This window comes from Chenopodium quinoa, unplaced genomic scaffold, assembly GCF_001683475.1.
Source record: "Chenopodium quinoa cultivar QQ74 unplaced genomic scaffold, ASM168347v1, whole genome shotgun sequence".
In the NCBI taxonomy this organism is placed as follows: domain Eukaryota; kingdom Viridiplantae; phylum Streptophyta; class Magnoliopsida; order Caryophyllales; family Amaranthaceae; genus Chenopodium; species Chenopodium quinoa.
The window spans coordinates 273279-329606 of record NW_018742815.1 but is presented as its reverse complement, the minus strand read 5'-3'; the positions used below and the strand labels follow the sequence as shown (position 1 = coordinate 329606).

General features: G+C 32.4%; 4 protein-coding genes and 1 long non-coding RNA gene across 5 annotated transcripts; 3 read left to right on the top strand and 2 right to left on the bottom strand.

Annotated features, from left to right (window-relative positions):
• Positions 1-4927: 4927 nt before the first annotated feature.
• On the top strand, positions 4928-17961 carry LOC110725557 (arogenate dehydrogenase 1, chloroplastic-like). The gene is made up of 3 exons (XM_021905010.1): positions 4928-5803; positions 7125-7825; positions 16360-17961. The coding sequence occupies exons 1-3, from the start codon at positions 5366-5368 to the stop codon at positions 17363-17365; spliced, it is 2145 nt and encodes a 714-aa protein (XP_021760702.1). The 5' UTR covers positions 4928-5365; the 3' UTR covers positions 17366-17961.
• Positions 17962-19576: 1615 nt separating this feature from the next.
• LOC110725555 (probable 2-oxoglutarate-dependent dioxygenase ANS) lies at positions 19577-21992 on the bottom strand. The gene is made up of 4 exons (XM_021905008.1): positions 21538-21992; positions 21180-21424; positions 20655-20988; positions 19577-20348 (listed from the first exon to the last, which is right to left on the bottom strand). The coding sequence occupies exons 1-4, from the start codon at positions 21793-21795 to the stop codon at positions 20112-20114; spliced, it is 1074 nt and encodes a 357-aa protein (XP_021760700.1). The 5' UTR covers positions 21796-21992; the 3' UTR covers positions 19577-20111.
• Positions 21993-23524: 1532 nt separating this feature from the next.
• Positions 23525-25394, bottom strand: LOC110725554 (protein SRG1-like). Its single transcript, XM_021905007.1, has 4 exons — positions 24972-25394; positions 24607-24851; positions 24170-24503; positions 23525-24047 (listed from the first exon to the last, which is right to left on the bottom strand). The coding sequence occupies exons 1-4, from the start codon at positions 25230-25232 to the stop codon at positions 23811-23813; spliced, it is 1077 nt and encodes a 358-aa protein (XP_021760699.1). The 5' UTR covers positions 25233-25394; the 3' UTR covers positions 23525-23810.
• A 22493-nt stretch (positions 25395-47887) lies between these two features.
• LOC110725550 lies at positions 47888-49555 on the top strand. The gene is made up of 2 exons (XR_002512189.1): positions 47888-48155; positions 48275-49555. It is a non-coding gene; the product is annotated as an uncharacterized LOC110725550 (long non-coding RNA).
• A 762-nt stretch (positions 49556-50317) lies between these two features.
• On the top strand, positions 50318-52608 carry LOC110725374 (protein SRG1-like). The gene is made up of 5 exons (XM_021904861.1): positions 50318-50599; positions 50822-51066; positions 51644-51970; positions 52185-52272; positions 52549-52608. The coding sequence occupies exons 1-5, from the start codon at positions 50318-50320 to the stop codon at positions 52606-52608; spliced, it is 1002 nt and encodes a 333-aa protein (XP_021760553.1).
• The last annotated feature ends 3720 nt before the right edge of the window (positions 52609-56328 follow it).

The window sequence follows — 56328 nt, the reverse complement described above, 5'->3', positions numbered from 1 at the left end:
TACTTGCCTTAAACTAAAAATTTATATACTTTATCATTAAAAGTAGCATATCTGCGTATTCTCTCAAATAATTTCATTATAATTTTATTGTGACTGATTTTATTGGGGAATTTCACTTTCATGATAAAATTTTAATCTTGAAAGTGAGTATAAACAGTCAATTGATTAAAAGAATATTAATTAATTTTATTCTCTCCAATACCTTCATTATAAAATATTGAATAATTTCATTATAAATTCTCCAATACTTAATCATTATTGTGATTGATTTTCTAATGTATTAATGTATAGGATCATTATTCTTCCGGTCTCTTCTTACACCCTTTTTATCAGATTGTTTCTCTTATATATTATTAAACATTAGTTTAAAAAGGGAAATTATCATTGGTACACTCCAGCTTTTGGCTTTTATCTTTGGTACACCTCATTAAATTTTCATTATCAGCGGTACACTCTTAATGAACATCTAATTACTGCAGTAACTACACCGTTAATGAAACGTTTAGTTAGTTAATACAACACATTTTAATTGAAAAAAAAGAGTAAAAGACCTCAAAGCCCTCCCATTTAATCTCCCTCCAACCTTTCCCTCCAACATTTGCCTCCTTATATAAACCTAAAATAATCAAAAATCAGTAACACTATAGCATACAAACTAAAGTCATCAATTTGAATAAAGTTAGTAAAAGAGTACAAAAATAAGCAAGCATACATATTCATATGCAAAACAAACATAAACCAAGGCTAATAAGCAACATTAGAGCATAATTCAACCAATCCACAGTACTTAATTCAACCATTCACTAGAATTTACAAATTTCATCTGAAACCTAGCAATTTAAATCAAAAAATTCAGAACTTACAACCAGAGATAACCACTAACCTTTTTAAATCCACAAAGCAAGCCTGAAACTCCTTGGAGTAAATGAATACAATTGGGCTTGGAAGGAGAGTTATTGAGTGGGAGGCATTTTAGTCAAGTCAAGTTTAAACAAAATCCCCGTCATTTACCCTCACTTAACGTTTGTTTAACGGTTTAGTTACTGTAGTATTTAGGTGTTAATTATGAGTGTACCGCTGACAATGAAAATTTAATGAGGTGTACCAAAGATAAAAGCCAAAAACTGGAGTGTACCAGGGATAATTTCCCAAAAACAATTATTAATGTACTTGTATTATAATGTACTTCAATATTGTATACAAAGTATTACATTATCCACAAAGAATATGTGTATGATGATAATAATGCGAATTTTAGTATAACATCCAAAAATAAATCGACCAACCTAATCGATCAATAATACTAGTAGTGCATGTCATGGTCGTAAAGGTGATGATGAGATCTAATCTGTTTACTTATTATATCACTAAATTAAAGTTGGATAATATGTTATTTTTACAAGGCAACATAACAAGATTCACAAAGATTTATATGTGGTTGACCGTACCGTACTACCAGACACAATATAATTTTTTTTTAATTCTTCTTCCCTCTCTTCTCTATCTCCTTTTTCTCTCTCCTCTTTTAATTTCTTCTTCTCCGGTTAGCCATCCATATCATTCCATTCGCCAAGCTATCTCCTCTTTCTCCAAAAAAGGGTAGCATACTTGCAAAACAAACTACCTGCAATTACAAAGGAAGAACGCATGTGCTCCACCAACCTGTCGTCGTACTCCGTGAGCTCCTCGCACTCCATTGTCGGAAAACAACTTAAAGGTTTTTAAGGCCAAATTCGACCATAAAAACTCTAGATCTAGAGTTTTCATGGTCGAATTTAGCCTTTTTAGCCATATTTGAAGAGAAATTCGAACCATTGTTAATTTTAAAGGTATTTGTTCGATTTAATTTATTTTTTTAACAATTTGGTTGTGGGTTCAGTTGGATCTATGTTTGTTTGTGGGTTTGGTGTATGGTGGTGTTGGTTTTTGGGTTTGGTGTATGGTGGTGTAGGTTGGGGGTTATTCAAGGGGTTACTTAAGTGGGGTTACTTGAAGGAGTTAGTAGGGATTGCTTGGGGGTTACTTGGGAGGTTATTAAAATGAGGTTACTTGAGGGGTTACTGGAGGGGTTACTTAAGAGGTTACTAAGTCGGAGGGGTTACTAGAGGGGTTACTTGGTCCGGTCAGGGGTTACTTGACCCGGTCAGAGGTTACCAGGTCCGGTCAGAGATTACTTGGTCTGATCAGGGGTTACTTGGTTGGTGGGGTTATTTTGTCATTTGCTAATTTAGCACCCTGTTGTATAGTGCGGCTAACCGCACTAGAAACACACTTTCAGAATACTTTCGGTTCTTAATATTTTGTCTCATTTGATTTTTTTTATTTTTTATTTTTTATCCGCAAGTTTTAAACGTTTAATGAATATTTTTAAGTAACGAAATCATTAGTGATTAAAATGTGTAAAAAGTTTACATTTTGAAATCATAATACATAAATCTCAACCAATTCAATCTAAAAGGAATTTTTTTATTTTTTATTTTTTATTTGGTTCTTAATTCTTATATACTCCGTACCTTTTATATTTCAATCAATAAATAATTTTGTTCAAAATTTTTTAATCTCTAAATAGGACACATACAAAGAAAAAAAAACGGAGTGAATATTATAATGTTTCTTATGACTTTGATATAAAGATTCATGAATGTTATGGAGTATATTACCCAGTAGAAGGAATTAAGTGAATAACTAGGAAAGTACGAGTAGTGAAACTTTTTGTTTTTTCTTGAGTATTACCTAATTAATATTGATCATCAATTTTAATTTGGGCCGCCCGCAAAATTTGGTCGTACCTATAGTCATAAGCATTATAATTTTCAGCTAGCTAGTTTACTCACGTGGGAAATTCCATTAAAATCCATGTTTTTTTTAACAGTCAAACAATTTTATAAATATATACCAAGTATTTATTTATATCTTTTTTTTTTTTTTTTTTTTTAATAATTGGATTTAAAAACTTGTTGTTTAAATTTGGTAAACAGTCAAAGGCTGCTATTCACTATATATATAATGTTGTGGTATCTTTGCCATTTCTTTAATTAATTTCTAATAATCAATTGATTAAGGCCTAGATGATCGACTTTAATTAGAACTTGGAATATCCTCCGTCTAATAATCTTTTACACATTATAAATTCATTTAGTCAATGCAACAAGTGTTTGATAATAATTTCAATAAGAATGGTTAATACTTTACAATCAATTGAAAGTTAACAATAGATACACTCAATTAAAAAATTGACACTTATATGTCATATTAAACAATTTATACCTTTAATCGTTTAAAAAGAATAATTAATTGATTTTTTCACTTTCGTAAATGTGTGTCAAAGACTCAATTAAGGCCACATGCATGTTGTGACTATAAACAATGAAGAAAGTAAAATTTAGGTTATTAATACAAGTATATAGTACCAACCTAATTTACCTCTTCCGAATATTTTGTTTTATAAATAATTAAATTAACTCATTAATGTATAGATAAATCGTACAATATCTACAATGGAAATAAAAACTAGCAAATACGACTATATGTGGAGTAATCGTTTAAAATAAAACCAACAACGCATTTTATATTAGGTTGACTATGACCGAAATTATTAGCCTGATTTGCCTCCCCTAAACAATGGTAATTTGACCTAACCAACTCGAAAACATTCAGTTATCGATGGTCCTATATACAATACTCTTAATGGAACTAACTACTAATTAACGGATTTCATAGTTTATGTCTCACCATCCATTGTGAGTTTTCATCATAATTTTGGTCACTAATACAACATGTAAGTCTCTGTAATGTCTCATACTAAATATAGCAATAAGCTAGTATAACTTTCACCAATAAGTAGAAAGCCGACTTTGCTATATTTGTTACACCTTTTAATTTCCTTGTTTATTTTAACCTTTACTTTTGTAATATAATGGCTAGGTCAAACATTTAAATTTCCTATTATTCTAAAATGATGTTTGGGTCAAATTAACTATTGTACTAAGATATTTCCCCCAAAAAACTAAAACAAATTAATGTGTCGCCTTACCTAACTCGATCATAGTCTCATACATACCATACCTAATACATGTAAAATGTCGAAATAGCTTTAAGGAGATTTACTTGTACTATTTAATTATTTTGGTGTAATAAGATCGATTTGACATGGTTATATGACCATATATATAATGATATAGAGTGATACACGAAATATCTTATTATTATATATGACTACATAATGATTGATTAAATTCATAACGGAGTATAAAATATTAACTCTAGTATCTTGTAAGACATACAATTAATTAGTGCGGCTTATATTGTAATACATTATGATTAATATTTAGTGTTTATAGTGTTGGGAGATCGGTTTATCGCATGTCATAATGACCAATTTCTTATCTCACGATATTTAGCATCACAATTCAAAGCAAATTTAGTACGGCAAGTTAATCCATTTTTGTAATAAGAAGTGGCTTAGCATGATTGGTCAACTTTCGAATTTAACCTAAATACTTCAGTTCAATATTACCCGATAAACGAAATTGGACAAAAACAATTTAGAGAAAGCAATACGGGTAAAACTTGATTAACACACAAGTATATTTAATGAGATTAACCTTTAAACTCCTATCCTATGTTCATGTGCTGTTTTTTTAACCTTGATAGTTGATATAAGAATTCAATCAAATCTGGTTTTACCTTATGTACACATGATTAATTACACCTACTTATTTCTTAATTTAATTTTTGTAGGTGACTTGAATGTATATTAAATCAAACCAGATTACTATTAGGGATATTTGGTTAAAAGGGTTTTGAAGCAAAAAGAGTTATTTAACATTTTTAAAAAGGTATTTTGGGTGTTCATTTGATAAATACTCGTATGTTTTTTTGGTATAAAAAGGTCAAAATAGGTATAGTACCAATTATTTATCAAACATGTTTTTACATACAAACTAATTTCAAACAACTAATGCAAACATCTACAAGCTAGATATATCAGCTAGTCAAAATAGCTAACAACTAACCACTAAACAAGACCTATTAATATAAATAAATCAAGAATATCTTTGATAAAAAAAAAATAATTAGTAATATAAAAAAGTAGGTCCCACCTAAAAACACCACCCACCATCACAAGTTGACATGTGTCAAAATCATCCCAAAAAAGTCTAAAGAGAGGAAGGTGGTGTCCTCTACTACTCCTATGACTACTACTAACTTCTATAAAATCTAACCATTTCTCTTCCCAATAACTCGTTGCCAAGATCTAGCTTATTTAGTCCTAACTCTTAGCCCTCCAACTTTGTCCACCTACCCTTTTCTCTCTACTCTCCACTTCTCATTCTCTTTATTATTCCCTAAATAGTAAATAAATATGCTTTCTATCTCATCATTCCACCCTTCCACCACCACCGCCGCCGCCGCCGTCAACCACCACTCACAACAATGCTCAGCCTTATTTTCTCCTCCTACTCACCTCGCTCTCCCTCTCCGCCACCGCCGCAACAACAACCTTCATGTTCGTTGTGGCGGCGGTGGTGGGTCGGAGTCTAATGATTTCGTTGTATCCTCATCAATTTCATCATCATCAACTCGGGGTTGTAGTGACCCCCTTGAAGTTGCTAATAGAGATGTTAAGCTTAAGATTGGTATTATTGGGTTTGGTAACTTTGGTCAGTTTTTGGCGAAGACTATTGCTCAGCAAGGTCATAGAGTTTTGGCTTATTCTAGGTCCGACTACTCCCGTGCTGCTAAGGAGATCGGCGTCGAGTATTTCTCTGACGCCGATGATTTATGTGAGGAGCATCCTGAGGTGAGATTTTTTATTTAGTCACGTTTACTATTTTGCGATGTTTGTTATTATCATAATTATTATGCCATAATAATTATAACTTGTGGTTGCTCAAAAATACTAGTTAGTCATTTCATTTATGGTTATATTGTGATAGGTTGAGATAATGGGATTGGGACAATAATTCGAAAGAGTGGGAATTATTTTGGTTGAAACTTTAAAAAAAAAAAAAAAATGCAACTTGCATAGATAATTCAAGTAGCTTTTTATAAGTTGGCCCACAATAATTAATAAATGACCTAACGTAACAATTAAACATGTCTCACTTTTAAGTATAAATTTGTAAAGAGTCGATATTATTGTTTTAAATTTGGTGTTTAGAAAGCCACTAGGGCAGGGTAAAAACCGATCTCAGGATCTCCAGAAATCAGGAGGAAAACTCTCACCACTTGAGCTATTCTTTACTTTTAGAGTCTATATCATTGTTGATAAATTAAAACAAATAAGGAGTACTAATGAAGTCCATAAACTTGATTATTTTATGGCTTTTAACCTTATTAACATGACAATTATCCATTGTGAAAATATTAATTATCATATCACCTAGTTTAGCCGGTTTATGAAATTGTAGCAAATGACGTACAATAATAATGTGTAGTGACTTTGATTTTTAATTCATTAGCCTATTCAAGTATTTTGCATCTTTTTTAGAAAAAAGACAAAATATACAAGTTAGAAAATGGTGCTACCGAATAAAAAAAGAAAAAAAATTAAGTTAGAAAATGGGATGTTAAAATGACATAAAGTAGCCTTACGCAAAAATTTTGAACCGTTTTTGTTTGACCACGTCGTGTTTATTTAAAAAAGACACAAGAAGGTCAATTATTTATTTTGTAATCTATCACTTTCTAAAAGTAAAATCTAAAACGCTCCTTTACTTATAAGGTTGTGACATTTCGATGATTGAAAATCTGGTGCGTAGACTCGAGAATTGTAAAGGATAGTGTTGTAAACGTGATCGAATTTCAAAATTAAGCATGACTTGTCTACAGTCTCCTATGCTAAAACTGTTCTATTTTATCATGTATGAATCGGATTAAAATTGACATACGTAGTAGTACGATAATGAATTTAAGTCCCCATTTGTCTCCTCTAGTCGTCCTAGTAAAATATCTCACGTATCAAGTTGGTTTTGTTCACGCGGTTTTGTAGCACTAGTAGTTATTTTCATTATTACAACATTATTGTTCATCAATAAATTGGATTTGGTAGGAAATACATGGTACGAAGTACTAGCTTGACCAATTCTAATTTGTGTACATTATTGTTATCCTTTTTTCAGGTGATCCTTCTATGCACCTCCATCCTATCAACGGAGAAAGTCCTCCGCTCGCTCCCTCTCCACCGCCTTCGTCGGTCCACTCTCTTTGCAGATGTCCTCTCGGTCAAGGAGTTCCCCCGCTCCCTCTTCCTACAAGTCCTTCCTAAGGACTTTGACATCCTTTGCACCCACCCAATGTTCGGCCCTGACTCGGGCAAGAACGGGTGGGGCGGGCTCCCATTTGTCTTCGACAAGGTCCGGGTCGGGTCAGACCCAACCCGGACCTCTCGGGCCGAGGCATTCCTAGACGTCTTCAGGAATGCCGGGTGTAGGATGGTGGAGATGACCTGCGCCGACCATGACAAGCACGCGGCCGGGTCACAGTTTATAACCCACATGATGGGCCGGGTTTTGGAGAAGTTGGCCCTAGAAAACACACCAATTAACACAAAAGGGTATGAAAGTTTGTTGAATTTGGTGGATAACACAGCAAGAGATAGCTTTGAGTTGTTTTATGGATTGTTTTTGTACAATAAAAATGCAATGGAACAGTTGGATAGAATGGATTGGGCTTTTGAGATGGTAAAGAAGCAACTTTCGGGTTATTTGCATGATCTTGTTAGAAAACAATTGATGCTTGAGACTAATAATGAACAAAATGGGGTGGATCAAACATTCATGCTTCCTTCTCCTAGTGATGATCGTCTTCAAATACCTCCCTCGTCTGAGATTCCAGAGAAGAAGGCCGATTTTGTTGTGGTCAATGGTACTAGGTAGACAAGGTAGTGTTAACAAATAATGAAATCGACGACAACAGCAACAACGACAACAACAACAATAACAATATTCGAGCACGTACGTATTGAGCCGTTGGTGCTAGAGAGGAGATACAGGATGTTTTGGGGGTTCCTGAATCCATTGCAGCCTCATTAACTGCATTTTTTTGTTACTGATGGTTATGTACCTATGTTATTTTTTTTGCTCAAGTAGTATAATTAGGTTATTAAGCATGTATAATATTAATCAAAGTAAATTATAGCTAAGTGAAAGTAAGTTTCATGAGATGATAAATAAAAGTACAAATCATGAAAGTTAATTTATTTTTTCATGTGTTGATTAATAAAATGACACTTAAAATTTTTAACAAGATCAAGGTGGGACGACTCTGCTTTTACACATGCATGTTGTATTCTTCATTTCAGTTTAAACTGTTGGCATACCTCAATTTTATAAGCTAATTAGCATATCATCTAACAACTCGACCACCAAGGCGCAATATTAGATGTGCATATGTCATGTATGCACGCTTAATTGTGGAGTATCTTAGCATACAAGCTTCCTAAAAGTAAAAAAATATAGATGAGTAGATGACTTCAAACTCCTTATATGTCAGATTTGCTAGGTTATCGACTAAGGGTCTGACTTCATTGACTGAACTCAGCTGAACTGAACTGAAATGAATATTATATAAGAGAAGGAAATTAGAAACTGAAGTGAACTAAACTGAACTGAAAATAAACGTATGAGAACAAGCCCTAAGAGTAAATTAAAGTAGGGGCAAAATTTCATTTGTATTATTATCAGTGAGGATGATAAAATAAATAGTTTATACTACCAAGTATATATTTTACATGTACTTAATGATTAGTTTAATTAAATATTGGAGGGTATTAGATGGTCTGGTTAGATAATAATAGATATTGACATGAAACATTTTTTACAAAGTATATGTTGTACCACGTTGTCTCTATGCACATCTAACAAACACCAATTATTACTGGTTCACCATCTTTTGAATGTTATAAAGTCATATACTACTTCCGTTTCAAATTTTTTACAAGTTTGGAATATTTAATATCTCACAAATAATAAACTAAAATTGCAAAAAATATAAAACAGAGGTAGTATATTAAAAGTTTTCCACAAAATCTATATCTCCATTCGACCACTCCTTAGTTTTTTTGGAACGTAAACTTTTAATTTTGCTTTGTCCTAATTGTAACTTGTATCCATTTACTTACGAAATCATTATTCCTCAAAAAAAAGATACGAAATCATTATTGATCGATCCATCACTCTCTTCAATCAATTGTCATGCATCTATCAAAACAATTAAATTGCGTGCAAAATGGTACGAGTAGTAGAAATTTATGTGGCTGTCTAAACGAGAAGTGCGTTTCATGCATGCTAACTTCCTATTAATTTTGGAGCGTTCGTTATAATATTCTTTCTCAATCAAGTCTCAAATTGCAAATTTAATTCTCAATGAAATAACATCACCGAATTAATTGCATGTTTGTCAATAATTCTAAATACTTCGTAGCTTATAGTATTGATTATTCTCGACGTAATTTAATTATAACGATTAAAGTCGTGTTGCATTATACTTTAATTTGTACGTACTAAAATAATTAATTAATGTACTATAGAATATTGTTCTATTAAAGATCCGAACAAAATCACAAAAATAAAAAGTCAAGCTTATATATATTTGGCTTACCTTAACGTGGCTTGGCTTGAAATTAAAGGTTGAAATCTTAAATAATTAAGTGGAAATGAGATTGATAAGAATTCAAGTAGAAGTAGATAAATTATTATTGGTATTGTTTTCAATAATTTTAAATCTTAATTTTAAGAATTTTCATCAAGTATATGGTATATATTGAGGGATATTTTTAGCAGTATATTACTAATTATAATGGATCGGAGTAGAAATACAACATTGGTTAGATGAAAGTTTAGGTCGACTCAATCATTAAACTGGTTAATTATAATCAAGAGTTGGTGTTTGATCAAGTCAAATAAAGTTGAGTGTCTAGTAGAAAGGTTAGCTATAATTGCTAGAAAATCCTATCCTATTGTTGGTCCAAGTATCACCGAATGAAAGACAATTTTAAAATATGGAATAATACATGTCTCTAAGGGCCTGTTCCGATTGACTGAACTCAGCTGAACTGAGCTGAATTGAACTGAACTGAACTTATTAATTAGTGATTTCTAACTACGGATTAGTGATCTTTGATTATTTATTGATTATTTATTACTATACATATGTCTATATACAAATGTACATATTATTATATTATTAATATTATTATTATTATTATTATTAATTTTGATTATTATTATTATTATTATTATTTATTGATTATTATCATTATTACTATTGTTATTATTTATTGATGATTATTATTATTATTATTATTTATTGATTATTATCATTATTACTATTGTTATTATTTATTGATGATTATTATTATTATTATTATTATTATTATTATTATTATTTATTGATTATTATTATTATTATTATTATTATTTCAATTATTATTATTATTATTATTATTATTTATCACTTATTGATTATTATTATTATTATTATTGTTAATATTATTATTATTGTTGTTGTTGTTGTTGTTGTTGTTGTTGTTGTCGTCGTCGTCGTCGTTATAATAAGAGCTTAAAAGAATGAAATTTGGCTTTATATCATTAGCAATATCATTAGACGTAAATTAAGAGCTGAACTAAACTGAGCTGAGTTAAACTGAACTGAACTGAACTGAACTGAATTTCAACGGAAGAAACAGACCCTAAATAGCAATACACACGTAGTATATGTTCTGCTTAAAGTTTTCATATAGATTTAATTTGCAAATATTTCTAAAGAAGTACGAGACATGCATAATGATTTTACTCTGTAACAACTTACCAAAGAGAAATATGTTGGGAATCTTGCGATTAGTAAATTTAAAATAGATGATAAGGTCGATAAATGATTCATAAGAGTACGTATGAGAAAATAAATGAAAGTTGATTTGAGGTTCTAAGCTCCTGTTCTTTTCACCTTATTTTCACTTATTTCAAAGTTCAGATAAGTTTAAATAAATTGTGATGAGGGTTAATCAGGGCGGTCAAGTTTGATTTATAACTAAAATAAAATAAGTTAAGATAAGTTCAGTTAAGTAAAAATCAGGTGAATAAAACGCACCGTAAGTAATACGTACTAGAACAGACACCTATATTCTATATAAATGATCAAAATGACAGAACAGGTGGATCGAATCCACATCCACCCCAAGCTTAATTATAAGTGATAATATTACAAATTGCATGTTGTGAGCTACCAAGTTTAGCTCATAACAAAAATAAGTTCTAATAAAGGTTAATAATTTCAAATAAAATCAGATAAGTAAAAATCAGGAGGTGAATAAAATGCACTGGAAGTGATACATACTACAACGGACACCTATAAATGATCAAAATGACAGAACAGGTGGGCGAACCCACCCCAAGCATTATAAGTGATAATGTTACATATTGCATATTCTGAGCTAATTAAGTACAAATTAAATGAACTGATTATATTGTCAAACATCCCAAGAAAAGGGATAAGGTAGGTGTCAATTCGACAAAATTACTTTAATTTTAAGTTGGTTGCAAAAAATCAATTATGAAGGTATTGTGTTCATACTCTTCTTCTAATATTGTCTGCAAAACTACGTGTTATTGTATCTTCCTCAAATAGAAAGGAAAAAAAAAACCTACGTGTTGTATCATTGTTAAGGCACCTCATCAATTAATTCACTTATTTTAATCATTCTATTTGCAAGTTACATACTCCAAAGTCCACACCCCAAACCTATGCTTGGTACATGAAATCAAACACAAATATTCTCTTCGTTCCTATTTATCCAATCTATAAGAATTTGATTATTTTTAGTAGACGTGTCAGTAATTAATCAGTAATATATACTAGTACGGACGTCTTAAACAAGAAAACGTGGCAAATAAAAATAAACAGAGTGAAGAACACTATTACGGATTTACAACCTATCTTCCCTTTACTATTTATCCTCTGCATGCAGGCCATTACAACAATTATTGCATACTACATATTAGAATTTACAAGATGTCCTACATAAGCTATTTACCTACCTTTAATTTGTATCACAATGTAAACGCTCCAAGCCTCCAGCATATATATATATATATGACCTCATGTCAAAGACTAAGTAAAACCAGAGTTCAAAGTCTTGCACTTACCTACCAAAGTAAAGCTAAATAATTCTTATGAAATAAAAGTTTTAACAATTAAAGTAGAAAGCATAAATATTTGACATTTTGACCTACCCATGTCGATACAAAGCCAAACTAGTGGCATCTTTTACTTAATTGCACCAAACATTAGTAAAAGATCCTAATATAGACAACTAGCCTTAATTCAAACTAATAATTATTTCAATGAGCATCTAATTAATCCCTCCATGCATTCCCATCATCCCATATATGTAAACTTCTTGTGAAGGTCATGTTTTTGGTACGAAAATCGAAGAATTTTTTTTTTAAAAAAAAAATGTTAAATTTAACGGTTTTGGTGGTGAATCTATTTTTTTTTTTATGGTATTTTAATTTTTTTTTTGGTAGTAATTTCAAAAATTGAATTATTTGTGGGTGGTAAAATACAAAATTTAATTTTCAATTAATTATTATATTATTATTATGGTATTACATGTATTAGTGTTGAAAGTGAAACAAATGTTCTGTCAAAAAAAAAAAGAAAAAAAAAAGAAGAGTGAAACAGATGTTCATCAAATCTTAATTAACAATCTCATGCAATTGAGATTGTGTTTTTGTGTCCCCATTCTAATTTATTGTGATCCATTAGAACCATTCCTAAATGTAGGAGTTGGTATTTTTGGAATCGAATCTATCATTTATTCATTAATTAATTTTAAAATATACAGTATTTATAAATTTCCTAATATTTTTTTTGAATAGATAAATTTCCTAATTTAAAACTAACTAGGTTATTGCCTTATTATTGGGTCCAAGTGGTGCCTCAATTGTTTATATTTTATTTTGGTGCAATCATTTAATTTATTATTACATGACAAATGTCTATATTCTTATATGAGGCTTGAATGCTAGTTGATTAAAAATAATTTTTATTTTTACAATAAACTAACAATATATCTACTTAAAAAAAAAAAAAAAAACAATATATATACTCTGAATCATACTATATATATGATGACAATACATTAATTTTTTTTTATCAAACCTACACCTCCAGATCAGTAGATCACATGTAAACCTTACGGAGTATATAATATATTTGATTTGCAGTATTATTTTCGGTTCACGTTTTTCTTCCACAAAAACAACACATCACTACATAAACCTCACAATATATCTAATTTTAAAAATATAATAATAGATTTTATTTCAACCTAGAAGACCATGGACATGGACATACAAATGATTAATTGTGGGTCTTATACAGACAACATTTCAATATGTATCTTTGAACTTTGTAAGGAAAATCAACATGCATGACATAATATTAGCTACTTCGTACTTCGTGTTTTTTTTTTTTTTTTTTTTTTTTTTTGAAATAACTTCGTATAAGGTAAGACTAGCTCTTAAGACTACTTAAAATATTAGTAAGAAAATCACCAACTACCCATGAGTATATTTTCTTGACTAAAAATTGTTTGATAGTGATCCTTAAATTAATATTTTATTGGCTGATTTTTATTTTTTTTTATGACAAATTAATTATAAATGTTTTTTCTTTTTTTGAATTTACTATTTTTTTTTTATATTTTCATAATTAATTTATGAATTATTTTTATTTTCAATAATAATAAAAACTAAAATTTGTAAATTAATTAGTAGAATGATAAAAAATTCAATATTTATTTAATAATTAATAAATGAATTTAAAAATTACACAAATGATTTATAATTAGTTTTGATATTGAAAATTAAATCAATATCAGCCAATAAAAAGCTACTATAATAATAATAGTTTTTCAATACGATTACATTTTTTGACATGTGGTCTAAGTCATTGTGACTTTGTACATTATTGTTCTCTTACCTACTTAATGTTATGTTAAATTATGATACTATTTGGTGCCTTTTGTTGATCTTCTTACTTTCTAATCCATCGATGTATTTCTTATTAATTTTCCTACACTTCTTATATTTTCGTTTTATGACAAAGGAAAGTATTTCTTTCACTCACTCCACGACAAATAGATACATTACACTTGGAGTATTTGTGTCTTTAGACAACATTTTTTAATTTTTTACCCTTTTAGCAAGTTAACAACCAAGGGATTTAGAGCCTGTTCTCATTGACTGAACTCAGCTAAACTGAACTGAACTGAATATTTATGAGAGAAGGAAATTAATTAGGAGCTGAGCTGAACTGAACTGAGCTGAACTAAACTGAACTGAAAATAAACGTATGAGAACAAACCCTTAGTTTAATTTTCACTAGAAATTTATTCTCTCTCGGTTTTTGTTGAAACAACAAGTTGAAATTGAGTACGAATGAAGAATGTTAGTACACCGTAACTAGATTTGTTGGTTAAAATCTTAGGAAATTGTATTAAAGAATTATTGGAACAAATTTCCAATGCATTCACATTGTATCTATCTAAAGTTCAAAAAATCACTCTATCAACTTCATACACAGATACACTTATTACTCCAAAATTTGATGTTTAATTAAATTGTTTGCATCATTATCACACAATTATAAAATTATGTATTGCATTTGCATGCATGAATGACATCTCACCAAAGCTAAGCTACTACTGTACTTAATTAATAGTCAAACGCGCACATACAATATTCTAACCTAATCTTTGCATCTCACCAAAGCAACTACTTAACAGACAATAGTCAGTCAACACATACATATACTAGTACAATCTAATCTAACCTAATCATAATTATGAATGTTACGTATAAATGTATTAGTTGAAGATAAACAATCTTTTACGATATTTGATCCACACGGTCCATTTGATGCTAGGTCAATCGACTTAATTGACTCATGTAAGGAGTACCCTACTGTGGATCGTGGAGTAGCTAATATGAAGTATCTATATCTATCTATCTATATATATATATTGAAACCCATGGCAAAAATTGCAATCATGTCACGTGTCATGATTCTTACCACGTGTCATGATTCTTACCACGTGTCGTCATGACTTGATAAATGATGTGGGGTCATGTGTGACTCATGTCATATTAAAATCGTTCATTAATGTTTCCTCACAAAAAATTTATGTTCATAAATTCTAAATTTTTAATTGAACTTATATATATATATATAATATATATATATATAATAGCAAATTGATTTCAATATAATCACATTCTTTCGTTTACTCATCCATAATTCATATAGGTTATATGTACTACGTATTTAAAATATGTAACACAAAAATATATAGCAATTTTAAAACCACAACATGTGTTTACTTTGAAGAAATCTATAAGGGTAGATAAAGATTCCTGTAACAAATAAAACAAACTAATATGAGTATAAAAGTTAGGTTATTGCTTATTTCATAATGAATTTTGAAAAATTCAATAATATTTTTTTTCAATTATAAAACCACCAATATATTTAACTTTAATTTATTATATACAAAAAATGACCCGGGGCATCGCCCGGGCCTAAAACTAGTTCTGTAATTATACTTCCTTCGTGTTTTAACTACTCCGTATAACACTTTTAAATTTACACCATTCATAGTTTCACATACTATACAATTTCTATTTTTGACAAAACTTCCAAATATTGAGTAGTACTTTTTATAAGGAAAAACATTTTTGCGTGGCTTTTTATTATTAGACTTATTTTGACGAACGAGTTACATGATCCTCTGCATCTTTACTGATATGGAGTATTTTTTAGGACGAACCTCAAACCCGACCTAAAAATACCAGACTTATTTTACAGATCCGTACATGATTTTTTTTAAACTACTAATAAAACACTAAAACCCTAGCATTTGTTATATACACTCGGAGTCATTTGCTTATTTAATCAACAAATAAGCAAAAAAAAAAATTGACTCCAAATGATGGTATATCCGGATGTAGGCTCTCCTAAAACCATGCCGGTATAATGTTGAAATGTTTGGTAGTCTAACTAACGAGTGACTGAAGTAAGGAGGGAAAAAAAAACCTTAAAATATAATTTTCCATATTATTGAGAACCACCAAATTAATTTTCCACCTCCAACAAAAAAAAATTCCCAAATTCTCCCTCGAATATTCCGACCAATCACATCCAAATGCTTTCTCTCTCCTCCACAACCACCGCCAAACTCTCGCCGGCGCCGGCGGTTTTCCCGGCGAACCACACTTGTCTCTCTAAAAACTCCGGCAACCTCCTTTCTATTCGCCGGAGATTACATGGCGGCGTCAAAACCCTAACTATTCGCAGCATCGATGCAGCTCAACCATACGACTATGAATCCAAACTTGCCGCCGTTAATGGCAATTCATCTTCACCATCATCGGATTACCCGAAGCTCAAGGTTGCAATCGTTGGGTTTGGAAATTACGGCCAATTTCTCGCGAAAACCCTAGTTTCACAAGGTCATACTGTTCTTGCGTATTCTAGGTCAGATTACTCGAAAATTGCGTCGAATCTCGGTGTTTCGTACTTTTCTGATCCTCATGATTTGTGCGAAGAACATCCGGAGGTAATTTTGTTGTGTACTTCGATTTTATCAACTGAATATATGTTGAATTCACTTCCATTGCAACGTCTTAAGAGATCGACGCTTTTTGTTGATGTTTTATCAGTGAAAGAATTTCCTCGTAATTTGTTTCTTCAAATTTTACCTCCTGATTTTGATATATTATGTACTCATCCTATGTTTGGACCTGAATCTGGGAAAAATGGGTGGGGAGGTTTGCCATTTGTTTATGATAAGGTTAGGATTGGGAGTTCAGAGGGTAGAATTAGGAGGTGTGAGAATTTTTTGGATGTTTTTAGGAGAGCTGGGTGTAGGGTTGAGGAGATGACTTGTGCCGAGCACGATAAGTACGCGGCCGGGTCTCAGTTCATTACACATTTCTTAGGGAGGGTGTTGGAGAAGCTTGATTTAGAGGATACGCCGATTAATACCAAAGGGTATGAGAGTTTATTGAATTTGGTGGATAACACGTCGAAAGATAGTTTTGAGCTGTTTTATGGGTTGTTTCTGTACAATCAGAATGCTATGGAGCAATTGGAGAGGTTAGATTGGGCGTTTGAGTTGGTTAAGAAGCAGTTGTTTGGGCATTTGCATGGGTTGTTGAGGAATCAGTTGTTTGGGTGTACTGAGCTTGATGAACGTATTGGGAAGGCGAAGGAGTTGAAGTTGCTTTCTGATGCTGCGGCACAAAATGGTACTGCCTCAAGCTCGACTCCTAGGGAAAATGCAAATTCAGAAATTAACTGAATTTTTTTTATAGCCCGGCTCTTCAACTCGTTGGTGTGGCTATTGGACATGAATTTTGTAGCAATCAATGTTGAGCGACTGTCATCCTAGGATGTTGAGGTTGGATTTAATTGAAGTGGCTATGAAGGCATTGTTGCGGATGGGATGGTCCAGTGCACAACACTGTTACTGAAATTGCTGACTCAATTGGTTTCAAGTGGGAAACTGCTTTAGTGAGACTTCTCTGTTTGGAAAGTGGAATCGCTTTGGAATGGAGATGCATCTAACATGGTCACGCGAAGTAATTCTATGGCAGGTGCTTTAGCAAGCTAGGTGAACTGATCTGATGTGTTCCAAGTTTGACTGTGGACTTCCTATAAATTCTTTTCCTTTGTTGATTTTGAGTTTAGGTGTTTACCTATCTCTGTTTATGGAATAAATTGTTTTTAAGAATTCTACTCTTTTTTTAGCAAAAAAATATTTTGTACAATACAGGAGCAGAATTTTTGCAATGTATGTATGATTATGATTACTGGAATTTATCTGTTGTTCAATCCTCATAATTCTTCTGATAAATGAAGTTTTTATTTATTGAGAATATACATGGTGAATACAGAATAGTGTGGCAAGGGAGAATGCAATTTGTCTTTTACTTCATTGATCAAGTAAGGAAACATTGACTGGTCATCAATTGAAATATGAATTGCTCTGTTCCTTGTCGTCAAAGAAAATTTTTGAAAGGAGAAGAAGAAGAAAGAAAGACAAGATTTTTTCTTTTTCAAAACAAAGGAAAGCTACTTTATTGAAATGAATGTTGTGTCCTTCACAGGATTGCCTTAAAATGGTTCTATTTTCTTAACAATTACACAAGCAGAAGAAATCCCAAAGAAATTTGAGCTATTTACTTTTCATACTAAGTGCCTCAAATACTTTTCAAATTTATGCAAGGTCAATATGTGTCTAACTAGCCTTCATATATATTCAAATTTCTTCAGTGATAATGGATCTATGTTGCTATCTCCTTTCTACTTCTGGTTATCTTGCCTTGAGACTTCTGGTTCTGCACCCCCTGGGTCTGAATATATCTGCTGTAGTGCCATTGTTGAGCACACAAGTTTTCAATGTTGATGGTTAGCAGTGCGTCAATCTTATGCTGCGTGGTATGGCATTAAGGATGATAATCTATGAAGCTTTAATGTTCTGTGTGATGCTGCAGTCCCTTGTGATATCGTGATGAGATTTCTTGTGAGATTGGTGAATCACTTGAAGTATCTGATTTTTTATGATCGGCGTATGTTATTTCTTATGAGACTGATGTGTCTGATTTCTTGTAGTGTCCTTGCTCAGAGTGTATTCCTGCTGGTTGTATATCAGTACACAGGTCTAGTTCAAATGTGTATTTTCTCCTATTCATCCAGTTTTAACTGACTTTGTTGATAATTTACTTTTCCTGTTTTCGATTATTACTTAGGTGCCTGTTGGTAGTTTACAAGGTTGACAGATAAAACTAAAATGAAAGCTTGAACACTACTAAACCATCCCACACCCCCCCTCCCTCTTTTTTTTTTTTTCCTCTCTCTCTCTCTCTCTCTCTTTTTTTTCTTTTCTTTTTTAAAAACAGATTTTGAAGTTGAATTACTGAATTTTGTATAAATTTCATGAAGGCCGATCAAGACACAAACTTTGCTCCAGCATTTTTCTGAGAATTTATATTGTTGAAAAATTTCATCATTTTTTTGCTGGTACTTATTCAATGTTATGTTGTCAAATAATTGTGCTTGGTACAATGATATTCTACAATGGTTTATGCTGAAGTTGTAATATTGTTAGAATCCATCATAGGCATCATTAGTGGCATAGTTTCTCACAGGCATCTGATGTTTTTGACTTTTGCTGGAGTCGTTCCTGCCCTGGCTGTATCTCATTTTTTTTGGTTCTGGTAAGCAGAATACTATCAGAGATATTGTTTTTATCACAGAAAATATCAGTTTTACTACTCTATGAAGTGGTTCTTGACAATGGTATTACTCATTTCTGCAGATACCACATCCAATTGTTTTCTGTACCTTTTGCTGCTGTTGTGGATTCCATAAAGCAGTTGCAATTAGTTATATCCATTGGTAAGTCTATACTCTATCATATGATGTGCTTTAGCCCTTGCATTTTATGCTATTTGTCATAGTCCTTCAATGATTCTTAATTCTGTAGTTTGACTATAAATTACACAGAATAGATCATTAGCATGAAATTTTGCCTTAATTCTGTTATTATGTACAATCAGAATGCTCCCTCAAAAAAAAAAAAAAAAGTACAATCAGAATGCTATGTATCAGTTGGAGATGTTAGATTAGTTGTTTGGGCATTTGCACGGGTTGTTAAGAAACCAGCTGTTTGGGTGTGATGAACATATTGAAATTGGGAAGGTGAAGGAGTTGAAAACTTGAAGTTGCACCCTCTTCTTTTCTTCCAATATATTGTTCTTTTAATCTTGCCTTGAATTTCTAGTTCTGCACCTTCTGAGTGTATAATTACATAAAGAAAAGACAATAAGACTGCCCATACATATTAATCAATAGCTTTAGATAAGAGCATATTGACTTGTAGAAGCTACTTATAAGAACTTCAGCACAGAATTGGAACTTAGGGTACATCATTTATTCAGTACTACTTATATCCAAATATCTGCAGCGTTATTCCTATGTAAAGACTATAAGAAATGTCAAATTCTGAAAGACACGCATGATCTCCGTTCCAGAGTCTGCAGTGCTTAAATTTTCATTGCATTGATGGCTCTTTCCGCTGTTGGAGAGTACTGGAGGTACGTTTTTACGTAGTTTTTGACCTTCTTGTAAAGCTGTGGCCTCTCTTTGTTTATCAGATCACTTAAAGGCCCTATCTCTTTTTCTGTATGCGGAAAACATGCAATAGCCACAGATGTTCTTTCTCTCTCCTTATCAATCACTACTTTGTGCACTGCACTCTTCAATAAACCATTACTCATTATCTGCATACAACCAAATTTGCTTCCATCAGTTTTTTTATGGGAGTTTATTTTTAATTATTAAGGATTGAATTAATGTACAAATACTGTGCCTAACCTGTTAAATTTATGAGTTACTGTTATGCCAAAAATAAATTCTTAGTTTATGTTAATACAGAGTATGAAAGATGATACGGAAAATATGGTCACTTATGGGTTTTTTTTTTTTCTTTTTTTTTTTTTAATAAATTATAGTCTATTATGTTTGTATTCAACAAATAATAGATAAATAATGTTTGTATTCAACAAATAATTTTCCTATGAAATTACCTCTAGTTGGTCTCCAATATTGATGAAAAGGGTATCAGGAACAATGGGAACTTTAAACCACTGGTTATCTTTCTGTACTTGAAGACCTTCAACCTCTTTGTCTTGTAAGAGAATGGTAACTGCTGAAGCATCAGAATGTGGTTTGAGGCCGAAAACGTGATCTGAGGATGAACATGGAGGATAATAGTTGAACCTTGCTAGCATATATATGTTCTGCTCTGCTTCACACTCTCTGTAGAACCTATCTTCTTCTAAATTGAGTGATTTTGAGATGGCCTTTAGGATCATTTCTAGCACCCGCCTCACTTCCTTGGTGTATTCATCTAATGTTTCCCTACAATTGCTCAAAAATTGACAAAATGAATTCCAAGTTTGGGTGTTATACCCAAAATACTTCTGAGGATTCTTGTAGAAAACTTCCCATTTGGGTAAAGTCTTCCACTCTACTCATATCCCTAGATAATGTACGAGGAAATATTTTGGAAGCTATTATATTGTACATAATATTATGTATAGAATTATTACCTAAAATTTGGTAATTCTTCAGGCCAAAGCTTGAAGTTTCGCTGATCATTAGGATAAACTTTGAGTACCAGTCTATCACTCCAGCTATAACTTTGATCCTCAGTAACCGTATCATTTCCATATCCCTCAACCCATTGTAAAGTTCTAGAATACTTCTGCTTCACTTCTTGTGGCAAAGCAAAGAAATCCTTATCAACCTCTTGGATTTGGTTAAGTAATGAGCTTGTCAAACCATGATTTGTAAGCTGAAAAACATCAAAGAACAAATTTTGAAACAAGTTTTCTACTAAAACTGCAAGTATCAAACAAAACATTATGGATACTGAAACTCTGAACTCTTAAGTGTGTCAAAGCTAACCTGAAAACAACCCCAGGAACTCAGAGTGGATCGCAGTTTTTGCAGTTCTTCTTCATGTTGGTGCAATGATGAAGATGAAAGAAGGTTGAGATTGATTATGGGACTATCCATGTATCCAATCGCGGAATTATCAGGCACTTTGTCTGAAGGCTGGTAAATGTATCTTTCTGGTATTTGATTGCCTATAGTTTTAATCATCTCTTGAATCGTTTTTGGTGGTAATTCTAGCTTCATGGGAGGGACAGATGATGCAGCCATTTTACTTGGTGAATCCAACTGGAAAACAAGGAGATTTATATATATTGAATTTGCTAGTTGTTCAATTCTGTGGTTTTTGTAGCTTTAACTCAAAAATATTCTGATGATTAATGAATCATCAACAGAAGCAAAAATTGTTTTTTAACCCCTTTTTCTTTATTATTATTTTTTTTAAAAAATAAATTATTTGAAAGATTGGGATCAGATGCTTTTGGTTTTGAATTGAAGTTTTTTGAGCTGAGCATTTAAATGGAGTCTTTCTTTATTGTTGGTGGGACATTATGTTTTGTATTATTATGGCTGTGTGCTCTCTTCATTTCATATTACCAGACCACTTGCATTCTTTCAATATACATATTATATCACTGAGCTCATCAATATGGAGCACTTGGTAATTTGGTATAGGCGGTCCGCGTTGAATGCCAAAACAATAATTAACAATGTTTTTATTGTTCCAAAAAAAAAAAAGTTTTTATGTCTATTCGTGTAAACTTAAAAGACATTTATTTGGGATCGGAGGGAGTAATATACACTCGTAGTCAGGTATTTGATAGATGCCAACTTGGAAATTTAGATTATCATCACTGATTTGAGCCTCTGCCTTTTGGATATAATATATGTCTGTATGAGTATATATCAATCTAACCTACAAATTTCTTACATTTGATTTCAGCTCTGATTTTTCATAACATTAGCTGAGGATAAACTGTAATTTTTATCAGTAATACTTTTTTCCACCCTTGTCTAATATTCCTGATCTTTTTTGTACATTTGTGGCCTTTTCTTGTTGATTAAATCCCTTGGTGGTCCAATTTCTTTGTGTGTGGAACAGATAATAGCCACCTTTCTTTCTCCTTATTTAACACTACCGTGGCCGTATGCACAACACTCTTCAATATGCCATAATAAGCATACATTCAGGGTTTTTTTTTTTTTTTTTTTTTTTTTTTTTTTTTTTTTTTTTTCTTAGGCCCTGACTTTGACAGTCAATAATTTTCACTTCAATTTGTTTTTGATATTTACCGAGAAAAGAAAGCGAAGTTACAACGAATCTAGGATGCCTTGACAGAAATATGTTTAATATCTAGTAACAAAAATATAACCACTGTTTTAAAGCAGAAAAATTTTAGTCTCAGGTTACCTAACTGGTTATTAAGGTTATTGAAAGGGGCATCATGATGGGAAATTCGGCTATCTTTTCTGAACTAAAACGCCTTGAACTTTTTTGTCTTGCAGGAGTGGTGATTGACATACCATCAAAATGCGGTTTAAGACGTAACAAGATTTGATAAACTGAGATTTGATAAACTGGTAAATACACTGTACTTTTCTGGTATTTTCTTTCCTGTAGTATAATCAACTTTAGAACGGTTTGTGATGGTAATTTTGCATTCTCTTCTACACTGGTATGCGTCATTGTAAAAGCTGGTGGTGTTGAATTAAAAATGTTTATATGATACTTTAGTATTGACTTATGTGTGATTGAGCATATTAGGGATATTGTAGAAATTACTGAAGTACATTAAATTCAGATCTCAAAATGCATAGGAAATCATTCTTAAGCAACTTACATTTACTTGAGCTTTGTTATTTTATTCTGAACTAAACTTATTGGCTCTTATTTGAACTTAACCTCGCAATATTTGATTTGTAAATCAAACTTGGTTTCTAACTTTATCTAAACTTACCTCAACGTACCAGAAGGTGAAAAGAACAAAATCCCAACACCTGATAATCATCAACTTTTGTCACTCTTCTTACTATAAGTTTACATTACATTAAGCTGAGGGACTTCATGAGACTGCCCATAAGTATGTACAAAAGATGACAACAGAAAGCAAGGTTCCTTCAGAAGCTAATTAAAGTACATCAAGAACAAGTGAACAACCATAGACATTTGATTGTACACAGCCTTATCGTGATCTATTCACTAGTTTTAACTCATTTTAGATAGGTTTTTTTTCTGAAATGCCCTTATAAAACAACCTACAACTTAAAGTATTACAGCCAGAAGTTCAGATTTTCATTGAATTGATGGCTCTTTCTCCCCTTGAATAATATTGGAAGAAAACACTAACATAGTTCTTGATCTTCTTGTATAGTTGCGGTCTTTCCTCACCAACTAGCTCACTTAATGGTCCTATTTCTTTGTCGAAGGGTGGAGAACATACCGTAGCCAAAGAAATCCTTTCTTTCTCCTTATCTATCTCTACCTTGTGCACTGCACTCTTTAATATGCCATTGCTCATAATCTGCATACATCACATTTTTCTATCAGTTAGTGATTTGAGACCCGGCCAAAAACAGAACATAAGGTCTATTATTGGCTTATTGCAGTGTTAGTAATAATTTAATAAACCTCCTTTCAAAGTACCTCCAACTGGTCACCAATATTGATAAAAAGAGCGTTCGGAACAATCGGAACTTTAAACCATTGGCCATCTTTTTGAACCTGTAAACCTTCAACTTGTTTGTCTTGCAGAAGAATGGTAACTGATGTACCATCAGAATGTGGTTTAAGGCCTATAACTTGTTCTGGTTTTGAACATGGCGGATAATAGTTGAATCTTGTGAACATGTTTATAGCTTCCACTCCTCCACACTCTCTCAGAAAGCTGTATTCGTCCAACTCAAGTGATTTTGCAATCTCTATTAAAATGGTTTTCATTACTCTCCTCACTTCCATGGCGTACTCTTCCAATGTTTCCCTGTAATATGAGCTCATATTTATCAACTTTGGTATAATAAAAGAGAATTATAGTTTTAAGGAGTCAATCATATAGTACATGATTGTATGCAGAAAATTCTCACCTGAAACCTGGTAAATATTCAGGCCAAAGCTTAAAATTCCGGTGTTCAAGTGGGTAAACTTTGAGATGCAATCTATCATTCCAATTATAACTCTGACCCTCACAAGCTGTATCACCTCCATAACCTTCAAACCAATCCAATGTTCTGCTATGCTTCTGTTTATCTTCTAATGGCAGAGCAAAGAATTCCTTACCGACTTCACGGATTTGATCAAGTAACGAACTCGATAACCCATGATTAATAAGCTGAAAAAACATCAGCAAAGTTGCAAAATAATGAGTCTAATGATCTGTGACAGCAAGTACTCCAGTTTATTTTATTTATTTATTTATTTTTTTTAATGGTAAATAGTGTTCAAAACAAACCTGTAAGCAACCCCAGGAATTAAGAACGGATCGAAGTTTTCGCAGTTCTTGTTCGTGTTGGCTTGATGATCCAGCTGAGAGTAGGCTAAGATCAATTATTGGACTGTCCATATATTCAATATCAGAGTGATTATCATCTGAATTGTTTGGAAGTTGGACTCTGTATCTTTCTGGGACTTCTTTGACAGTAGATTTGATCAATTCTTGAACTGGTTTTGATGGCAGTTCAAGATTCATAGGTGGAAAAGATGATACAGCCATCTTACTCGGTGAACTAAAATGACAATAATGAGAAAAAAAAGGTAGAAGAGATTAGGTGCAAGTTGGATAAGTATATTGTTTTTATGGTTCAGTCACTTGATATACATGGAAAGGCTAACAATCGATGGAGATTTATTTACTCTCTCTATCCCAAAATAAGTGTTACAAAAGTTTTTCATTGTCATAAGAAATCTAGTCATGTTAGATCAACATATCACTTTATTTTTAACTACGTATAAGGTTTCTCATCATACAGTCAAAAAGATATGCAAAATCGTTTGTGATAAGAAACCAAGCATGCTTGGTGGAGACTCACCTTGTGATTTGGAGGTCACAAGTTCGGGCCCCACCAACTACAAAAATGCTTGGGAGTAGGGGGGTTCTCTTACCTCCTCCCGACCCCCTCTACTCTTAAGCGATGACTCGCGGAGTTGAGCGGGCTAAACTTGTGAGAGGTGCGGGTTTAATAGAGTCCTTCAAGTAATTAAGAGCATGTACTGTGCATTTGTATTGAGTACGGTACTGCTCGTGTTTGACATCCTCAAGTTCAATTTCAGGTTTAAGCCCAGCCCAATTAAAAAAATTGGGCCCAATATACTTACTTGGACTTCAAGATTAGGTCATCTTCTCACTTTACAAATCTTCCTTTCTCTGAAGTGAAGCGACCAGAGCCTAGACCAAGTAAAGCGACCAGATCTTCAATGAACTCCTTCGCCGGCGACCGGTCAATAGCCTGATAAGCTATATGTCCATGTACATTCTATCACGATGAAAAATGATAACTTTGTTTAGCTAGCTTTATATGCATCATTATACTAGCAAGGCAATTTCGTGCAATCATGCGTATATATGTATCATCTTTCACAAGCTTACTAAACTCAACATTATATTTTTTTTAAAGATTTTGTAGAATTATTAGTTTATCTAGTAACTTTATTATGTAACAATTTTATTATTATAATTAGTTTTTGAGTTACATTTAGATACTTCTATCTTTGAATTTCAATTACCATTAATTTTAAACACTGACCATGGCTGGGGAATTATCCAGTTTAATACATGGATAAAAGTTGGATAATGATCCTATGTATGTAGCCTTAAAGGTACAAATTGTATTTAATTTAAATAATTGGAAGTGGTACCGAGCTTCTGAATTGGTATTCCCTCTACTCAATACTTCAATATACTTTTCACAAGAATTAAGGAATATAGAATTATCAATTCATATTTGTAAGTATAGTTGCATTTTTACGGAAAATTACATAATTTAATGTTGATGAAGATAAAATTATACTCCGTACTTCATATATGCTTTTGTAGTATATAACATACTCAATTTTGCATTGGAAAAAAATAAAAATCCATTATCAATGTGATTACATTATATTTATTTTTTTTTTTTGGAAAAATGAGGATATAAATATATTTTCGGACACCATTAAAATATAAAAAGATTATTTTCTAATGGGACAAAAAAATCTAGAAAAAAGAATAAACTTCCTAAACTTTGAACCCCCATATATCTAATTACATCCATTACAATACATATTGCGTAGCAAACAAGCATCTATCATTATGACCTAATTTTCCAAAAACATAAGCACTAATTTTCTATAAATATAAGCTTATCAATAATTAATGAGGTCATCCCATCAATCCAAACAATAATAAACAGTATTTCCTTCCAATTTTCTTTGCCCTAATATTTTTTCCCTTTCATTGATCTTCAAGTTAGAAGAAGTAAGGATGAATTCTTCGAAGAAGTTGGCTAAAATTACCCTAATTTACCCATCTTTGGATGAACCCGGGAAGAAGATTCGAGCTGTAAAATTTGTGAAATTACCAAGATCATACTTTACCAAATCCAAAGACATTAATGTTACATCAAAATCCTTGGTTTCTTGCAAGACAAACACCCTCAAATCCTCAAAAACAAATACAATATTAGCAACTAGAAAGAGTACTACAAAACCTCTAAAGTCAAAATTCGTTAAAGGAGCAAATGCAAGGAGCACTACTACTGCGCATTTGATTAGAACTTCCGGCACTTCATCGTTGCTGCGTCAAGGTGTTGTTACTAAGGCTGCCGGGGATAAAGAAATCGTCACAAAGGCTACTAGGCGCGCTATATTATTGTCAAGTGACCTTGAGAAGATGAGACACAACCGAGACTATTCTTTCTTATTCGATGCCAATTGAAGGTGAAGATGATCAAAATTCAAGAAGTCATATGTTGTAATTTGTTTAGTTTGGAGTTTAATGTACGATGATATATCCAAATCTTTATGTTACGTCTGCAATAGTTTGGTATAGACATCTATTTGAATATATTATTCTACTAGATTAACCAATTGTTCACTTTAATGTTTAGGTTTTGTTTCATGTAATAATCTTATTGTCTATATATCTTTAATGTACTCTATTTAGATTATTGATATTCTAGAATTATTTCTTCCATCAATAGTATATGTATGTGTATTCTCTTTACTTGATGGTATAGGTCCTAAGGCACGCTTGCACTATGGTTGTCTCGAATTCTCGTATTTAATTTAATTTGTTTCATGATTTTGGAATATCGGTGTTATTTCGATCCGAATTCATCTAGTTTTGTCTAATTTAAGATCCGAGTCAAGAATATAGGTTCAAATGTTGTTACGTTGTTATTCTATTCTAGCTATTTGATTATCACGCAATAGGCATCAAAAGGTTAAATCAAAATCCCAATACTTAATTATCATAAACTTGAGTCACCAAATTTATTATAATTACATAAAGAAAATTAAAAAGGCTTAATAAGATAGCCCATACATACACATACGTAAACATGAACAAAATGTGAAAGAAGAAAGAAAGCATGGTTCCTTCAGGATGCCGTCGTTATTTAGAGATATTGCAACAACCTTATTGTACATACCAACATATTTTAACAGCCAACTATATTATTTTCGAGTTCATATTTAATTTCATTGCAGTGATGGCTCTTTCTTCCTGCATAAAAGCTTTTAGTGTAATCGTCGACTACTATTGACTACAATAACACAAAAAATCTAGACCATTTTTGTTTCATATTTTTTTTGTAAATTTAGGGTATTATTTGTAAAATATAAAATATTTCAAAGTTGTAAAAATTATGAAACTGAGTTAGTATTGATTAGGGGATTTTTATCCACCAATCACCGTCTGACAAGTGGACCAACCAGGTTCCGCCACGGGTCCTTCACGAAGGCCAATAGGAGCCTGCCACGTGTCAATCACAGATACGTTCTCTACGGACCAATCAAGGCACGCCACGTGTCCACCCATGCCAAATGGGAAAACCGGCCATCAAGGCCCAATCCTGTCTAGAGGCCCGGTCAGCCCTAGGTTTACCCTAAACCTAGAGAGTGGCACGCTTCTCAAGGCTATAAATACTCAATTAATCCTCATTAATTAAGTAGTGAATAAAAAGATCAAGAAATCAAGCAGAGAAGAACAGAAATATTACGGAACACCAACAACCGGCTAATCTTGCTAACGACGCAGATTACCAACACTAAGCACTCTCACCTAGAGAGATCTTATTACTTTAATTTCCGTATTAATTACTCCTTAATCAGGTACTAACTTGACCGTTGGAGGCGGAGCTCTCAGGAGTCTCCGTTATTTTGCAGGTACAGGCGTCCAGTTCCAGTCTCGGAATTGTAACTCTCCCGCAGGACATCAGAAAACCCCGAAACAAGTATTTTTTTTTTTTTGAAAGAAAACGGAGCTAGTATTTAGTACCTCCAAATTAATTACTTCGTATTATTGAGCATTTACAACTGACGTAGTCGTATGTATAATGATTACGAGTGCAAAGTATTTCCATATACTATTACATTAAAATACGTTTTTCTTTTTCTTTTTTTGGCTTAAAAAACGTGAATAATTTGTGTAATTCAATTAATAATATTCGATTCATATTTAATGTGGTGTATGTAATTCAGGGGTATAATTTTCATAATTTATATACATACTGTAGCAATACAAATCCTTTCTTTCTCCTTATCATCACAACCTTGTGCACCACGCACACTCAATTCTTGTTCAAAAAAATTAATTTCAATCTCGTAAAAAGTAATTTCAACTCAATAAATTAAAAATTAGTTCAGCAAAAATAAGGTAAATTAAATAGAGCCCTAGTATTAATAATAATTGCTATGAATAGGTTGTAGTAAGGGAGTTTGGTCCCTAAGTGTTGGGCACAACGGTAATTTACTACTCCATATGTATCACTAGTAGGATTATACGGATGATTTCATTGATGTGTCTATCTATTCATATACTTTGTATTATATACTTCTCTAACAATTCTCAGTTTAAGCTTATCAATGCATTATTTATTTATTTATTTATTTTCGACAGGTATCAAAACATTATTTTAAGTATAATATTTTGATACCACGAAAGATGTAAAATTAAAAAAAAAATATTATGAAAATATATATAAATCGAGACAAATTTGACAAGATCTATAAATCATCAACGCTAATCAAAAGTAGAGTACGTACTAGAGTATTTAAAATACAAGTAAAAAAAATAGACCTGATGGAATCCTTTGCATTAGCAATGTGGTGGTTAGAGCACATGATCTAGCAACTGGTGCTAGTAAAAGACACACATGTATAACACTTATCATTATTTCTTTGCGCTAAACGAAATAAATTCTAATGATAAGTTTATCTTAGGATGAATGCAGGGCCGTCTCCGGCAATTTGGTGGCCCTGTTCTAACTAAAATATTGGGTCCTTAAATTTTTAAAAAACTATTTTTAAAACGTTAAAAATATTAAAATATTATTATTTTAAAATAACTTTATTAAGTATTAATAATACAAATTAAAGAGGAAAATATTCATATTACTAAGTTTAATAATAATTCAATAAAAAAACAACTAAAAAAAATTTTATTTATAAAATGTCATCCTTCTAACATTCTTCGAAGCAAAATCCTTAGTTATATCTTCATCATTTTAATTTTGATTTGGAAATAAAAAGGCAAAATCGAAGATTTAGGATGATATTTTGGGTTTTATTTTGGAAATGATGGTCCTTTACGAGAAAGAAGGTGAATAGATAAGTTATGATTTTTATTAACAAGTCATCATTTTTTTAAATTATGGGGCCCTGATTTTTTTAACATGTCCAAAGACGGCCCTGGATGAATGGTTTCACTAGGTCCTTTTTTTTCAAGGAAGGTTTGACTAGGAATTTGTATATGAGCTATTACTTTATGTATATTTTTTTCTTAATTGTGTTGTTTGAATGCAATGGGAAATGACTTCCTTTAATAATTTACAATTTATAGTATATTATTTCTCTAATTCTCTTATCTAATTCTTAGGAAATTGTTCAAGTTATTTTGGTAGACATTAAGAAAATTATAACACATGTGAATTTTGAATGACCCAATTAAGTAAACTTAGGTAATTAAAATATTATGAGAAAATTCAATTTCGAAATCTATTTCCAAATAATTTCAACTTCGTTCCTCTATTATTTCACAATTATACCACAATTGTGTATTTCCTAGAAATTATGAATGTCCATGAAAAAGTGGTTCAATCAAACAATACCTAAATATCAAGTGGGCGTTTGGAATGTATTCCAATTTCTTCTTAGGACTAAAGATCTACTCAACTAAGGAGTAATTTTGTAAAAAAAAAAAAAAAAAAAAAAAAACCTAAGGAGTAATGACCCATTAAACTTTTAAGAAAAAAGGATACGCTTACATGACTAATGATCGAGTACGTAATATACACTTTTCTATCGTTTTATTAATATACGATTACTAAGTAGAACCAATGAATATTATGTCTCCACGTAAGCCAAGTTGGATTCTTTGTCAAAAAATTTAATGTAAATTAATTTGCAAAATCTACCTAAATTTGGGTCGTTATTTGCCTTCGCCATCACCCTTCTAATTATAAATTAAATATGTACCTTTTAATACTAATATTATGTCCTTAAAGAAGTGGCAGAGCTAAATTCATTATTAATAATGGGGTTCATAATTGTTGAAGTATATATTCGAGCATAAGAAATGAATTTACTCCAAGTAATTAAGTAGGTTCAAATGTTCAATTGAACACGCTTGCTTCAATATGGCTCCCGCAGTCCCGCCCCTACATAAAGATCGAATTGAAGATCATAATTGGTCAATCCAACTTTCATTTTCATCATCAACTTTCGTTAATGAAAACATATAATTGTGAATGAAAAACATAATTAAACCTCCATTGTTAAAATTCATCTTCAACCTTCACCTTAATCATCATTTTTATTCATAAGATCCATCATCAACTGAAAATTTTACCATACAACAGGTGGTATGTTGCTTGGTACATCTCTTTAAAAATCACAGCAACTACTTTCCTTTAAAAAAAAAAAAACCAACCTCTCTTTTTAATAAGAGGATATTTCCATATATATTTTGGTTGAGTTAGGATATTCATAAATTAGAAATCATATTTTCAATTTAGATATGAATTTCTAGAGAGAGAATTTTCTAGAGAGAGAACTTCATTGATAGAGAGAGAATTTCTAGTTTTTAGAGTGAGAAAATGGTTGCTCAAGAATTTAGACATGATTTCGTTCATCGATTTGCCGGTGATGATGACCATGAGAATGATGATGGTGGTGAATTTGATGATATTGTAATTGAAGGAAAAGGTAAATTTAGTTTTCTCATTGATTTTGTAATCTTATTGAATTTGATTAATGTAATTGACAATTTTGTTGAATTTTATGCAAATTATTAGATGATGACCATGAGAATGATGATGGTGGTGAATTTGATGATATTGTAATTGAAGGAAAGGGTAAATTTAGTTTTCTCATTGATTTTGTAATCTTATTGAATTTGATGAATGTAATTGGCAATTTTATTGAATTTTATGCAAATTATCAATTAATTGCTATATATATATATATATATATATATATATATATATATATATATATATATATATATATATATATATATATATATATATATATATATATATATATATATAATTGTATTGAATCTTGACCTTGTTATTGTATTTATGTTAAATTTTAATCAATAATCATTGCATTAGTTTATGCTCTGTTTTTTTTTTTTTTTTTAATTATACAAAGGTTGAAGATGATGTTCATTCTAAATTGCATTTATGTTCATTCTGCTCTGATTTTTTTTTAATAATTATACAATGGTTAAAGATGATGTTCATTCTAAATTGCAATTATGTACTTTTACTCAGTTTCTTTTTTTGTCCGTTTATAATAGTTATAATGTTCTTTATTGTATTACATTATGTACATTTGATTTAAACTCTATGTTCTTTATAATATTATACAATGAGGACTACATCAAAGTTATATTTATCTTTATTATAATTTACATTTATCTTTTTTTGTCCGTTGTATTGAATCCTGGCCTTGTTATATGTATGTTAAATTTTAATCAATTATTATTGCATTAGTTTATGTTTTTTTTTAATACAAAGGTTGAAGATGATGTTCATTCTTAATTGCACTAATGTTCATTCTACTATTTTTTTATTATATAAAGAAGATGATGTTCATTCTAAATTGCATTTATGTTATTGTTCTCTAAATTTTTTTTTTTAATTATACAAAGGTTGAAGATCAGATGATGTTCATTCTAAATTGCAATTATGTTCTTTTATTCAATCTTTTTTTATTCGTTTAGAATGGTTATAATGTTCTTTATTGTATTACATTATGTACATTTGATTTAAACTCTATGTTCTTTATAATGTACATCAGTTTCTTCTGCTCATTTTTGTAATTTAGAATTAATGTACATGTATGTATATGCCAAAGAACATTATGGTCTGTTCAATGTACATTGTGTGATACGATAATGAACATGTGTTAAAATATATTATATACAAGTTAGTGAACATTATATATTATTTTAATGAACATAATTCATATATGTAATGAACAATTTGTAATTTTACATGTACATTCGTTTCTTTTGCTCATTCTTGTAATTAAAAATTAATGTACATGTCTATATATGATAAAGAACATTATGGCTTGTTTCAATGTACATTGTGTGAAACGATAATGAACATGTGTTAAAATATACTATCAACAGGTCAATGGTGATCAACTTGCCATGATTACTAGTTTGTCTGAAAATGGTATACCTGTTGTTGATGCATATCGTGTTATAAGGGATCAAGCTGGTGGTGAAGCCAATCTTAGTTTTCTTCAAAGAGATCTTTATGTTGCTTTAAGTGGAGAAAAAAAGGAGTTTGATGGTTGTGACACAAAATAGTTGATTTGTTACTTTTTTAAAAGGAAAACAAAGGAGTATGACTTTATTCCTTCAAACGATTCTTTTATTTTTCATAGTATATTACCTTGAAATTCTTGTAATAGATAACATTATTATATTTTAAGTTTTAAAATTCACCTATCTCTGACTTTAATTATTTTACAATTTCTTTTGTAATTGACTAAATATCATTATATAACAAAGAACATTCTATGTAATTAAAAGAACATATTGTATCATATAAAGATGATATCATATAAAGTTGATATTGTTTGAATCAAAAGAACATAGTGTATGCATTAAAAGAAGATACTGCATGAATTAAAAGAACATACTACATGATATGAATGAAAAGAACATAGTGTATGAATCAAAAGAACATGCTCTTTTTATATAAATATCATAATAGGAAAACCTAATTATATGAATCCAACATCAATAATCATGGTTGTGTTTCTTAGCAAGAAAATGTATCTCTGGTTTCATCTTGTTCTAAATGTGTTTATGGTCATAAAGTCATTCTAAAGGTGTGTTTGATTAGCAGTAATAGGGATGGTGCCAAATTTCAACTAAATTTTGAAACAAAATCAGAATGTCAGCTTTGTCCAATAAGGAAGTAACCCACTCTTCTACTAATGGTGCTAACCATGCCATAAAAACAACATAGTTGCCCTTTACGACAAAAAAAAAAAAAAAAAAAAAAAAAAAAAAAAAAAAAAAAACCAGAAAAACAGAACAAAAAATAGCATGAAAAATGAATTATTAAAATACACACACAATAATTGAACAACAACGACTTGATTAGAATGATTAGCAAAACAATAATTAAAATATGATAGATGATTTTCTAATCTAAGCAACCTCCTATCTATCTTTTTTTCTTGCAAAACAAATGAGGCATAATTCATTAAACAACATGATTATTTTATGCAAAGAACATTATATAAATTTTTAAAAAAACATTAGTATTATATTCATAAAATCAAGCATTTAGAATAAAGTACATTCTACCTATTTAAAAGGAACATGCGAATATATATGATTATGAACATGAGTTTTATATACAAAGAACATCAATACTTTATACAAAGAACATTGCTTTCCTTTTCAATTTCTAGTAAAATTGATGGGTCTACAATAGCTAGCTTCTTTTGGATCTTCAATAATCTTTGCAACTTTATCACTTTTTTTCTTTTTTCCAGTCTTCTTATATATTTTAATGGGTTGATTGTCTTCAATGTCTCCATCTTCAACTTGTTTATCACTGTAGCACAAACAAATAAACCCAAAATCACAAAAAATATCAAACGAATTGCAAAAGCAAACCGAAAATCAAACAACAAAAAAAAAGTAGCAAAGTGGAGCAAACAATTTCCATTTAAAAAAAAAAATCAAATTCCAAATTAAACACTTAGGCATTGTGAAAATTATACTTAAATGCAGTTTTTGTCCTCCATATTCAAGAATTTTGGATTTAGAAGTACAAATTTCTTCAAAAATTGCTTAGGGTTTTGAAGTTTGAAGTTTTTTTGGGTTTTTTTTTTAACTTTTTGAGAGAGAAAATCTAGAGAGAGAAAAACATTTCTAGAGAGAGAAACTATTATTTTGTCAAAATTCTAAAGAAAGTATTATACTGTAAAAAAATAATTTACTTTTAACTTTTTACCTCTTTCTTTTTCGCGTTCTTTATAAACTAGAGTTATGTTCTTTAAACACCCATGTTCTTTTGTTTCATAGTATATGTTCTTTCCGCCTTTTTATTAATCAAAAAGCAGCAAAATACCTCCGCGTTTTATTTACAAAGTATTGTCGTTTTAAATGGTCGGTACAGTACTCTGTACCGGCGCCTGCAGGGACCAAGCATTAATCATCAACAACTTTCATCCTTCATATTATGCTTATGTCTTCGTTTTTAATTAATAATTGAGTTATATTGTAATTCTTATGTGGTCGATCTTTAAGTTACAACAGTGAAAATTTACACTATTTACTTTCTCTTATTTGAGTATTTGACAATCATCTGTATGTTGATTTATATGTTAATCATTTTATTTTTTGAATGGGACATGTTAATCATTTGAGATCTTGTTAAATTAGTCTAATTCATATTATCACAACAAGCTACGAGACACACGCTACGCGTGTACACTATAGGAAATTTATTAATTTACTCCTAATATTGTTATTGTGGATTTTTTCGAAAATCAATACTTACATAAACTTTAAATTTAAGAACGAAAAAAAAAATGTCAATAGGACATCTACTCCACTTCGTGTACCTCAGTTAATCTTAAAAAATATTGTTGATCGTTGAGTTTTTATATAAAATATTGAAAATTATAGAGTAAAAATCTACAGTAACAGTACGTATATAGAAAATTAGATAGATGTATAATTATTTCTTTTATTTTTTAAATAAATTTTAAGGTTTTTTTTTATTGTTTGTAACTTAGATTTTTTTGAGGGAACTATATTCCTTTTTTTTAAAAAAAAAAAAAATCATGATATAGTTATCTTTCAACAAAGTTTAACTTGGTTTTTTTCAATTAAAAAAAAAAAGTAAATGGGGTTTGTGGTTAGTTAGATTTTTTTTTATTTATAAAAAGTACATAATTTTTGTTTGTTTTTAGTGATAATAATTCTGGTGAGTGGATAGTTAGTTTTGAAGTTTTTTTTTTAATTTTTTTTTATTTGAAAGAATAGATTTTTTTTTTGAGCAGTTATGAATGAATTTTTTTCATTTTTTTTAAAAAAATATTAATTTAAATAAGTAGTTTTGTAAATTGAGGACATTTTGGAAAAATAAAAAATTTATCACCCAAAAGGCCCTTTCTCTTTATATAGTAGTATAGATATTAAGTTTTTACATATTATCCATTAGCAAGTGTTGAAACGTTGTTGCAACTAAGTGAGAACGGAGAATGTATCTAAGTATCTAATTAGTTTAAATGTTCATATATTATATGAATATGAATAGATATCAGTATATCACATGTATTCAATGTTTAGCATAAAATAATTAGGTTAATTGTCCTAATCAATCATTGCTAGCCGTAATATTTTGCACGGAATACCTACATTATTTCTGTATTATATAGTATCTATGAGCTGTATGACCCAATAATCATAAAGTTTAAGATATTTCGAACACGTTTGCAAATCGTTATCAATTCAATTTTGTAAAAATTGTAGACATCTCATCTTGTAGGTGTCCCTGAGAACCTTTATTATTAATTAAACTTTTTTTCATTGATACTCCATCCATCACTTTTAAATCTTTACACCCATTAATTATTTTACGTTTTCTTGCGAAAAGAATTTAAATTCAATGCAAAAATTAAAGAAAGAGGTTTGAACTTCTAACTTCATGCTAACCTAGCTAGCAACAATTTCTGCTCTAGCTATTCATGTACATAAATAAATTTAAATGAAGAATAAAAAAAAAAATTAAGTAAATAAAAAGTTAATTATTTTCGCTATTTAACATTAAATTTCAAATGTGTTGTATATTAATTAGTTACTCGTGAATTGTCGATAAATTTCCAACTCAATAATAAAAAAGAAAGTATATTGAATCTTGCATATAGCATTACCCAAAAAAAATTACTCGGTATGAAACACTTAAATGGTGTCAAGGTAATTTACAAAATTACAAGTTTTGAATAAATTTTTTTAGTTTTTTTCACTACTTATTTAATAGATTAAGTGTGTCGGGTTCGGGTTAACGGATTGTCATTCAATCCATCTATATAATAGCTGGTTCCTACATGCGCCTGTACGGTGCAACATACAGTTGTTTTGTAGGAAAGAACATGATATATAAAAGTAATGAGCATATAGTTATAGTGAAAAGAACATACTATTAAAATGTAATGAACATATACCTAAAGTAAAAATAACATACTATTAAAATGTAATGAACTTATACCTAGAGTGAAAAGAACATACTTGCACCAAAAAAATAAATAAAAAGAACATATGTTTATGATCATTGATCAGTCAGTGTAATGTACTTTATTTGCAACATAATGATCATTGCTTAATATGAAATGTTTATTAAATTTTGTCTTCAAATTAGGGTGGTTATATATAGATAAAGTTTATTACATAATATTATCATGTTCTTTATTAATACTGCAGATGTTCTTTAGATATGAAAAAAATATATAAAATTGGATGTTCGTTACAAAACAACTATATGTTCTTTACAAAATAACTATATGCTCTTTACAAAATAGTTACATGTTCTTTTTGCATTTTTTGGCTTTACCAAGCAAGGTATAGCCGCCTGCACCTTAAAATTTTCAATATAATCAGGTTATGCTTGACAGTTTTGGGTTGAAAAATTCAACCCAAACCTAACCCGTTTAATTTCATGTCGTGTTCATGTCGACCCAATTATGTAATTGAGTTGAGAATTCATGACCTGAACCTGCTTATTTTGTGTTGGGTTATCGTGTTGTGTCACCTTTGAGCAACCCTAATCAGATCCTAGCAAACCTTCGGGATTTATTTTTAAAAAATTTTGCTTGAAAAACTTTGACTTATGTATTTATATAGGAAAATTTGTGTACAACTACCCATTTCTTGGCTCTTTTGTGACCAACTACCCGTTTTTAAGAAGTTTGTTAACAACTACGTACCCATTTTTGCAAAAGTTTGTGAACCACTACCCACAAACGGATTCCGTCCAATTTCACCGTTTAAGGGGCCCACCTTTTTGTTTCCCACCCATTAACCCCTTCCTAGCCTAATTAACCCCCTTCCCAACCTAATTAACCCCTTTTCACCCTAATTAACTCTATTCCCAACCTAATTAACCTCCTTCCTGAAGGAGTTATGTCTTCGATAAGTGCAATAGCTAGATATATCAAGGATCACTATTATGGAGATAATAAGTTCGTTCTCTTGGGGCGTCATCATCTGTTGCTAGACTATGAGAGATGATCTTTGGGCTAGTAAAATAGCCCAAAGCCCGCTAGAATGGATCCTATGAGGTCACACACAAAAGTATTGGGTTAAGCAAGTAAGAGGCCCATTATTGGGCCTTATGAGTATTTAACTAATCATGAATATGATTGGGCTAGTGTAGTTTGATTGGGATTAGGAATTGGGCTTGGTCATGGACTCTTATTTATGGATATGATCTATAAATAAGATCCATGCCTAGGGTTGTAAAATATAGGAGTCACAATTAACTTACAGTGAATTGTGAATCAAGGCAACCAAGTCCCAAAACCCTCATCTCCCTCTCTCTCTCTCTCACGGCACCCCTCTCCCCCCCTTGGACTTGCGGCCGTCCACCCCTGTGGTGCTCGCGGTGGTTCGTGACTAGTTCGTTGCTCATACTTCTCCGTAGAAGGTCGATTGAAGAGTTCGATCGCGACTAACTAGCATTAGTGGAGGTCTTAATCCGTGCCTGTGGACCAAGTAGAGGAATCACGTTTGAGGTTCTTTGTCTCCCTTGTTCTTGCTCGATTGCTAGTGGAATCACGCTTCAAAGGTATAATTCTTACTCTTTATATGTTATGCATGAGATCCTTGGTTAGGTGCTATATGAATATGATTCATGTTTATTTCCGCTGCGTAGTACCTATATTCCCCTACAATGGTATCAGTTAGCCTCTTGCAATTACATATATTGAGTATTAAACCTTTGTTAATCCACAATTTTAATTCAATTAGGAAGGAGAATAATTTAATTGTGGGTCAATTATTATATTAAATATGATTTAACAATATATAATCATTAAAGTTGTTTAATTTGCTCCATATTAGCCCTAAATTGATCCGAAATTAGCCCTATAATATTCGAAAAATTCGAACCCCCACCTTAATATTTTGAAATTTTCGAAATCATTAACCCCAATTTATGAAATTTGTGTTTTTGATTTTGATTTAATTTGAAAGTTTTATGTTTAAAGAATTTAATCTAATTGATTTCATGATAAATTATGAATTTTTCATGATCAACCTATTTAATTTAAAAGTTAAATTGTATTGGGATTAAATTCATGAAGAACCCTAATTTTAAAATTGAATATGATTTAATTTTAAAATTGGATGGACCACATTAATTTTAATTTTAATAAAAATGTTTTGTTTTAAATTAAAAATCAATAAAAAAAAAGGGGGATTGAGGTGCGGCAGCCGCGGCTGGGTGGCGCAGCCACGACGACTGCCGCACCGTGGTGGTCCAGGAGTGAGGGTGGGCTGGGCACGGATCAGTCAAAGGGGCAGCGCAACAGTGCACCACCCCGATGTGTGTGTTGCTGCTGCTGTCCGCGCATCGCTGCAGGGGCAGCGCACACCGCAAGGTGTGTGGCCACCGTGGCCGGCTTCGGCTGGCCACACCACGGTGGCTGACGCGGCTTTTTCATAAAAAAAATTTATTTTATTTTATTTTAAATAAAATCAGTTTTCAAAATTAAAAATTAAAAGATAAGTTTTGATTTTGAAAAGATAATTAACAAAGTTAAAATTAATTTTGTTAAGATAGGATAATTATGGAGCAAAAGATTCTATTTGGATAATAATTGATTAAATAATATGATTATCCCATAATTATTTTAGGATATTAATTGATTTAAAATATGTGATTGACAAGTAATTAGGATAGAATCTCCTAAAAGTTAGGATAATCATGGAAAATAAATATGATTTATCTTCCATAATTAAAATAAGATTTGATTATATCTCATACCTTAATTAAAATATATGATATTTTATAATTGGTTATGAATAATATATGATATTATCTAATTACAGTAATTAATTAATTAAAATATGAGATATTTTAGGAGCCATGTTTCCTTTACTGTGAACATTCGATGTTGTAGTTTAGGAAAGCATGATGAGTGATTTATTATATGGAATTTTATAATATATGATGTTATATATATTGCTATATAGACTAGTATGGCCCATAGATTCTAAATACGATCTGCGCATCGTTTTGTATTTTTGTAATCTAAATACGGTCTGCGTACCGTTAAGTATTTTTGTAATTTATTTTATTTTATTTAAGTAGTAGATAGAATAGAATAGTATTACAGGTTGCAGTTAATCCAAGAATCCATAGAGTGGAGGCCCAAAGGAGCAAGATGAATGAGATCCATGAAGGTTCAAGTGGGAGCTTTTTCTTTATTAGTTTTCTTAGGATTAAGGGGCCATACTATGTCATGTTTTATTTATGCATTAGTAGATTATGCATGTTAGATTTTATTTATGTTGTCTAATGATGCGCTAGAGTTCACTAAATAATCACAACATAATGAATCTAGGTCCCAGTAATATTGAGGTTGCTTTTCCAATTAAAAACCCGATGAAACCTTCGATATTTATGGCAGGTCATGCCTCAGCTGGGTGTCATACTATATCTTAGGGGAGTGGGGGTAAATCACGTTTTACACTTTTAATTGGTTATACTCAACAAGGTTACCTAAAGAGTTTAGAACCTTGAAGCTAATGGTAATAATTAAACATGTGATGGGTAATTATTCAACCAAGAATTACAAAGAGTTGTAATCAATAAAGAGTTTACTCACCTTGAAAATGCAATGTTTGATGGTAGGGCCTCAGTCCGGTTAATTATAGCACAAATAAAGGATCTTGGAATCATTCTATTCAATAGGGATCAATTAAATTGAATGAATGTTTTAAAGTTACCAGTTTTATAATCGCTTATGGTACTTTAAAAGTTTATTAAACATAATTATTGAATTTTGCCTCGTTTGTTTTTGTTTGTAGATGAATAACTTATACGACAACACAATTTTACCAATGAAACTTAACTTAAGGCTGAATCTCAAAAACTTCAGGGAATGGGAAAAGGAGTTGAGAAATGTTCTCACAAGCCATGGGCTTGAATCTCGTTTATACATTCCTGTTAAGAGCAAATACACAGAAAAGTATGGAGCTGAAAGGCATGCTGAAATTGTTTCAGCTGCAGAGAAATTCAGAAAGCTCATTTTAGAATCTATTCCAACTTGTTGGAAAAGAAGATTCAGGTACTATGAGCTAACCATATTGTACAAATGTCTTCGTGCCATCTGTCGAGGTGGCATTGGAGCATTAGGAAGTGGAGGCATAAATGATCAAAATGTAAGAGAGGTCGTTAACTCGATCCCTCATATTTACTATTCCTGGACTGACAGTGTAAGGTATGATGCTTACAATGTTCATTGTAAGATAATGGCTAAAAGATTCATGCCTGTTCAGTCAGTAAGGGCCCATGTAAGGGAATTGATTGAAATGTTCAATCAAATGGATGTCCTTGGGAAACCGATCGATGATGACTCTGCTCATGATATTATTTTGTTCTCACTCCATGATGGTTTTGACATTGTCAAGCTCACTCATAATGATGAGGGATCTTCGGTGACATTGATCAATCTGTTGCTTAACCATGCTGAGGAGTTCCTGAAGAGGAGAGGAAGCGAATGCTTCTTTTGCGGTACTTGGCCATGCCATACACCAGGGTGTCCCCACTATGCACCAGTGAAAACGGAAGGTAAACAGTTACTTGATGTTTTCGTTGTAGAAATTAATCTTACTTCATCTTCCACTTGGGTATTTGATACCGGATGTGGTGCTCATATCGTTAATAACGTGCAGGGCTTGAAAGAAAGTAAGAAGTTAGCAAAAGGGGAAGTAACGCTTCGAGTAGGAAATGGAGCAAAAGTTGATGCACTTGATATTGGAAGCTATCACTTAAGACTTCCCTCTGGACTTATTTTGGTGCTTAATAACTGTTATTATATACCAACAATAACTAAAAACATTATTTCAGTTCCTGTTTTAGATTCTGAAGGATTTTCATTTGAAATAAGAGACAAGTGTTGTTTTATTTCAAAAGAAAGTATGTTATATGCTAACGCCAAATTAATTAATGGTTTGTATGTATTAGAATATACAACCCATGTCTACAATATTGATCATAAAAGGCAGAAAACATATGGTTCAAACCCAACTTACCTATGGCATTGTAGGCTTGGTCACATCAACCAAAAGCGCATCCAGAAATTACACAAGGATGGACTTCTCTCTTCATTTGATTATGAATCATTTGAAAATTGTGAGTCATGCTTGCTTGGGAAAATGACTAAGTCACCCTTCACGGGTATAGGTGAAAGAGCTAGTGATCTTTTTGGACTCATACATACGGATGTGTGTGGACCAATGAGTTCAAAAGCAAGGGGTGGGTTTAACTACTTCATTACTTTTACTAGTGATTTAAGTAGATATGGTTATATCTACTTAATGAAGAACAAATCGGAATCCTTTGAAAAGTTCAAAGAATTCCAGAATGAGGTACAAAACCAACTTGGGAAGACGATTAAAGCATTACGATCAGATCGTGGTGGTGAATATTTAACCCAAGAATTTGATGAACATCTGATTAATTGCGGAATAATTTCACAGTTAACTCCTCCAGGAACGCCACAGTTGAATGGTGTGTTAGAAAGGAGGAACATGACTTTACTTGATACGGTGAGGTCCATGATGAGCTTTACTGATCTTCACATATCATTTTGGGGATATGCATTAGAAGCAGCTGCTAGAATACTAAACAGAAGCCCGTCCAAAGCATTTGAAAAGACTCCATATGAGATGTGGAATGGAAGAGCTCCAAAGTTGTCTTTTCTCAAGATTTGGGGATGTGAAGCCTATGTAAAACGTTTACAAGGTGATAAACTACAACCTAAATCAGACAAGTGTTTCTTTGTGGGCTATCCAAAAGAAACAAAAGGGTATTACTTCTACAATCGCGAAGATAACAAAGTGTTTGTTGCTCGCGATGATGTCTTTCTAGAAAAGGAATTCCTGTCTAGAAAGCCAAGTGGGAGTAAAGTGGTTCTCGAAGAAATTCGAGACGAGCAACAAATGGATGTATAACACCACATTAGAGGCGAGGGCGCATGAGTCGATTAATCATGCGTCGGAGCGAGCTAATTCGACTAGCGAGACTCCTATCGTCCCACTTGAACCTAGTTCATGCGAAAATCTTCAAGGAGTTGGAGAGAATATTTCTATTGTTGCTCCTACCCCACGTAGGTCTGCCAGAATAAAAAACAAACAGTTTGTTGAAGTTCTGATAACTGAGGATTCCGAAATCTTCTTATTGGAGAATGAAGAACCTACAACCTACAAGCAAGCTTTGGCGAGCCCCAACTCAGATAAATGGCTTGAGGCCATGAAGTCTGAAATAGTTTGGACCCTAGTTGACTTGCCTGATGAGGTAAAACCTATTGGTTGCAAATGGATTTACAAAATTAAAACAGACAAGGATGGAAATGCCTACATCCATAAGGCAAGACTGGTTGCGAAAGGATACAGACAGATTCATGGTATTGACTATGATGAGACCTTTTCCCCAGTAGCCATGCTTAAGTCCATTTGGATTCTTCTACCGATTGCTGCATTTTTCAATTACAAAATTTGGCAGATGGATGTCAAAACCTCCTTCTTGAATGGGTTCTTGACGGAGGAAGTGTATATAACACAACCTGAGGGTTTTGAGGATCCAGAAAATCCTAGTAAGGTATGCAAACTTCAGAAATCCATTTATGATTGAAGCAAGCATCCAGGAGTTGGAATCTTCGTTTTGATGAAGCAATCAAACAGTTTGATTTTCTTAAAAGTGAAGAGGAACCTTATGTATACAAGAAGTCTAGTGGGAGCAACATAGTTTTCCTAGTCTTGTATGTAGATGACATACTACTCATGGGAAATGACATACCAATGCTTGAGTCAGTCAAGGAATGGTTGAAGAGTTGTTTTTCCATGAAGGACTTGGGTAACGCCGAGTACATTTTGGGAATCAAGATCCATCGAGACAGGTCTCGAAGGATGATTGGACTAAGTCAAGAGACTTATATTGATAAGGTTCTTGACAGGTTTGAGATGACAAACTCCAAGAGAGGATTTATCCCCATGTCTCATGGCATTACGCTCAATAAATCTCAATGTCCGGTTATGCCGGATGAGATGAGACGTATGGCTATCACTCCTTATGCTTCTGCAATAGGATCGATAATGTATGCCATGATTTGTACGAGGCCGGATGTTGCATTTGCTCTAAGCATGTGTAGCAGGTTTCAGGCAAATCCAGGTGATGCACACTGGACAGCTGCCAAGAACATCCTTAAGTACTTGAGAAGAACGAAAGGAATGCTTCTAGTTTATGGTGGCGAAGATGAGTTGGTTGTCAAAGGTTATACGGATGCGAGTTTCCAAATAGACAGGGATGACTTTAGATCACAGTCTAGGCACATTTTCTGTCTGAATGGAGGAGCAGTGAGCTGGAAGAGTTCGAAGCAAAGCACTATCGCAGACTCTACGACAGAATCAGAGTATTTGGCTGCTGTTGAAGCAGCTAAGGAAGCAGTTTGGATATAGAAATTCCTAACTGAGCTGGATATCGTACCAAGTGCTCAAAAAGGAATTGAATTGTATTGTGACAACAATGGCACCATTGCTCAATCAAAGGAGCCTAGGTCACACTTCAAATCCAAACATGTTGAGAGGAAGTATCACCTCATTCGAGAAATCGTTAACAGAGGAGATGTGAAGATGTGCAAAGTTCATACGGATGAGAATATCGTTGATCCACTTACTAAACCCCTTCCACTACCTAAGCATGAGAAACATGCTAGTGAAGCTGGATTGAAGCAAATGATGTAATTAGAAGTTGTATTTATTTTTGGAGAAAAATAAGTTACATATGTAATACACTCATTTGCAGAATTATGTTTAATCAGAAATTTTATTATTTCTCTTATTTAATGATGGTTTTCAATATTAAATAAAATGTCCAAAATAATTATGGATTGATGGGCTCATCAGGTTGATGACCTGGTGAATGAAACCCCACAGGTGAACAAAATCCATATATTATTTAAGTTCCTAGTTTAGAGTCATTAAATTGGACATAAATGATTTCTAATAATGGACTAGCATGTAAGATTGATTGGATAGCGCAGTTTCATGGGCTATAGGAGCATAGTGAGGCTCGGTCAATCACATGGATATGCATGAATGATGCATGATCGAACTATAGATCTACTTTGAAGTTCAAGTATAGAGCTTCCGGATATATTAGTGGATTCCTTTGACATGAGTGGAACATTTATTTCATTCAATGGATGTTATGGCTGTGGTACACTCAAACGTCTGCCCGTAACTGGAGATTATAAAGGGTGTTTCCCGGTTATTTCAGAAATTGAGTGGGAGCTTTGATTACCACAAGATTGAATTGAGTCTACCTATTTAATTAGGAATATGTCTTGGCCCCTTGAAGAGGGAGAATTCAGAAAATGCATGGCCGTGCTCAAATGGATTACACAGTAACCATTTATTTTTTAATTCTCACTCAGTTTTCAAGAAAAGATTTGTGGACTAATATGATCACGACATGGGATGCAATCATATTATCAAATCGACACACATTGCCTTAAGGAATTTGAATATTGCGCACATGTCTCAGACAAGTGGGAGATTGAAGGAGTTATGTCTTCAATAAGTGCAATAGCTAGATATATCAAGGATCACTATTATGGAGATAATAAGTTCGTTCTCTTGGGGCGTCATCATCTGTTGCTAGACTATGAGAGATGATCTTTGGGCTAGTAAAATAGCCCAAAGCCCGCTAGAATGGATCCTATGAGGTCACACACAAAGGTATTGGGTTAAGCAAGTAAGAGGCCCATTATTGGGCCTTATATGAGTATTTAACTAATCATGAATATGATTGGGCTAGTGTAGTTTGATTGGGATTAGGAATTGGGCTTGGTCATGGACTCTTATTTATGGATATGATCTATAAATAAGATTCATGCCTAGGGTTGTAAAATATAGGAGTCACAATTAACTTACAGTGAATTGTGAATCAAGGCAACCAAGTCCCAAAACCCTCATCTCCCCCTCTCTCTCTCACGGCACCCCTCTCCCCCCCTTGGACTTGCGGCCGTCCACCCCTGTGGTGCTCGCGGTGGTTCGTGACTAGTTCGTTGCTCATACTTCTCCGTAGAAAGTCGATTGAAGAGTTCGATCGCGACTAACTAGCATTAGTGGAGGTCTTAATCCATGCCTGTGGACCAAGTAGAGGAATCACGTTTGAGGTTCTTTGTCTCCCTTGTTCTTGCTCGATTGCTAGTGGAATCACGCTTCAAAGGTATAATTCTTACTCTTTATATGTTATGCATGAGATCCTTGGTTAGGTGCTATATGAATATGATTCATGTTTATTTCCGCTGCGTAGTACCTATATTCCCCTACACTTCCCACCCTAGTTAACTCCATTCCTACCCCAATTAACCCCATTCCCAGCTTTTTGAATAAAAATGGGTAGTTGCTCACAAAAGAGCAAAAAATCAAGTAGTTGTACACAAATATTCCATTCATATACTTCTCTTTTGATTAACATTGATGATTTATACTTATAGATAAAATTTTCATGTACTTAAAATTTAATTTTATTAGATTCATCTCAAACTGTACTTATTTTATATCAAATCTTAAATCTTTACACATTCACAATAAATGTATTAGTGTTTAAAAAAATGCATGTATTGACTAACTTGAAATTAGAATCGTTATAAGCTGGACCTTTCATACAATCTCACTAGTGATACTACGTACATTATCAGTACATATAGTAGATTATTACTAACCCTAACTGCTAGGGAACTAACTTCCTAAGTACACACTAGTCATAGCAATAGCTTATTATACTACTACGTATATGATTACATATTAGTGACATTACTTAGCTTGTAGAAGTTGAAAAACACTCAGCATGTTTAAAAAAATTCAAACAAATTGCCTCACATGTTTTCCCACATTTTATTTTAAGTCGCCACTAGACCTTAATTAAATCGTAATGAAATAAAATTATGAAAATTTTCTATGTATTATTGATCAACTAAGGTTTAATTAATCATATCAGCTTGCCTAAAAAAAAAATATTAAAAAAATATTAAAAAATAAATAAACGTGAGATAGGCGGGTGTACACCGGTCCAAAACCGGACCGGACCTGGACCGGACCTGTTTGGACCGGGGACCTGAATTGGGTAATTATGAGGACCGGGGACCGGACCTGAATTAACAGGTCCGGTTCCGGGCCAGACCTGAAAAATCAGGTCCGGTCCGGGTTTGGACCTGAATGGACCTGTTTTGTGTCTTTTTCGTTTTTTTTTTTTAATACAAAACCTGTTGGACCTGCATATGGACCTGTTTTGTGATTTTTAGACCTGTTGCATAATTTAATAATTACATACAAACCAAAAATACCAAAAATACTTGTGTCCACCGAAAACTACATAAAGTCTATAAAGTCCCGATTCTCAAACACCAAAAATACAAATGAGTCCACCGAAAATACAAATAAGTCCACGAAAACTCATAAAATTACATAATCTTAAGTCATTAAGGTATTTGTGGCCCATATCTTCCATACTTTCAATTTGGGTTTCTGGCAGGAAGCCCTGAGGCATCCATAGTAAGACAACTTCCATCTCTTTGAACTTGTAATCTTTTGGAAACACAGAACAATAAGCAAAGACACGCTTCAAATGATATGGCATATGATGGTAACTCAGCCTGAGAACAGGTAAAACACTGCTCTTCTTCTTCTTCTTCTGTAAAAGACTCCTTATTCAATCTTTTTTTTTTTTTTTTTTTTTTACAAAAACTAGTATCTAATATTCTAACTAGTATTATCGCAATTAGGGAGAAAAGTAAAATTAGCAAGGTAGCAGCACAAACCATATTGTCTAGAATCCCTTGGTGAGAGTGATCATCTTGATCTTGATCTTCCTCCGCCTTTTCCAACTCGTAACGCTGGGCTTCAATTGCGAAATGATCCAAGATATCCTCCATGTCGTAAGCTAAATCTTGGAGATCATTTAGCCATAACTTGACAGGTTTGCTGTGAAACTGCTGCAGCTCAGCATCCTCCAACAGAGCTTCCAACACAGTAAGTTGCGTTTTCCATTTATTGATAGTTTTGGGCAGATCAAATCCGCCAATCAGCTTCAAGAACTTCTTCCCTCCAGTTTACAGCATCTGCTCAAACAACACCTGCAGAAATGCTGACAGAAATGTCTCACCAATGGCCATCCTTGATCAAATCAGCTACTCAGATATGAGAATTTGTTTATTTTGTGCTCTAGGTGTAATAGAGTTGGCCATAAGCAGATACTTTCTCTTTGAATCCTTATATGTCTGTTCCTTTTTTGGTTGACAAGAGTGGGTTATGTAAGTCTGCTATATTGCTTGCCCAGAATCTCTCAAACATGAATATTGGCCTAAAGAGAACTGAAAAATTTAGAACAACCACAGTGAATCTCAAGAGTTTTTTCAAAACCATCGACCCACCTCAACCCCAGAACATTCAATCCAACAAAAGACCCCGTGAGTTTGCTACTCCATCCTTCTCACCTTTGAAAAGGAGGAAATCACAATCGGAACCAACAGTACACATTTAACCTTGCTCCAAATGAATCGAGCCAAACACCAATCCAACCCAATTTCTCAATCCACAAAAAACCCCTACACGCTCCGAAACAGAACCAACATTGCCCTGACTCCTTTCAACCACTCCAAAACCCCCTCCAATCCAAAACACCACCCAGCCACCCCGAAAACCCATCTCCACTCTCGGTGACCCTACCAGCCACCACGAAAACCCCATCTCCACTCCCGACAACCCCATCAACATTCACAATTTTCCATCCAGCCATCCCAAAAACCCCAGCTCACCACCCCAACCCACCCCACCCCACCCCACTGCCACCCCTTAACCCTTAACCCCCACACACCAGAACCGTACCACCGTAACCCCACCATAACCCCACCCCAACCCACCCTACCACACAAATTTTCGCACTAAATTAATCTTAATAATCATAATAAACACAAAATTTTGAACTAAATTTCGCACTTGAACCCTAAACCCTAAACTTCTTAATTCTAATGAACCCTAAACTCAAAAAAACCAAAAAAAAAAAACAGAAATTCGAAAGAGATGAACTAAAAATAAGAAATTCAACATGCAAACATCAAACAATCATTAAAAGCAATTGAAAATTTGAAACAAGAATAAACATATAAATTCTCACACTTAATTTATTATTTCGAATTAAAAATACCAAAATTATAAGCAAATACTTACCAGATATTATCGGTGTGCATCGCCTGAGAGAATGAGGGAGGTGTCGGCAGTGGGCGGTGGCCGGAGCGAGTTGGGACAGCCGGACAGCCGCGTTGAGAAGTTGAGATTGAGGGAGGCTGAGAGTTTGGGCTTAGGGAGTTAGGGTTAGAACTTAAAAATATGAAAGAGATTGAGGGAGGCTCCTGAGAGAATCAGATTTTTTTTTTTTTTTTTTTTTTTTTTTAATTACGATTTCCCGGGTTTCAGGTCCGGACCTGAAAACCCCGGGTTTGGACCGGGTCCGGACCGGGACCGGGAACCTGGATTTTTAAGAACCGGGACCGGACCTGAATCAACAGGTCCGGGTCAGGTCCGGTCCGGTTCAGGTCGGTTCAGGTCCGGTTTCAGGTCCGGGCCAATTTTTGTACACCCCTAGATAGGCCATTAATTAGTTGGTTGTTACTTGTTAACTAGTCTTTCAATCATTTGTATCACTTATGTACATATGAAGACTTCTATGTAAAAAACATATATATATCCAATTTACTATCATCATAATCTAATCATTATCATCTGTATTTTCTAAGTATATTCATCTTAAAACTCTGCAATTAAGCAAAATGGGTGTTTCATCTATTTCTCCTATGAATCTTGCAATACCATCTAAACCAATTCAAGAATTGATCAAATCTACAACAGAAAAAGATGTTCCCGAAACTTACAAAATCCAACAACTTTCAAATATATCAGATGATAATACGAGTAATAATAATCACTCTGAGATCGAATACATGGTGACTCCATCAATCGATCTTGGCCTACTTTCAAATGCATCATCAACCCAACACGAACAAGAACTGCAAAAACTTCGTTCTGTTCTTAATTCATGGGGTTGCTTACAGGTTTGTTTTGATCACTATTAGCCATACCATGTATTTTTCTTCTAGCTGTCATCAGTGATAGAGTTATAATAACATAATCCTGGGCCTCAACCATCAGCTTAAGCTTATGGTATATTCCTGGGCCTCAACCTTCAGCTTAAGCTTTTTCTTCTTCTAGCTGTCAGATTGCTTGCTGTCATCAGAATAATTATTTCACGGCTTGCTGATGTTTTTATATTTCAGCTTATCAATCATGGGTTGGCTAGTTCATTACTAGATAAAATCCGTGAAGTCGGGAAGGAATTCTTTGGTCTACCATTGGAACAAAAACAGAAGCACAACAGAACATTGGACTGGTTTGAAGGTTATGGAGGCGATACAATTTCTGAGTGTCAGAATTACAACTGGAATGATAGACTGCATCTCAGAGTTTACCCTCTTGATCACCGCAATTTCAACTTTTGGCCTGAATATATTCCAAATTTCAGGTGACATTTTCATTTTCTTCGTACAATCATATACTACGAGTATATAATATAGAGAAATATGTGAAAAAGGACTTTTTAAGTAGTCGACTTTTTGTAAAATGATCTTTTAAGTGAAAAGTTGTGAAAAAAGGACCTTTAAAGTTATATTTTGTTTTTAGAGGTATTTGGGTGAGTTTTTTGGATGGTCAACGCTAGAACTCTGACGTTGATTTTCACGTGTTAGTTAAAAAAAATTCCTTCAAATTTTCCTCCTATTCAAACTACCTCTTTCATTTTCCCCCCTGCTCTTTCTTTCTCTACCGAAAATTTTAATTTTTTTATAAGTCACATAGTAACACGTGAAAGTCAATGCCGGAGCTCTGACGTAGGCACCTGAAAAACTTACCCAACGACTCCTAAAAAAATTATAGAACTTAAAAGGTCATTTTTCACAACTTTTCACTTAAAAGGTCCTTTAGAAAAAAGGTGAACACTTAAAAGATCATATTCACAAATTTCTCATATAATGTATGATATAGCACAAAAGTCAAAGCTACATGATGATGATGATAAACATGTATATATGATCATATTGCAGGGAAACATTGGAGGAGTACGCAGTGGAAGTGAGGAGAGTAACAAAATCTCTCTTAAAGGCGATTGCGAAATCAGTGGAGTTGGATGAAGACAGCTTTTTGAAAGAGTGTGGAGATGACGAGGCCATGAACTTGTTCACAAGATTCAATTATTATCCGCCATGTTCAACACCAGAACGCGTTATAGGCCTTAAACCACATTCGGATGGGACAGTCGTTACCATTCTCCAACAAGACAAACAAGTTGAAGGTTTACAAGCTCTCAAAGATGGCCAATGGTTTAAAGTTCCAATTGTTCCTAACACTCTTTTTATCAATATTGGTGACCAGTTGGAGGAACGTACTTTATTTTGATTATGGTTTTTAATTACCGCGATAATAGTCCTTTTATGTTTTAACTAGCTCTATTATAATTTATATTCAAGGCATGTACACGTATTAGGTTGCATAGAAACGGAAAACTCTAACACATACATATATACACATATATACACGTATCAAATAGTACGAAATAATTAAGAAACTGATTAAGAAAATGTGGAGTATGCAGATGATGAGTAATGGCAAACTGAAGAGTGTGGTGCACAAAGTTGTGATTGATAAGGAAAAGGAAAGGATTTCTATTGCTACGGTACGTACTCTACACTTTCACAAAGAGATAGAAATACACAGCCTTAAACGTGAAAAGAATAAATCGAATTACATGTTTTCAAAAAAAAAAAAAAAATCGAATTACATAAATTATTAATTCATGTTCATTTAGCCAAAGAAAACATGACATTAATAGTACGTGTACTTATTTAAACATAGATGTACTCTTTTAATTTATTTATTTTTTACAAAATAAATGGCTAGGATTTTAGACAAACATATTAACACGGTCTATATATCTTTTATGTTATTATAGTCGATTGTAGCCCATGACTACGCTAAAAGCTTCTATGCAAGAAGAGCCGGAATTATGTGAGCTCTTTTCTTCTAATACTATACAAAAGGAGAAAGAGCCATCCCTACAATGAATATTGTTTTGGTGTTTTTGTCCCTTGGGAGAGTTACAACACGAAGACTGATCCGCAGTGAGCTGTACCTGCAAAACAAACGGAGACACCGATTGGGTGGCGCTCCGCCTCCGACGCACAAGTCAGTAACTTGAAACGGAATAGAGAAAACGAAAATTTAGGTGGGTATCTGCTCGGGTTCCAAACTCAGGTCTTTCTCTGATGTAAGAGAATAAGGGTGTAATTAATGATTCAATCTGTCCCCCAAAGTGGGGAAATATCTCCCTATTTATAGGGTCGTTGGAAAATGCGCCCATACCTAGGTCACTTGACCTAGATTTTAGTGGGCTGCGCCGTTTTACGGCGCACTTAGGAATCTGGGCCTTTGAAGGCCGCCATTTTGGAAACATATCTGAGGGCACCAAGTGTCAAGAGGATGTTGAGCCACATGGGCCATCCTAAGCTCGACACGTGGCGACCTCTCATTGGTCCACGTGTCTAGGGTAAAAATACCCTAAACAAATATCTAAACCTCGCGACGGTTTTTTTTTAGAGAGTCACAAGTTAGCGCGAGTGATGAGAATCAATCTTTAAACATTTGAGTTATCCCTCACTCTCATAAGACTGTGTATTGCAATCAAATATGTTTAAATCTTACTCTGGCACAGTTTGGATAATTGTTATTCTTGATGTATTCTAATAAGTAGCTTCATTCTAAAGGAACCATGCTTTCTTCTTTCATATATATTTTGTGTTTACTTATGTATGGGATATCTTATTAATCTCCTTTACTTTATGTAAAAAGCAAGTTGTAAACCGTAATTGGATAGCTTACTAAAAATACTGAATAAATGACTACGCTTTTTCAATATATTTACAAAATACCATCAAATTAACAAAAATTCATTTATCTAGCAGACAAACTTGTATTTGCCCTTTATTTAATAACTAGGTTAATTCCCGTACCATGCACGGTCATAATTAAATTTTACCATAAATAAATAATAAATATGGTGTTAATTCAACAATAATTTATCCAGAAAATTTATTTGTAACAAAATAACTTAAATTAAATGTAAAGATTATTGAATTGGATTGTATTAAAAAAAAATCTATAGTAATAGAAACTTAGAAGATATAACGTTTTATATAAGAAAATTAAATTATTAGCTTAGGTAATTAGGTTAGTACCCATGCATATACGAAGTCATATACATTTGTCCATAAATTTTTGACACACTTTGATCGGCATAATGTGAAAATTTATTTGAGTTCATTTTACTTTAGGATAATTAGTTTTCCTTAATCAACTTTTTAAATATATTTTTAGTGAGTAATAGGTTTTTTTTAAATAAAATTATCACATAAATGTTTAGAACAATTAGATTTAATTTTCCAATATATGTTATAGGGAAAAAAAGCGGGAAATTTTTTAACCAGTAAATGACAAGTGTCATTCCTGATTTTGCCTTTAGTATAAGTTATTGATATTGATGTGTACTTACAATAAAATAAATTGGTCACAGAAGTTTATGATAATTAAGCATTGGGATTTTGTTCTTTTTAAACCTTTTGATGCCAATTCATCTTTGATTTACAAATAAAATATTGCGTGATAATCAAATAGAATAACAACGTACCAGCATTTGAACCAATATTCTTGACTTGATCTCAAATTAGACAAAACTAGATGATTTCGGTTCGAATTAACACACTGATATTCCAAAATCATGAAGCAAATTAAAATACGAAATTCAAGACAGCCATAGTGCAAGCGTGCCTTAGGACCAAGGGCGAAGCTACATGGGGGGTGGATGGAGGCCCGGCCCCCATGGCCCAATTTTATGGTTTATTATTTTAGGAAAACTTTTGTATACACCCGATTTTCAGTAATTTACTGTATATCGGGTACACTTTTGTCAGATTTAGTGTCACTTTTGTCAAATTTTTCAATGAAGCATAAATAACTCTTATATATGTCAGGGTAACTTTTGTGCGTTTTAGTGTAACTTTTGCACATTTTATTGTTACTTTATAGCGGATGTTCAGTAATTTACTGAACATCCGTTTTATTTAAAAGTTTGTAATTATTTTAACTGTTGTCCCCTATAAATATTTACTATAAATAATATTCTTGTTATTTATTCACATATACTTAAGGCTTGCCATCATCATTGTTGATTTGTTTCACTACTTAATTAATAAATTTATTTTATTTTCTTAATTTTGTATAATAATTTGTAAAATTCTTCTTTATATGTTAATTGCTAAGATTTAAGGATTAAATACTAGGATTAGTTTACTCGTTGCTAAACTTTTTTAGACGATCCATTTAATTTTTTCCCCTTATTCACCTAAGCTACTTTGTTTGTTATTTCCTATTTATAAATAAGATACAATATAATTAAAAATTATCTTATTAGATTCATCATCTCAATTTATTTATACTTCGTATGGTTTTTTTTTTCTTTCTTTTTTTGGTAATGTTTATACTTAATTAGATATATTGATGGCTAACGAAATATATTATGATGCTTGTCTTAATAAATCTAGGCATATATGCAAGAAGAATAGAGGAAGTGTTTGTATATCATCAAGATTGATATGTATGTTAATTTTTTGTTTTTGTTGGTAAAATTAGAGTATCCAATTATGTTTACATTAATTTTTTTATTAAAGTATTAGTCGGCTCCCAAAGCTTTAAAATCCTGGCTTCGCCCCTGCTTAGGACCTATACCATCAAGTAAAGAGAATACACATATACTATTGATGGAAGAAATAATTCAAGGAAACCAATAATCTTGATTGAGTAAATCAAAGATATACAGACGATAAGATTATTACATGAAACTAATATTAAAGTGAACAATTGGTTAATCTAGTAGAATAATATACATATTGAAGTAGATGTCTATACCAAACTATTGCTTGCGTAACATAAAGATTTGGATATATCTATCGTACATTAAACTTCAAATTAAACAAATTACAACCTTGATTAATGATCATCTTCATCACCTTCAATTTGCATCGAATAAGAAAGAATAGTCTCGGTTGTGTCTCATCTTCTCAAGGTCACTTGACAATATAGCGCGCCCAGTAGCCTTTGTGACGATTTCTTTATCCCCGACAGCCTTAGTAACAACACCTTTACGTAGCAACGATGAAGTGCCGAAAGTTCTAATTAAATGCGCAGTAGTAGTGCTCCTTGCATTTGCTCCTTTAACGAATTTTGACTTAATTAGAGGTTTTGTAGTACTCTTTCTATTTGCTAATGTATTTGTTTTTTATGATTTGAGGGTGTTTGTCTTGCAAGAAACCAAGATTTTGCTGTAACATTAATGTCTTTGGATTTGGTAAAGTATGATCTCAGTAATTTCACAAATTTTACACCTTGAATCTTCTTCCCGGTTCATTCAAAGATGGGTAAGTAGGGTAATTTTAATTAAGCCAATTTCTTTAAGAAATCTATCCTTGGTTCTTCTAACTGTATGAAACTCTTCACGAAAAAGAAAGGGAAAAAATTTTAGGGCAAAGAGAATTGGAAGAAAATACTGTTTATTATTGTTTGGATTGATGGAATGAATTCATTAACTAATAATCTTATATTTATAAAAATAGTGGTTATATTTTAGGAAAATTAAATCAAAATAATAGATGCTTGTTTGCTACGCAATATGTAATGTAAT

Excerpts from the sequence above, each read along its gene's own strand:
- LOC110725557 (XM_021905010.1), top strand. The coding sequence starts at position 5,366 with ATGCTTTCTATCTCATCATTCCACCCTTCCACCACCACCGCCGCCGCC. Across the intron at positions 5,804-7,124 it reads TATGTGAGGAGCATCCTGAG|GTGATCCTTCTATGCACCTC; the intron begins GTGAGATTTTTT and ends TCCTTTTTTCAG. Across the intron at positions 7,826-16,359 it reads CGTCTTCAAATACCTCCCTC|CATCGATGCAGCTCAACCAT; the intron begins GTCTGAGATTCC and ends AACTATTCGCAG.
- LOC110725555 (XM_021905008.1), bottom strand. The coding sequence starts at position 21,795 with ATGGCTGCATCATCTGTCCCTCCCATGAAGCTAGAATTACCACCAAAA. Across the intron at positions 20,989-21,179 it reads GAAGAATTACCAAATTTTAG|GGAAACATTAGATGAATACA; the intron begins GTAATAATTCTA and ends GAGCAATTGTAG. Across the intron at positions 20,349-20,654 it reads ATATTGGAGACCAACTAGAG|ATAATGAGTAATGGTTTATT; the intron begins GTAATTTCATAG and ends GGTTGTATGCAG.
- LOC110725554 (XM_021905007.1), bottom strand. The coding sequence starts at position 25,232 with ATGGCTGTATCATCTTTTCCACCTATGAATCTTGAACTGCCATCAAAA. Across the intron at positions 24,504-24,606 it reads GAATATTTACCAGGTTTCAG|GGAAACATTGGAAGAGTACG; the intron begins GTGAGAATTTTC and ends CTCATATTACAG. Across the intron at positions 24,048-24,169 it reads ATATTGGTGACCAGTTGGAG|ATTATGAGCAATGGCATATT; the intron begins GTACTTTGAAAG and ends TGATGTATGCAG.
- LOC110725374 (XM_021904861.1), top strand. The coding sequence starts at position 50,318 with ATGGGTGTTTCATCTATTTCTCCTATGAATCTTGCAATACCATCTAAA. Across the intron at positions 50,600-50,821 it reads ATTCATGGGGTTGCTTACAG|CTTATCAATCATGGGTTGGC; the intron begins GTTTGTTTTGAT and ends TTTATATTTCAG. Across the intron at positions 51,971-52,184 it reads TTTATCAATATTGGTGACCA|TATGCAGATGATGAGTAATG; the intron begins GTTGGAGGAACG and ends GAAAATGTGGAG.